Source organism: Euprymna scolopes, chromosome 40 (assembly GCF_053919585.1).
Source record: "Euprymna scolopes isolate OS-2025 chromosome 40, ASM5391958v1, whole genome shotgun sequence".
In the NCBI taxonomy this organism is placed as follows: Eukaryota; Metazoa; Mollusca; class Cephalopoda; order Sepiida; family Sepiolidae; genus Euprymna; species Euprymna scolopes.
In genome coordinates this window covers 66,484,691-66,542,190 of record NC_136521.1, presented here as the reverse complement: position 1 = coordinate 66,542,190, position 57,500 = coordinate 66,484,691, and the positions used below count along the sequence as shown (strand labels likewise).

Sequence of the window (57,500 nt, the reverse complement as noted above, 5' to 3'; positions counted from 1 at the left end):
AGTAAGAGCACTAGGAACAATACCGGAAATCAGAGGGATGGCTGATAAGATACAATAGAGAACAGTAATGAAAACGGCTGAAATATTAAGGAAAAACCTTGAATGTGAAGACTAACTCACATTAGCTACAGCTGTTGTATTGTTGGTATCATAAAAGGATAACGTTGTATGATCGTCTAAATGTTGCTGTCTATTTGTGATATATTCATATCTAATTGTTCATATGCAGTTGTGTGTGTGAGTGTGTGTGTGTGTGTGTGTGTGTGTGTGTGTGTGTGTGTGTGTGTGTGTGTGGTGCATGTATTTTGGACATACCTTAACTTCATACGTCGTTGATTTTGTCCACCTAGAATTCATCTTGTTCTTGGAGGGGTTGATTGGGAACCTGTTTTGGACGAATATTCATTCACTCCAAGACGATGATTGGTTTTATATAGTTGATATTCAAAACTGGCTTCGAAACTTAATAGGTGATGCCCTTTTTTATCGGGTGCATATTGGAGACAACGGGAGTTCATATCATAGACATGTATAACGGGAACTCAGAACAGGGGGATGATAATGACATTTATAACAGAAGGAAACATTTATATTCTTAGTACATCATGACGACTGTGATGATAATTCTTTTATCGAGCTGGGACATTTATACAGTTCTTGTTAGCACAGAGAGGGGGGCACATTATTTGAGGGGGGGGGGAGTTATACAAAGTTCATTAAAGATTAATTATTAAAGACAAAACACACCTTTCAATGGGTGGAATGACGACGCGAAGACAACCAGTTACAAAATATTAGCCCTAACCCGACATTTATAACAGAAGGAAACATTTATATTCTTAGTACATCATGACGACTTAACTTCATGCGTCGTTGATCTTGTCCACCTAGAATTCGTCTTGTTCTTGGAGGAGAGACTGGAACCCTGTTTTGGACGAATATTCATTCACTCCAAGACGATGATTGGTTTTATATAGTTTTTATTCACCTTCCAGATGTCGATCGCAGAAGAATTGAAAGTGAATGTCTTTGCTTGCATGGTTAATTCAAGGCCTTATTTTCACACACGTTATCGTCTCCCCCCAGTGAAGGGGAGGGGAACACCTGTTAAGCCGTCCGCTGTTCTTTACGTCCAAAACCCAACTCACTGACTCCAGTTAACCTGATCACGTGACTCACACGCAGATCCGATCAGCTGACCCTCACTTCCGGTAAAACGTATCTACAATATGATTTACCATATTTCTTTCTTATGTTCGACCTATTTCCTAACACAGGCACAAACTGGACACACAGAAACGGCTACAAAGGAACATGACAGGGAATCATGAAAACTGAAACGGTATAATTGTAAAGTACTTCCCATCCTGCACCTCTGCCTTCTGCCCTCTTTGTGTGTGTGTGTGTGTGTGTGTGTGTGTGTGTGTGTGTGTGTGTGTGTATGTGTGTGTGTGACCATAAACTGGCACCACACCAAATAAGTGAGGATAGAGGACTAAGGAGAGAAAGCATTAGCCAGACCTCCGCTGGATGAGTGCAAACACGACTGGGACCTTGGGGAGGCTTATTGTCACCTAAATTCCCATAAAGATCAATAGTCGCTGCCAACTATGAATCAATAGTAAGCAGCTGTTGCGATAACGCAAATTCATCTGCAAAGGTTATCGAACGTGGTGGAGAGTACTAGAAATCTGGGGAAACTTGTCGTCAGTCAAAGTCAAAACCAAAAAAAACAAAAAAACAACACAATAATAACTATAAACGAATGGGTGAGATTGGAATCAGAGGGATGACTGAGAAGATTCAACGGATAACAATTATGAAAACAGCTGAAATGTTAAAGAAAAACTTTGGTAGTGGAGGCTAATACACATGAGCTAGAGGTGCTAACCGGACATACAGAAACTGTTACAGAAGTAAAACGCAAAGAAACACCAAATGCAACCAAGAAAACTGAAACTGTATAATAAGTTAAGAACATCCCCACAAAAAAAAAGAAGTCAGCATCAATTAGCACCACACTAAATAGTCACGGAGGGCCAAGGATGGAAAGATCACGGAGAGAAAGCACTGCCCAGACCTCCACCAGATAAGTATGAAGACGACTATTGCCAGTGAGAATTAATTTGTAAAGGTTATCAAAAGATGTGGAGAGTATTGCAAATGTGTGATGATGGTGTGTGAGAAATCCTAGTGAGTACAAACAAACAATAATTCTTTTTTCTTTTTTTTTTTACTGGAATCCTTTGAGATGAGTAATTTGTATATTTATTTATTTGTATATTTATTTATTTGTATATTTATTTATTTGTATATTTATTTATTTGTATTATTTATTTTTTGTGTATTTATTTATTTGTATATTTCTTTATTTGTATATTTATTTATTTGTATATTTATTTATTTGTATATTTATTTATTTGTATATTTATTTATTTGTATATTTATTTTTTGTGTATTTATTTATTTGTATATTTCTTTATTTGTATATTTATTTATTTGTTTATTTATTTATTTGTATATTTATTTATTTGTTTATTTTTTTATTTGTATCATTTATTTATTTGTTTATTTTTTTATTTGTATCATTTATTTATTTGTGTATTCATTTATTTGTATCATTTATTTATTTGTATATTTATTTATTGTTTATTTTTTTATTTGTATCATTTATTTATTTGTATATTTATTTATTTGTTTATTTTTTTATTTGTATCATTTATTTATTTGTGTATTCATTTATTTGTATCATTTATTTATTTGTTTATTTATTTATTTGTACATTTATTTATTTGTATATTTATGTATTTGTATATTTATTTATTTGTTTATTTATTTATTTGTATATTTATTTATTTGTATATTTATTTATTTGTTTATTTATTTATTTGTTTATTTATTTATTTATTGTTTATTTATTTATTTGTATATTTATTTATTTGTATATTTATTTATTTGTATATTTATTTATTTGCTTATTTATTTATTTGTTTATTTATTTATTAATTTATTTGTTTATTTATTTATTTATTTGTTTATTTGTTTATTTATTTATTTGCTTATTAATTTATTTATTTGTTTATTTATTTATTTATTTGTTTATTTATTTATTTGTATATTTATTTATTTGTTTATTTATTTATTTGTATATTTATTTATTTGTTGTTTTGTTTACTTATTTATTTATTTGCTTATTTATTTGTTTATTTATTTATTGGTTTATTTATTTATTTGTTTATTTATTTGTTTATTTATTTTTTTGTCTAGTTCTTTATTTGTATATTTATTTATTTGCATATTTATTTATTTGTTTATTTATTTATTTGTATATTTATTTATTTTTATTATTTATTTATTTGTATATTTATTTATCTCTATATTTATTTGTTTATTTATTCATTTGCATATTCATTTATTTGTTTATTTATTTATTTGTATATTTATTCATTTGTATATTTATTTGTTTATTTATTTATTTGCATATTTATTTATTTGCATATTTATTTATTTGTATATTTATTTATTTGTTTATTTATTTATTTGTATATTTATATATTTGTTTATTTATTTACTTGTTTATTTATTTATTTATTTGTATATTTATTTATTTGTATATTTATTTATTTGTATATTTATTTATTTGTATATTTATTTATTTGTATTATTTATTTATTTGTATATTTATTTGTTTGTTCATTTATTTATTTGTTTATTTATTTATTTGTTTATTTATTTGTTTATTGTTTTTATTTTATATTCATTTGTTTGTTTGTTTATTTATTTATTTGTTTATTTATTTATTTGTTTATTTATTTGTTTGTTTATTTATGTGTATATTTATTTGTTTGTTAATTTATTTATGTGTATATTTATTTATTTGTTTATTTATTCATTTGTTTATTGATTTATTTGTTTATTTATTTATTTATTTGTTTATTTATTTATTTGTTTATTTATTTGTATATTTATTTGTTTATTCATTTATTTATTTGTCGATTTATTTTTGTTTATTTATTTGTTTATTTATTTGTTTATTTATTTATTTTTTCATCTATTTGTTTATTTATGTTTTCATTTATTTATTCGTTTATTTATTTGTTTATTTGATTATTTGTTTATTTATTTTGTTATTTATATATTTATTTATTTGTTTATGTGTTTATTTATTTGTTTATTTATTTGTATATTTATTTATTTGTTTATTTATAATTTTTTGTTTAATTATTCATCTGTTTATTTATTTATTTATTTGTTTATTTATTTGTTTATTTATTTATTTATTTGTTTATTTGTATATTTATTTATTTGTTTATTTATTTATTTGTATATTTATTTATTTATTTATTTGTGTATTTATTCATTTGTTTATTTATTTATTTATTTGTTTATTCATTTATTTGTTTATTTATTTATTTATTTATTTGTATATTTATTTATTTGTTTATTTATTTATTTGTTCATTTATTTATTTGTTTATTTATTTGTTTATTTATTTATTTGTTTATTTATTTGTTTATATATTTATTTGTTTATTTATTTATTTGTATATTTATGTATTTGTTTGTTTGTTTATTTATTTGTTTATTTATTTATTTGTTTGTATATTTATTTATTTGTATATTTATTTATTTATTTGTTATCCTCATCTCCATAGTTGTTGTTTGACAACGTTTCGGCCAACCTGCACTCTGGCCTTCTTCAAGTGATAACCTGCGACAAGATAGGAATGTCTTATAACTTTATCCCCAATAATTTCTGCCTTCCATAGTTGCCAACTTTTGGCCAACTAATCCTCTGGTCTGCTTGGGTAGGATTGAAACCGCTATCTTTAGACAATGCTCACCTGAAACTGGAGAAACTCAACACACCTCTATTCACTGCACCAGAGAATTAGTTGACCGAAATCGTGGCAAGACAACAACAACTATGGAAGGCAGTAATTACTGAGGATACAGTTAAGAGACTCAGCATTCCTATCCTGGTCACGGTTAATAACCTGAAGAAGGCCAGAGGATGAGTTGGCTGAAACTTGGTAAAACAACAATTATGAATAAAATTATAAATAAATAAAAAACAATTTTTACTGTTATTGCTATTCCTCTTCTTCTTCTTCTTAATTTATTATTATTATTATTGTAAACATGAAACAAGAACAAGAAAATCTTAGAAAATAAATAATAATAATAATAATAATAATAATAATAATAATAATAATAATAATAATAATAATCCCAGCTGACCACAGGGTGAGTATGAAAGAAAAGGAGAAACGAAGCAAATACACAGAACTAGCCAGAGAGTTAAAAGGGATTTGGATGATGAAGAAAATCAAAATAGTACCGATAATAGTAGGAGCACTAGGAACAATTCCGAAAAACCTGGAAAAAAGAATGGCAGAAACTGGAATCAGAGGAATGGCTGCAAAAATACAACGCCTAACGATAAGGAAAACGGCTGAAAACCCTTGAATGCGGAGAACAACACAAGACAATATAACGAATAAGCGTTACAGGAAATGAAGAACACCGAAGCTGCAGATCTACATGCTCTATACCCCCATTATGCATCCCCTCCATTGTTTCACCACCGATCCCCCCAATAATCAAATGATACCAAAGAGCTGAGAAGGGTCAAGGAGGATGGAAAGACCGAGGAGGGAGCACTAACAACACCTCCGCGGGACAAGTGTGAAGAGAACTGGGATCTTGGGGAGGCTTAGTGCCACTCAAATTCCAATATAAACCAATGGCCACTGCCAACGAGAAATCAATGGTAAGCGGCTGTTGCGATGATGCAAATTTATTTGCAAATGCTATCGAAGGAGGAAGAGAGAGCTGGACGTCTGGGGAGACTTGTTGCCATTCAGCTTCCAGAGAGCACCACAGGTCTCCAATCAGATCGTTTGCTGACTTGTGTGAAATCTCCATGTGAGCCAATAATAATAATAATAATACCCCCCCCCCCAAAAAAAAGATCGAGACAAAATAACCAACTAGGGTCCAGGAGGAAGGAAAGACCGATGAACTGACAAGCCCTCAGCCGAATAAGTGCGAAGAGAACTGGGACCTTGGGGAGGCTTATTGCCACTCAAATCCCAGCAAAGACCAATAGCTGCTGCCAATGAGAAATCAATGGCATGCAGCTGTTGTGATAATGCAAATGTATTTGCAAATGTTATCGAAAGAGGTGGAGAGTACTGGAAACCTGGGGAGACTTGTTGTCACTCAGCTTCCAGTGAACACCACAGGCTGTTTTCAGGGAAAGATCTCTGAAGACCTGTGTGAAAGCTCCTTGTGAGCCAATAGATATATGAGCCACATGCTCGGGTGAGAGGAGCTACTGCAAAGCCAATTCACGAAACGTTACATGGAACCAAGAACATTGAAGCTGTATCTCTATAAGTTCCCGATCCCCATTTCTATTACTTAATCACCCCCCCCCCCGACAAGAATGATTCCAAATAGTCGAGAAGAATAAAGGAGGATGGAAAGACTGAGGAGGGAGTGCTGACCAGACTTCCGCTGGACAGATGCCAAGAGAACTGGTACCTTGGAAGGGGGGGGGGTTATTGCCACTCAAACTCCAGTGGAGACCAATGGCCACTGCTAACGAGAAATCAATGGTAAGCGGCTGTAGCGATAAAGCAAATTAATTTGCAAATGGTATCGAAAGAAGTGGAGACTACTGGAAATCTGGGGAGACTTGTTGTCACTCAGCTTCCAGAGAACACCACAGTGTAATCCTTTATAACGTGTGTGAAAGCCCCCTGTGAGCCAATAATAATAATAATAATAATGATGATGATGATGATGATGAAGAAGAAGAAGAAGAAAAAGAAGAAGAAGAAGAAGAAGAATAAGAAGAAGAAGAAGAAGAAGGAGAAGAAAGAAAGAAAGAAAGAAAGAAAAGCGTGTGTTCAGAAAAGTTGAAAGCATTCGAAGTCTCGGGATCTTAAAAGTAAAAATTTTGAAAGAGAAAAAATCAGGGGAGATAATTCGTCTCCGCCAACGAACAAACAAAAGGCCAAATAAATAAATAAAAAGCTTACAGTCAATCATCGCTTTTCAATTAGTGGGTATTATGAAAAACTGTCGCTCTTGGTTGGGTGTCAGGTATCGTCAAGTGAGCGTTTGATTGGCTGTCTGATGTCGCTGTGCAGTTGAAATAGGAAGCTTGAAAAGAAAGTGAGAAAAAGATGGCCAATCAATACGAGAGAGAGAGAGAGAGAGAGAGAGAGAGAGAGAGAGAGAGAGAGAGAGAGACTAGCAGTCTCCTCTCACCCCTTCTTTATTCAGCCTAGAGCACCATGAAAAGATCGCTAATTATGTTGAGTTACTTCCCTTGTTTTTATTAGCTTAAATGCAGAAAGAAAGAATCGACTGTATTGTACCTATTTACTATGCCTCCCCACGGGACAGAGTTAGACACCAGGGTCGTTTTTTAACGTGGAGAAAAGGTACAAAAATAAAAATTGTCTCAGTCGTGAAGGATTTCTCCTCCACCGAAAGAGAACAAGAAATAGAAGTGCAGCATCTGAAGAACAGATGGTATTTATTTGCTCCCTCACCGAGCAAATTAGGCACAAGGCCAATTTTTAATGTGAGGAGTGAAGGGAGGGGGAAGGGAAAAAGGGGACCAGCTCCCGAGAGGTGGGAAATGGGAGCTGGTTAAAGGTCAGGCATGTGGGGTTGCCCCCACATCTGGTCTTTGCTAGTCATAGCTTGCAGTATCTGCCGGAACAGATACTACACTTTGATCTTGTCCCGAATTGTAGTGTAACTGTTCAGTTATTGTAGGCAATCTTCCCAGGCATTACCCTCTTACTCAGAAGAAGATTAGTTTATTGTCGATTTTTTTTGTGTATATATATATATATATATATATATATATATATATATATACACACAAAAAAAAAATCGACAATAAACTAATCTATAATGTATATATATATATATATATATATATATATATATATATATATAAAATGAATGTGGCGATTAAGCTACACTGAATATTCCGCGTTTCATCCACTCTAGGATTCTTCAGGCTTATGCGCATATTTAGTGTAGCTTAATATTCAGTGTAGCTTAATCGTCATATATATTTTATAAATTACTAACAAGCTCTATCTACGTATTGAGCACTTTTGAAGTAAATACTTAAAGTTTACGCATAAATTTATACTTTTGTATATTAATTTTATGTGAGTAAATGAAGTAGTTATATATATATATATATATATATATATATATATATATATATATATATATATATCAATATCATAAAAAATACACAAAAAGACCTTATATATATATTTATATATATACATATATAAGGTCTTTTTGTGTATTGATATTCATATTAAAACCCCTTTTTTCTATTTATTTAAAAAGAAAATACAACTTTGTTATATATGGGTCGTGGAATTGCATTCATCTGCAAAAGATCTAGCAAATTTGCATATTCTTTTAAACATTCATTTTAATTAATTCCCTGTTAGTTTTTTTTTGTTTTACGAGATTATCATCTTTAGTAAACTATTACATGTAATTATATTCATGCAGATATTCTACATGATTTATACTTGCGTAATATTTGCGTAAAACCTTATAGTAAACACAAATCTCTCTCTTATATATATATATATATATATATATATATATATATATATATATATATATATATAAATTGTTAATGCGCCCCAAACAATCGACAATAAACTAACCTTCTTCTGACTAAGAAGGTAATACCTGGGAAGATTGCCTACATTGGCTGAACATGTGTGTGTCTGTACGTAGATGTGTGTATACGTCCGTGTGTGTGTGTGTGTGTGTGTGTGTGTGTGTGTGTGTGTGTGTGTGTGTGTGTGTGTGTGTGTGTGTGAAGAAAAGTATGTTGCACAAACGTTCAAAGTTTGCAAAAAAAACAAACTTACACGATATTAAACCCCATTGAATTACTCAAAGAAGTACGATTATGCTCTATAACAGACACGACAGGAAAACAAATGAACACGTATCTAAGGAAATGGCAGAAACACTTGAGGATGACCTCCAATCTGTAGTGGAATGGGGACAAAAATGGATGGTCACATTCAATGCTGCCAAGACTAAACTTGTTTCCTTCAATAACTACAAAGAACCTTCTCTACCATCCATAGCAATGGCCAAAGACTCTTTATCTGAAAGTACATCTTTTAAACTCCTCGGCCTAACGTTCACAGGAAACATGAGTTGGAACAATTACATTGAGAGCATGGCCAGGACCGCGTCGAAAAAGTAGGTTCTCTCTACCGTGCTAGAAAGCTACTAACGCCCGAAAGTATCCTGTACTTCTATAAGGCCACCATTCGCCAATGTATGCAGTACTGTTGTCATATTTGGGCTGGTGCATCTGCTGCTTGTCTCTCACTCCTAAACAAGGTTCCAAAGAGAGTTGCCAATCTAATAGGTCCTGAACTGTCATCTAAGCTTCAGCCTCTGTCCCATTGACGAAATGCAGCATCCCTCTGCCTGTTCTACAAGTACGTTAACAGTGAATGCTCCAAAGAACTGCAAGCACTGGTACCCCCTCGACGTAAATACCCCCGACAAACCCGACAAGCAGCTAAATCCCACCCCTTCACAGTTGAAATCCCTAGATGTAAGAGAGCCTTCTACTCCAGTAGTTTCTTCTCCAGAACCGCTAGACTTTGGAGTTCCCTTCCGGGTTCCTGCTTCCCCAACTGTACTGACATGCAGACGTTAAAGTGTAACATGAACCGACATCTTGCTGCCCAACTCCCCAGATAGTACCCCTGTAGCTTATATCCGCGATAGTAGCCCCCTACATCAAAGTGGCAATGTGCCTTGCTTGGGGTGAAAATGTTATTAAAAAAAAAGCATTTAACCTCTTTTTTAGTAAAAAGTGTCTGGTGGTGCTGATGCCATTCCTTCACCGAACGCGTCATATAAGATATTTTAATGTTGATTAAATCAATATGGACACATAATATTAATACGTAAATAAGGCGTTAATAGCTCTGCAAGAAAAATCAAAGATGGCGGCAATATAAAAACAATGCAACAACTTTTTTTCTTCGTTTCTTTTCAAAATTAATGAATTCTTATTCTTCTGATGAGTCAGGACTGAAAATATTCAAAAATTGACATAATAATTATGTGATTGATTCTGCGGTATATATATGTGTGTATGTGTATGTGTGTGTGTGTGTGTGTGTGTGTGTTATAATGATATATATATATATAAATATATCTATATGAACAAATGATTAATAAAACATGTTAAAAGACATCTTGAAAAAGAGTTAAAAGCATATTTAATTTAAAAAAAGGAAGCACAAGATAAGTGGATAGCCCTTAATCCGCGGAGTTTCGAAGAAATACTCTCCTTCTCATCAGAGGGCAGGAATTAGCAAAATGCAGGATCGGATTTTGCATATAAAAGTATTTAATGAAACTACAAGTAAGTCACAGATCTTACTTGGTTAAAAAAAAGGGTGAGGTAAGGCGAACAGGAGGCAAAAGAAAAATGATAAAAAGATTTCACCGGACTATCCATTCATGTGAAATCTTTTTATCATTTTTAATTTTTATTTTTAAATATATATATATATACATATATATATATATATATATATATATATATATATATATATATATATATATATATATATATAAAAATTTTTATTTTTTAATATATATATATATTTTTATCATTTTTTAATTTTTATTTTTAAATATATATATATATATATATATATATATATATATATATATATATATACTTCTTATCACGTGGTCCCAATTTCGAATCTCACTAGATTAAGCCACACTGATGAGCGGTAGACGACGAAACACATGTCAGTAGATAATTATAATAAAAAATAATATATATATAGTGTGTGTGTGTGTCAGAGAAAGAGAGAGAGAGAGAAAGAGAGAGAGAGAGAGAGAGAGAGAGAGTGAGTGAGTGAGTGAGTGAGTGAGTGAGTGAGTGAGTGAAAGAGAAAGACAGCGAGAAAGCGAGAAAGAGAGAAAGAGAGGGTTCGTTGTTTCATATTCAACGTTCTGATTTCAAACTAATTGTGTGTCGATTTGCAAGGCCATTAGTGAATGTCAGCAGGGGCATTGAAATCAGATCTCCCACTTGGGTCTTTTTTGTAGGAATGCAGGGTTGGGTCGGTGGTGGAGGTTGGGGGGTGCGGTCAGAGGCTCTAAGTCTGCTCACCTGTCCAGGTGGGCAATGTTAATTAGTAGAGTAAGGGTTATTAGTTAGGTTAGGGGTAAGAAGAGTTATAAATGAGCGGCAAAGAAAAATTGGCGTGTGCGCGAGGGGAGAAAGAGAGAAAGATGAGTGAGAGCATTGGGGGGAGGAGGAGGAGGAAGACGAGGACGAGGAGGAGGCGGCAGCGGCGGAGGAGGAGGGGGAGTAGGAGGAGGAGGTTAACTAAAAGATTAAGAGAAAGCAAATACGCGTACACACATATTTCATAACATAAGTAAACACTCTATTTCATGAACGTGCATTCAATTCCACACACATGCGCACACACACACACGCACACACACACACGCACGCACACACACACACACACACACACACACTTCTGTTTAATCGCGGGCCCTTATTTATTTGCCTTCTCACCAGAATCGAGTTAGACACAAGGTCGGTATTTAGTGTAGAGAAACTCTGCCTTGATAAAGATCAAAGCCGGCTTCGAAATCTAGTAGGTGATGTCGTTTTCTCTTCCATGCAACTGATTTACTACAGAGGAGACGTCACGAGCCTGTCTCTGCTCAATCGCTATCTCATGGCAAGTGCTCGTCCGAACTTCAATTTATGGTCCTTCCTTGCCAAAGTTTCACACAAAACACTCGTCTAGCTATAACTACTATCAACAATTTCCCCCACTCCCTATCTGTACCTAAATCGAAACAATCTAGGCAACACTATAATAAGTTCTAATAACGGTAAAATAAAGAGAATAGTGAATAATAATCGGATTGAATCAGGTGAACTAAATATGGAGAGAGAAAATGTAACTGTAGAAAACCTAACAAATGTCCATTGGAGAGTGATTGCTTAATTTCTAACATTATTTTTATACCTACCTAATATTATCAAGCAAGTTTAATAAGGGGATATTGACCTAACCTATCATTTCCAACAGGCTACGAGTGGCCTCTTGACCTTGATAAGTGGTGGTGTCTATGTAAAAAAAAAAAGCGGCCACAATGTGATTTCACGAATCTGTTTCTCTTGGAAGCCATGAGGTGAACACGTGTATTTTTTTGCCTCTCCGTAAAAGGAGAGGGGGGCAACCTCCTCTCCTTTAGCACTAGTTAGCAATAGTTAAGTAGTTAGCTTCAAGGTTGATAATTCAAAATTAATTGTAAATTGTTGTTATTTTTTTAATTGTAAAATATTATGTAAAATAAATAGTTAAGATTTTCTATGTATACGAATTGTGTTGCATTGTTTATCTTTCTTAAATGTCGAAACGGTGCCTGCAGTGATTCCAGTCAGAGGAACTGCAACATAAAGACGATTCCAGTCAGAAGAACTCCAATATGAAGACGTCATCCTCAGAGAATGAAGAAACTGGCCACACCCAAATCCCGCGTATGCCTTCCATCTTCAGCTCTAAACAACTAATCCTCATATTCTCATGTCCTATTGTTACAATCTGGTGCCGTTTCAAGACATTTATGTAACACATGGCCGGTCACGCTATTGACCAGACCGTCGTGTTCCAATCTGAGTACTCTACCCAGTACTCTACCCAGGAACAAAGGTTAACCTCCCCCGTTTCCTGACAAAGGTAAAACACTTTTACCTTGTTACAGCGTATTGGGAAATAATTTAATCAAATTAAAACATCTCCGTCGTTTATGAAATAGTGACGTATTGTGACTGAAAAGTTCTGATAGTAATTTAACATGAACTCCAGTTCCTATTCTGTTGGATATTTTTAATGTCTTCCATCTTGTAGGAAGTTTTTTCAATAGTGAAAAGTACTTACCCTCTCCCCCCAGGCACAACGTTGTAATATTACTAATAACAGTTAACCGCTTTACGTTGAAAGGGCTTACTTTTTTCTGAAATGCAGTTTTTTTTTTAATTGGAGAAAAACTTACTTCCCATTTTATTCTCTTTAGTTTAAAATGGAAATATTTTCAAGTACAGTTTGGACAGTTTTTTTTTTGTTTTGGTGTCCAGCAAACGACTTTTTCCTCTTTTGTTTTTTTGAAACGAATATTTTTGTTGACGGTACATTTCTATATTAGAGTTATTCGCCGCTACATTATTGTAAATATCCCTTTCGTGAATTCGAGTGCCTCGTCGCCAAGTCGTTGTGGCCTGGAAGAGTCACTAAGAAAAGCACAGATATGGATATGAGATATGGTTAGAGAGGTAAATTGTATTGAAACAAAACAGAATATAAAACGAGCAACAGTCGTAGTACGTAACGCCAAGATCGCATACTATGAAAGTACACAAGGCCACACCAAGAGTCGGTATCTCTCGGTTTATTTATACAGTTCCGAAGAGTCTATCTCTTGTGCATGGGTGGGTTACTACAACATTGTCATTGATAACTTTTTGTAGGAAACTACAGCAATATAATCATTCTCTCTCTCTCATATATATATATATATATATATATATATATATATATATATATATATATATATATATATATATTAGTGATAGAATGATTCAAATTTTTTCCCGATTCCGATAAATTACCGATTCCGATTATTTTTAAAAATAGTAAATATTTAACCATAGAGTTGTTTTTAACGTGAAAATCATGTGATATACATTGGTGAACGTAAAAATAAACTCCTGTGGATGATTTTAATTTTGTTTGTAGCTTAAAATCCATACGTATCTACCATTTTTTTTTTCAATAGAAAATTCATTTTTAAACAAAAACAAACCAAATAATAAACAATTAAACAGAATGAGAAGTATGTCGTAGTTCGCTGGACATTGTTTATCGGATAAAAGGTGTGTTTGAAGGCTTGCCAATGCAGGAATTATTCAGTCGTTCCAGCTGACTACAATACTGTTGTCTTCAAGTCTAACGTAAACAAATTTTTTATGAGCCGTTCCATATAAGTTAACAAATTGACCGAATTTCCATTACTAACAATTACTATATTGTCCAATTTCTACCATACACTCTTTAAGCCTTATCCTCGAGTGACCTCTTGGCCTTGATAAGTGGTGATGCCTATGTAAAAAAAAAAAAGATAAATAAATAAATAATAATATTTCAATAGTTTTCAATAAATATTTATTTACCTGATCATAGATGGCATATTCATCAAATATTTTCGGGAGAAACTCCCATTTTCAAGAGATAGAAAATGTATATTGCCGCTTTTGGTTTCATTTAAATATTCGTTATGTTTTAATTTTGTTTTGGAACGCTATAACGGTCACTTAAATTAACAGAATCGTTTTTGGTATCGGAAAATATGTAAACATTTTTCCTATCCTATACGATTTCGATACCTTGAAAAGTTCCGATTTTCTTGATTCCCGATTCCGCTTTTGATTAATCGTCTCAACATATATATATATATATATATATATATATATATATATATCACTTTCTTTCTCCCACTATATTTTATTCGTTAACATTCTTTCTTTCTTTCCCTTTCTCTCTCTCTTTCTTTCTCGCTGTCTGTCTCTCTCGTTTTCTGCCGTTACTTTGATCTAATCTTTTGATTCGCAAACAATGTCCCTGACTCTCCCCTTCCCGAGGCCACAATCCTTCCGCCCAACTTACGCAAGCACGAAATCGTGTTTCAGCGCCACAGAAAATGCCCAATGCGTTGTTATCACGCATTCAAACCAACGCACACACACACACACGCGCGCGCGCAGGCACACACAAATAAATAAATAAAAATGTAAAAATCGCGACCTTATGTGTTCAGGCAAGTCGACTTCACTTGTTGCCCAACGCACTCGTTAGACTTCGACCTTCTCTTCGACAATAACTCAAGCGACGACAAAATCCAAGTTTCAAAAAATAGTAAGTAAGTTCCTTTTCTAATCTGTTATGTTTTCAAAAACTACTAGTGAGTATTTAGACGTGGGCACTTAGCGTAGCTTATTTTGGCGCTTCTTCGTTATAATTGCAAAATTCGAAATATGGAATTTCAAATAAAAACCAATGATATGTACTTACTTTATCACGTCGATGTAATGAACATATCCAAAAATTACGAAAAACAATAAAATATAACATAAGTACGTGCAAAATGAATGCCGATGCGCCAAATGTACGAAGAGTTCAACCCGTTTCTTTACTTAAAATTCATCAAGAATCAGAAATTTAACCAATTTTAATGAAATTTAACCAATTTTAATGAAATTTTCAGTATTTATCAAATAATGATCACGAAATATAATGAACCCATTATTTTTATATGAATCTTGGGTAATCTCCAAAAATACCGTTAGGGCTTACAACATGGCCGCCAGAAGAGTCACGTGATCCGGTAGGTGTATCAGAATTTTAGGCGGAATTTTTGACACCCCCAACAAAAAACTGCGAATAAAATATATAAAACTCGTAATTTCTGTTTTTAAAGTGGGTTGTCAATTTTCTTTATGAAATATACTTCCAAAATAAACTATTACAGTCGTTTAAAACATAATAGAAGTATTATTTTTTATTTTTTAAAAACAATGTTTACAAAATGTCTACGCACGTTCGTAGACATTTTGTAAACATTATTTTTGGAGATTACCGAATCTTGGTGGAAATATATTATTTTCTTTAAACAAAAAACACTTTTACTAAAGTTATGATTTTCAGTATTAAAAAAAATGTATGAGTTTATTTTTGCTTTTTTATGAAAATAAAGCATTGTAAATCGTAAAAATAAAAAATAAATTTTTTTACAAAAGCATTACGAAAAAACCCATAAAGTTCGGATTAATGAATTCGATATAACTCGAAGAAAAATTAATTTTTAGAACTACCGATATTATCATGAAATTAAGCATTGTTTATTTAATATTATCACACGAAAAAAATTATAATAGCAAAAAATATTTCTACTTTTTTATTTTAGATTACAGGTTTCGCATAATTTTTTTATGTAAGATTCTAATATTTTTCTTGTTTGAATGAACATGTAGCTTTCAGCGTAACATAATTTTTATATAATCTTGAAAAACATTTTTATTTAAAAGCAAGAACACAGAAAAATAATTAAATTAAAACATGGTAAAAATTCTACAAACGTTCACGACGGGAATGTACGGATGCACGGCTGGGGGAAAAAAGAAAACCAGCATTCCCTACCTTCCTCCAACTATCTGACCATTTTCAGACAGCCTTTGGACTTTCTGACATATTAGGTTTCTGGAGAATCCACACTTAGACGACTTCGTTTGTTTTTGCTTAATTGAAGCTAGAATCTCTCGCTTTTGGGGGCTAATTAAGCTATTTTTTGTTTTGTTTGAGCGAAGCCAGAATCTCTCGATCTTGGGGGCTAATTAAGCTTCTTTTTTTTTTGTACAAATAAGGTGTTTTTTTTTTTTATTTTAATTAAATATCTTAGCCTTTGACTTTACTAATTATCTTTGAAGTAGACCCAGAAAACTAATATTTATCTTTCAAAGGATTTTTACAATGGGTTCATTTAACTTCAAAATTTAGCTGAACTTGTCAGTTTCTGAATGTCGGCGTGAAAACATTTTTCGTTATAACTTTTTTTTTTTCACGTGTACAAATATTTCTTTTTTAAATTAATTTTAGGTTTTAATCTTTCAAATACAATCAAAATGTAGTCGGAAACCCACAAAAAAAAAAAAAAAAAAAAATTATGATAAACCAGCTTTCAAAACTTGTCCCCCATCTTTTTTTTCGGACATTATTGGCCGTCCCTAGTCTCATGCAACCCAACGCAGACTCGCATTATTTGATGTCTTACAATCGTCCCCCCCACCCCCACCCGCCAGACAACCTGATTTGAAAACTTTTGTTTCTCCCAACTTGAAGAGCATGATACCATCCGTCTCTTGAAACCGAAATCCCTGTTTTGTCTACCGTTTGACCATTTGACCAGCTGCCCCTTGCCCCAGCTTTAAATGACCTATTTCTAGGAACGGTTCTGTTTTGAAGATTTCGGTTATGATGACAAGTACTAACAGTGCCAGAAATCGCCATTAAAAATGCGTGATAAATACTTGAATAATAGACTTACTATCTTTCGAAGCTTATAGCTACTTGAAAAAATGTAATTTAAGCCGTGTTTCTTTTTTCAATAAAAGAAGCAAAGACCAAATCTTAAAAGAATAAAAGGTTTAATTGTAAAATATGCAATATTTGTGTTTTTTTAAATCGGGTTTCTTTAAAAAAAGATTTCAAGAAAATCAACGAATTTTAACTTACTTCGAATATAATAAATACATATAAATTCCAAAACATCACTCACCAAGTGTAACCCTTATTAAAATCCACACTAGCTGGCTTAATCGCTATGGATATAAAGCCCCCTAATATGAAACAATCGTAAATGTCCCGCATGACCAGTGTATAAACCCGGATTTTATAGTGTTAAGACGAATGTATGGCGTGTACCACCTCATTCCAACAGCTGAAGCAAGTATTATATATATATATATATATATATATATATATATATATATATATATATATATATATATATATATATATATATATATTGCCTCGGTTACCGCTTTCGATAAAAAAAAACTATATATATATATATATATATATATATATATATATATATATTAAGTAATGTGATTTATAATTTAAAAATTTAAAAAATTTTTAAAATTTAAAAATCAAAATTTAATTAAATTAAAAATCAGTTTCATAAGAAGGAACAACAACAAAGTCAATTATCTGTACGATCGTTTCGGAAATCCGTGCTTTTTATTTGTGGTATACATGAAGTCACGTAGAACAATTATACATAGTTTTTTTGGTAAGCACAGTCTCCTCATCAGCAAATTTAGGAGGATTTCTATTGAATTGAAAAGACACCAAAAATAAATTGTTCTACGTGACTTCATGTATACCACAAATAAAAAGCACGGATTTCCGAAACGATCGTACAGATAATTGACTTTGTTGTTGTTCCTTCTTATGAAACTGATTTTTAATTTAATTAAATTTTGATTTTTAAATTTTAAAAATTTTTAAAATTTTTAAATTATAAATCACATTACTTAATATTGAATTAGCTCTAGGACATTTAACTATCGAGCTTATTATATATCTAAATTACAACGAGCATTTCCTGTATTTTAATTAAACTATTAATTTCACTATTACATTAAAATACACTTAGCTCTTTAGACTATTATTCTAATCTCCTTTAAATTTATATATATATATATATATATATATATATATATATATATATATATATATATATATATATATATTTGTAGTCATCGACATACAGTCCTGTTTCGTTGTATCACAACTCATCAGTGCTGCTAGACTAGCATCTCTCCCAAGCCAGGATTGAACTTTGAACCGTTGTGTTGACAGTCGGCAGTTCTCTCTGTCTGTCTGTCTGTCTGTCTGTCTCTCTCTCTCTCTCTCTCTCTCTCTCTCTCTATATATATATATATATATATAAATTTTTTGTTGAGTATTTAAACGGTTAATAGCGTCTCCAACTTATTTTTTGGGGACATAAACAAATAAAAAGTATTATTTATTTATATATTTATTATTTCCTTATAAAACAGTGATATCTGCGGACACGTGTTTCAAGGTACTACATCTCATCGACGTAGCTTGACTGTTCTAGGATTCGAGTGCGTTAACTGTTACGCCACGAATTATGGAGAATTTTAAATTTTGATCTCAAATGATGTATTTTCAAATAAGTTTTCGTTATAATACCTTTACATAACATGGAACTTTAAAGGGCGTTTTTCGCTCTGTCTAATTGTTTAAATTACAATCGTTTTAAAACAATTATGTTTTCTTTTCAGAACTTTGAATACAAGATTGTAAAAAACCAAATTCATAAAATTTTCTTGTTTCAATTCAAGCTAGGTCGAAAAGCTGCTGAAAAAGCTCGGGATATCAATAATCAAATATGGCCCAGGAACTAGTACTAAACACACAGCACAATAGCGGTTTTAGAAATTTCATGGCGGCGACGAGAGTCTTAAAGATGAAGAGCTAGTGATCGGCCATCGGATGTTGACAAAAATCAATTAACAGCCTTAGTCGAAGCTAATCAATGCACAACTGTTCGAGAACTTGCTTCTGAATTAGACATAAGGTGTACGACGATTTCTGACCACATTCGAAAGAAAAAAAATTGATTAATTGGTGCCTCACGAATTGAACGACAACCAAAAGAAACGCCGTTATAAAGTGTTGTCTTGCCTCCTTTTTTACGCAACAAGAATGACCCGTTTCTTGACTGGGTCGTGACTTGCGATGAAAGTAGGCACTTTACGACAACATGCGATGCTCAGCTCAGTGGTTAGACGCCGACGAAGCTCCACTTCCTGAAACCAGAGTTGCACCAAAAGAAGGTCACGCTGACTGTTTGGTGGACTGCGACCGGTCTCATCCCTTACAGTTTTATTTATTGCAGGTGAAACCATTATAGCAGAGAAGTACTGTCAACAAATGATTGAAATGCTTCAGAGACTTCGAGACAATAACACTCAGCATTAGTCAACAGAAACAGCCCAATTTTCCTTCACAACAATGCCCGACTGTACGTTGCTAAACCGACCCTGCAAAAGTTGAACGAATTGGGCATCGAAACTTTGCCTCATCCGCCATACTCTCCAGACCTCTCACCTACCGACTACAACTTTTTAAAGCATCCTGACAACTTTCTACATTCTCACGCTTCAAAAACCTCAGTGATATTAAAAACGCTTTCAGCAACTTCATCGCCACCAGAACGCAAGATTTTTAATTTACTGGCATGAATACACTTGTTTTTGCGTTGGCAAAAGTGCGTTGACTCCGATGGTTCTTATTTCGATCAATAATTTTTTGTTTGAGCTGAGATATGTTCATCTGATCTTAAAAATTGAAAACCGCAAGAACTTTCTTGTCAACCTAATAATAGTAATAATAATAATAATAATAATAATAATAATAATAGTAATAATAATAATAATAGTTAACAAGAAGGAAAAGTCCTGTCAGATTGTAGATTTTGCCGTTCCAGCAGACTACAGAGTGAAGATCAAGGAGACAGAGCAAATACACGGAACTGGCCAAAGATAGAAGATAAAAAAAAAGTTAAGATAACACCAATAATAATAGGAGCACTTGGAACAATTCTGAAAAACTTTAAAAAGAAGAATGGGAGAGATTGGAATCGGAGATGGCTGAGTAGATACACTGAATAACAATAATAAAAACGACTGGAATATTAAGGAAAATCCTTGAATGCGGAAACTAATAGACATGATCCACAGGGGCTATATATATAGAAACTGCTACAAAGAAACACAGAGAAATAACACATGTAATCATGAAAACTGAAACTGTAGTTTTTTTGTGTCACACCAAATAAGTGAGGAGGGTCAAAGAGAAAAGAGAGAAAGCACTAACCAGACCTCCACTTGGCGAGCGCAAAGAGGACTGGGATCCTGGGGAAGCTTATTGCCACCTAAATCCCATTGATGACCAAGGGTCAATACCAACGAGAAATCAATGGTAAACGGCTAGTGCAATAACGAAAAGTAATTTGCAATGTTATTGAAAAAGGTGATGAAGACTGGAAATCTGGAGAGATTTGTTGTCACTCAGACTCCAGGAAACATCACAGGTTGGTGGCAGAGAGAATTCTCTGATGACGGCCTGTGTGAAAGCTCCTAGTGAGCGATGGTGATAAACCAAGAATTTTTTTAATTAGATGACACGTAACTATTGGCTTACGTTAAGTACATTGTGGATTAGTACATACATTTATTGAGATTGTAAGCTATCAGGCATAAATCCACAATCATGTTTTCATTACTTTATATATATATATATATATATATATATATATATATATATATATATATATATATATATATATATATATATATATATGATAGTGGAGGTCTGGTTAGTGCTTTATCATTCGGAAATCCACAATTATGTTTCCATCACTTTATATTATTATTATTAGAAGATAGTATTTTAAAACGGGGCAAATGTTAGCAATTTTCAGTCTGGTAATTCAAACATATAATTTTTTTTTCACAACTTATCAAGGCACAGAGGCCACTCGAGTATAATGGTTATTGTGTGCATAGTAATCAATGAGATAATATCGTAGTAATCGTTAGTAATGAAGATTTTGTAAATTGGATTACTTAAGGGAGCGGTTCATCAGGAATTTGTATATGTTGGACTTGAAGACAACCAAGTTGTACTCCGGTGGGAAACAGGCAGACAGAACAGAGTTCCACAGGCGTGCACTTCTAAGAAAGAAGCTTTGTTCATGGAATATACGTTTTGATATAGGCACAGATAAAGAGTGGCGGGAATTATTGATAGTAGTTTCAGCTAGACGGGTGTTTCTCATGAAAAATTCGTGAGGGGGACCAGAGATTGGAGTTCAGACGAGCACTTGCCATGGAAATAACGATAAAACAAAGACAGGCTCGCAATGTCTCTTCTGTGGGAGAGATGTTGAAGGGAAGAGAAAAGGGCATCCCCCACTAGGCTACAGAGTCTATTTTGTACTCTGTCAAGGCAGGATAGGCTGTTTTTATCAGCTCCTACTTAGATATGGCAGCAGTACTCCATCCTTGGACGGCTTTTATATAGATAGAGAATTACATCAGCAGTGAGATATCTACTGATACGGTAGCAGGATCCCACCATTTTTCCAGTGACCTTGGCAACAGATTTGATGTATGTTCCATTTCAGATCAGGAGTAACGGTCAAGCCCAGAAGCTTGTCAAAACATAGAGCCTCCCCAAGACGAGAGCCATCCATTTCAATTGATGCCAGATGGGGATCAGAGCGTGTATGATGTAAAGATAGAGGCTTGGTTTTGGATGCATTAAAAGTAACCAGCCACCTCTTCCCCCATTGTAGCACAAGATCAAAGGAGAGAGAATCAGAGAGAACTTTGTCAATTACGGTCTTTGATGTGTTGCCATAGATAGTTGTGTCATCAGTATAGATGTCAACGAATGATTTAAGTGTGTGTTTTGAGAGATCATTGATGTAGATTAGGAAGAGAGAGTGTTGGGCCCAGGATGGACCCCTGGGGGACTCCAGCATTAATACTGTGGACTTCTGATTTCTGTCCATCAACCACTACTCTTATCAGAGAGAAATGATTTAATAATTGAGAAAACATTTCCAGTTATACCATAGCTGGAAATCTTGTAAGTAAAAACAATATACTGGAGTTGAGATCAAAATTAAAACCTAAAAACAGTGAGTTAAGTAAGATAACCATCAGACCATCTTGCCACGTTATTTAAAAAGTGTTTTCAAACCTCGTGAAACAGTTGACAAACAGATAAAAATTTGATGACCCCCCCCCAAGTAACTATTTTTCAATTTTTACTGTTTAGCAACACTTTTTTTTTCGGATGAAACTGATTAAAAAGCTTTTCACATATCTAAATACCCTACATACGAAATTTCAAGATAAAAAAATTGTTGAGTATATAGGTTTAGAAGTATCCTCATACACGCATTTTCACTTTTATAGATATAATAGAATAAATTTGCACAATAGATATTAGCCATACATTTAAAAACATCGTCGCATTTAAGAATGGAGCACTTAAATTGTTGGAAATTTGGATATATCAATTTGCATGTAATTAATACATAAAAGAGAAAAAAAAAAGGACTCCTTCAGTCTTTGACAGACTATGGATACCACTGAAGGGTGCCTGCGCATGAAATTCTTGTGGCAAGAGTTGCGCAATCTCCAACCACAACTCTCCTGAGTTGACATTGATGAAATACCAGTGGCAAGTAGGTGTGTGTACAGAACGACTGGAAACAAATGCCGAGATATGCGGAGAGCTCATACAGTGCCTAGAATTCCCAAATGGTCACCCATCTGGTACTAACCAGACTCGACGTTGCTTAACTTCGGTGATCTGACGAGAACCAGCATATCAACACGATTATGCTGTATATAAATTAATACATAATATGTAGAAACAGCACGTTTTCATTGAGTATTTATTTATTCTAAAATATGTTTCTTTTTTTTATTCAAACAAAATTTGATCCCTGTTGTTTTTCTTTCTATTTTTTTTTTTATTCTTTTCTATTTTTTGATTTGAATCAACACCTCCCTTCCCGGCCGGAAATATATTTAACCAAACAATTATTATTTGTCATTTTCGCATGGATATTGCGTCATTTTATTATTCTCTCTCTCTCTCTCTCTCTCTCTCTCTCTCTCTCTCTCACACACACACACACACACACACACACACACACACACACACACACACACACACTAGCAGGTCAAGGTAAGCCCTGATCTTGACCTGCTACAAAGACTTATTGTAGCAGATCAAAATCAGGGATTACTCACAAAAGATTTAAGTAAAAAAGAAATTCAGTTAAAAAAAACTTCAGATAAAGATTATGAACATAAGGGAAAAGAGGAAGCGCCGGAAAAAAAAAAAAAAAAAAAAAAAAAAAAAAAGAAAAAGAAAAAAAGAGAAAAGGAAGGAAAATAAAAAGCGACTGAAGAAAAAAAAAGAAAAAAGAATAAAAAGAAAAAAAGATAAAAAGAAAAAGAAAGAAAGATAAAAAACAAACAAACAAACAAACAAACAAACAAACAAAACCGATTTGAGATATAAAACCAAAACGGTAAATGTGGCTATCGGAATACCCGGATATTGCGTCATTTTATCATCCAGCCAAACACACACACTAGCAGGTCAAGGTAAGCCCTGATCTTGACCTGCTACAAAGACTTATTGCAGCAGATGAAAATCGGATTATTCACAAAAGATTTAGGTTAAAAAAAAAAAATGGTCAGTGCAGGTGTGGGAGCCTTTTCTAGTCTCACACAAAAACACGCGTTCACATCTCCAGCTATATTACTTGTTATATACATACGCGCACACAAACATACTCGCGCACGTCCACACACGTACATATATTCACGTTCACGTATATACACTCACATTCACGTGTATACACACACACGCTAAGGTACACACATATACGCACATATACGCGCACATGTACGCACACATGGACAAAGTCACTTCCCCTTTCAAAGGAAATCCACACATGCGCAGAAGACCACCGGAAACAATTATAAAAGCAAGAGCAATAAGCAGCATCTTCCTTTTTCGGACCAGCTCTCGAGCTGAGAGGTTCGGTGAACCAGCCGCCTCCCTTTTGGGAGGCGTGCGCTCGTGCGCGTCACGTCCCCTGCTACTATGTATGGGGCACAAGCTAATAGACAGTATGTACACTTTATACGTTTTCTATCTCCATGGCCTGGATTGACTTTTCCTCATTTTCTCTCTCTCGCTATACTACAATAGACTTCCCTTCTCACCAGCTAATAGCGAGAGATGCACACCAAACTGGATTAACTTTCTCTCTTTCTCTCTCTACGACAATAGACTTTCCTCCACACCAGTAAACAGCGAGAGACGCACGCCAAACTAAACACGTGTAGTACCCTTTTCTTTCACTTGTTTCTTCATGAAATAAATCCTAGTTCGTTTAATTCAATTTAACACGTAGTTCGTCTCTTTCTCAATTCAATTCATTATTCCTAATTTGCACCACCTCAACAAAATGGTGACACCCGAACGTGAGATGAACACGCATTTCCTTCTATACCCTAGACCGCTACACAGGTTTTGCCACTCAGTGATTGAGAGGCTGAGCCGCCTGATGTCTGGATGCCAAACCTTATCGGCAGATAGCCTTTACACTGTCCGCCACAACAAAGTATATAAATTCTCTATTGGATGCAGCTTGATAGATCATCGAACATTTGAAAGCTTGCACCATCACCGATGTTAACAAGTGGAACCGTAACAGGGTTCTATGACAAAGACATAAAAGTGGGCAGGCGCATAACAGACAAGTGCCATTAAGCCAGGCATTTTAACATGAAACAAGCCCGAAGGAACTACACTCATTACTGATGTAACCATTCCAAATAATTATGACCTTAATAAAGCTGATTTCAAAAACAATATGACCTCTGAAAGAAATACACATGATACCCGTTATGAAGGAGAAATTGGTTTTATAAAAAAATCTTTAAAATATAATTGGAAACAATCCCTGAACAACGAAGCTGTTACGAAATACGTAAAGGGAAATTAGTCTATTCTTAAAAGAGTCCTTATGAATCCATATCGTAATGAAATCAAGTTGATCTCTTAGAACTTACTTCCATCCCATCCATCCACAGCCCTTGAGCCCCTCGGAGGGGCATAGGCCATCTACAACTTTTGTAGATGTTTTTGTAGCAAAGAGTTCTTTTTACAGGGTGAGGGTGCTGGTCCCACGCCCAACCTTCCCAGAACGTACATACAGCGCCTGGCCTTCCCAAATGGTCACCCATCTGGTACTGGCCAGGCTCAACGTTGCTTAACTTCGGTGATCTGAAGAAAACCGGTCTATCAACATGATTATGCCGTACTAGAACTTACTTAGATAAATAAAAAAGGGAGAACAATCGTCTCAGCAATGAGAATAAATGTTACGAAATCAATAAAGGGAACCTAGACATACAAGCGAGCAGATGCATAAAAGACAAGGCCATCAAGCCAGATATTGTAATATGGAACAAGCCCGAAAGAATAGTGGTCATTATCGATGTGGCTGCCGCCAGATTCAGCTTTTCTTAGGATAGATGTGTTTGGTATTCTGGCCCTTTAATGCTGAATATCAAAGCCTAATAGACCATGGCTGAATCCATCACCGTAAAATAGGCTCTTAAGATGAGGTCACAAAAGATAGGAGAAATATCGTTCTAGTTAGAATAATATCGTAAAAGTGGTATAAATATGTTTAAACAAAATATATTTATACTCATTTGTGTTATATATAGCTTAAAAAACAAAATAAGATAGGTGATCCTACTTCCGGGTAGCGATTCGGTCCCAGGCGAAGTGATATCACAGAAAGGATGCCAAGCCCTTTCTGAAATTAGACCCTAGAGAGAACAGGTCAATTCGCTTCGTCGTCCATCCATCGTTCGGTCAGTTCAAATGTAGTAGCAGTTATTTCTTTTTTTTTTAGCCCCTAAAAGTGCCAACGAGGTAAGAATCCAAAGTCATGATTCACGTATTAGGTAGTATGTAAGCCTTGTTTTTAATAAGAATATATTCAGTATTTCTTATATATTATACGTTCGACAGTTACATTTCTCATTCCATGTGAAAGAAAGTCTTGAAAAAAAACCTTTTTTGTATCGCATGTGTCTGATGTCGCTGTCATGTCCATCTCCTTTTCTTTGTATTTTATTTTCATTTTATTTTTGTAAAATACATCATTTTGTACATTTTGTATTGCATTTATGTCGATTGCTTTTATTTATTTGTATTGCAGTCTTCACAGCTGCATATGTGCAAGAATAAAGTTATTCTAACCATAATCAAGGCAGTTGTCAGTTCTCTCACGCATGTCAGGAGGCTAAAGGAATCACAATCGATATCACTGTCCCAAATGATTTTGACCTTAATAGAGCTGAATGGGGAAAGATAACAAAATATCAGGACCTAAAAAAAATGATCTAAAAACGACATGGTCTCTGAAAGAAATAAACATTATACCAGTTGTGATAGAAATAAGTGAATTAATAAAAAAAAATCTTCAGAAATACTTAGAAGCAATGCCTAGAAGACCAAGCTGTAATGAAATACAAATAGCAGCCATAAAGATAAAGGGAATAGTATCTATTCTTAAAAGAGCCTTTGGATATAAATCTTAATCATAAGGAAATCCAGTGTTAGCTCCGGGGGGGGGGGGGCTTTAGCCCTTAAAACTAACTGCAGTAAAATAATTAAAAAAAAAATGAATGCCTACTGGAGAGAACTTGATTGCTTACTAGACACAATTCTTGAGTGCCTAAGGTTTTTCTGTACAGGGGTTTGTCCAGACATCGTAATATGGAACAAGCCCGAAACAACTGTGCTCATTATTAATGTCACAGTCCCAAATGATGACATGGTCTCTGAAAGAAATAAACATTATACCGGTTCTGATAGAAGCAATGGGCCTAATAAAAAAGAATCTTCAGAAATACTTAGAAGCAATCCCAGGAAGATCGAGTTGTAACGAAAAACAGATGGCAGCCATAAAGGGAACAGCATCTATTCTTAAAAGAGCTTAATGAAAATGCTATTTCAAACATAAATCTAACTGTTCAGACTTCAACTACATCTGGCAAAGAGTTAGGACATTGCTAAGGCTGCTGCAAAGAAGGTGGGTTCTCTCTACCGTGCTAGAAAATTATTTACACCATAGAGTAGCCACTCGGATAACCGATGCTAATGGACAATTTGCGAATCTTTTAGATCTTTTTCTGCTAGAAAATTATTTACACCATAGAATTGCGAATCTTTTAGATCTTTTTCTGACAACATGCTTAAAACTGTAGTCGTTCTCATTTTTGTCTCCACGAGGATCCTCTGATCACGTGGTTGTCTCAGTAAAGATAAAAGCAAAACATAACAAAACCCCAAACAATATATCGATTAGTGTTGGGACGATTAATCGGAATTGGGAATCGGAAAAATCTGAGCTTTTTGGGGTATCGGAATCGGGAAAATTTGGGCCTATTTTCTGATGCCAAAACCGATTCCTTAAATTATCTTTTTTATTTGATTTTGTTTTTCTAAAACGTCTTCCATTGCTTGTAGTAATAATAAAATAATAAATATTTATTGATTTAAACTTCCAGCAAGACTAAAATCACTAGATCACTCCCTCACAAGTGTTTTTAAGTTTGAGAAAATATCTGCACATTTAAGATGTGTTTTTACGGTAATCGGGACAAAATAACAATTTTTATAATTAAATATTTAGAGATTTATGAAGGATCACAATAATTGTATCAGAATCAGGAATTTAGTACGGAATCAGTAATTGTATCGGAATTGGGAAAAATATTGAAATCGTCCCATCACTAATATCGATACTCAATGGTTGACTGGGACCGTTTCTAAACGTTCATATCGGAATCCCCCTTACGCTCTATGTTTAAACAGATTGCATCCGCTATAGCATCTGATTGGTTTAGCATCAGCATAGACCACTAAAAGGTTTCCACAGAAACCGAACTGTATGCCATGGTACAACCCCGATTCATTACTTCAATTGCTTTAAATGTAATCGATATTTTGAAGCAAAGCCGCTTTTAGGACTGCCAGCCATCACTGCAAAAGAAAACGCGAGAACATCATATGCTCAATCCATCAGATGCAAAGTAGAAGAACAGAGGCTTGGTTAACATGACTTTTGGCAAACAACAAAGAATATTCTATTCCGACCATCATCAATAAGCCTGGCGTGATTTCGCTAGCTTCTGACAAAGCCAAACTCTTTGCCAAGAACTTTGCGTCAAATTCAACCCTATGAGATCATGGCCACCTACGTCCAGGATTTTCTCCCAAGACCTAAAATAATCTGAGCAAAATCCGCATATCTGTTCGTGATGTTGCCACACTCATCAAGAACCTTGATGCCAGCAAGGCAACTAGTTCTCACAATCTTCCAGCCATAGTATTCAAAAAGCTGTAGTCAGAACTACCGCCCATTCTTGCAAAATTGTTCAATTAATGTGTAAAGAAACTTTCGACCAACCTCATAAGCAGCAAAACCCTGCCCTTTACTGCAGAGGTCCCTAGATATCCCGAAAGCCTTCTAGACTTTGCAATTCCCTCCCCGTTTCCTGCTTCCCTAAGTGTACTAACTTGCAGAAGTTTAAATTAGTGTTGGGATAATTAATCGGAATTGGAATTGGGAATCAGAAAAATCAAAAGATTTAGGGGTATCAGAATCGGTATCAGAATCGGAAAAATTAATGCCTATGTTCCGATGCCAAAAACGATTCTTTTAATTGTCTTTTTTATTTGATTTTGTTTTAACCAAAATCTTCCATTGCTGGTAATAATGATAAAATAATAAATATTTATTGATTTTAAATTACCAGAAAGGCTAAAATCGATAGATCATCCTCCACAAGTACATTTTGACGTTTAGGAAAATTTCTGCATATTTAAGATGTGTTTTTTACGAAAATTAGGGAAATAACAATCTTATAGTTAAATAATTAAAGAGTTATAAAGTATCGGAATCGGGAATTGTATCGGAATCGGGAATTTAGCACGGAATCTGTAATTGTATCGGAATCAGGAAAAATATTGGAACCGTCCCATCACTAGTTTAAATATATTGTGGACAGACATCTCGCTGCTCAACTCCCCACAGTCCCTTGTTAGACATGATCCCGAATAGTTTGCCCCCAAGTTCCAAGTGCCAATATACCTTGTTTGTTATAAAAAAGAGTAAAAGTGTAGACGAGGGAGAAATAAATGGTCTAAGATTGCACTTTGGTCGGGTACAAAAATAGCCGAGACATTCTCCGACGGGGGCGCTTCTGGCGACCAGCAATAAACAAACTATATTCTTAAGGAAGGATAATACTACCTGAGAGAGTGTGCCTCTTGGGATTAAGCTCGATCATGTCTTATTCTGATGATCAAAGGTTTGATAAATATGTAGTTACAAGTTAGGTAACTGGCTTGTAATGTATACGGGGAACGGCCCGGCTGTATTTGCACTACTCTCGTACTTGTTGATATGCTAATTCAGATTAGTCCGTTGTATAAATGTATAATAATTGTATAAATTATCAGCCAGTTGTAGAAAACATAAGTATAATTTCAGCTGCACCTTTCTGAATACGCACGGACGTATATATATATATATATATATATATATATATATATATATATATATATATATATATATATATATATAAATATATATATATATATAAATATATATATATATATAAATATATATATATATATATATATATATATATATATATATATATATTTATGAATAACAACATAGTGAATTTAAAAATTTATGACGTGAAATGTTTCAATTTCAAATCCAAAGATTTTTATTATTCTATGTAAGACAAAAAATACATTTGAAATATTTTAACTCCTTATCCTACAGGATTTCGATGTCTACCATCTCTTCAGAGGAGAAAATCTTAGCAAATAATTATAATGGTTTACACCTTATTTGCTAAAGTCAGCGAGGTTTCCATACCAGTTGATTTTATTCTGAAGTATATATATATATATAATACTTAGTAATTGTTGATATTTACAATTAGAAATAAAATAGGTTTAAGGCTCCCAAAATTCGTGCTAGAACTGTCCGCAAGGATCCGTGGCGCAGTGGTTAAAATACTTGTAAAAATCAACTGTAAAAGTGATATTCCTCTGACGAGTGAAGGTTTAATTCTCAGTGTGGACGCAACGAAAAATACAATTGCAAATGGCTGACTACCCCCCCACCCCCGGGAAATAAATAAAGGGTTAAGTTTGAAATTCCGTTTAAATTCCCAGATTAGACAGAGACATACCCCACATATCAGTAAGATATATGTGTAAGACACTTGAAGAAGGTCGGACGTTATATCGACCGAAACGTTGTGAAAAGACATTTAAGATAAAAACAGTAATCCTATAAATCCAAATAATACGAAAAACTCCTCGTCTCAAAAATCCAGAATTTTTTTCCCCAATTAGTTGATTTCGTTTGCTTTTGGTTCTTTAATGTTTTTCTACTCCTTAACGTTTTATTTTTCATTCTTTTAGCTCAGTGAGGGTCCTTTACCTTCTCCCCGGGGTCAGACTAAGTGGAAAAGGCGCACAAAGCAAAAACTAACATGACTTTTTTTTTCAGATGCAAATAATATTACATCTCGTATATTTACTGCATTCTGTCTAATTTACGTTTCTTTTCTTTTTTTTTAACAGAACCACTCCCCCATGATAAATGACCAGCTTAACGAACGCTATTTCTCCTAAAATCAATCCTGGGAGGCGATAACACAAACGTTTGTGATGTTTTTTTTTTTTTTTCTATGAATGGAAGAACACTTCAAAATGGACGACCGTAAACGATTTAAGATGCAGAAGATTTGCGCAAATTTGTCCCAAGGGTGTAGTCCACAACTCCATCCTTGTCACAGGCTATTTGACCAAGATGGGCATCAAGGCAGTTCTTCATCCTTCCTATAGTTCATACTTTACTGCCTGTGACTTGGTTATTCACTTTAAAAAAAAAAACCCAGTTAAGTAAAAACGAGGCTCATTCCAACTAACAAACAGCAACATTCAATCTGAACCTTTAATGACGAAAATGCTGTTTCAAAATTGTGGCAGCGGCTTGAATACCCATTGACATATAGAACCTCTTGTAGCTAGATGAGATATTCCTTTATAATGCTGCAGGAAAGTCCAGACAAATAGATTTACTAGTCAGATCTCTTGCCCCCCCCCCCCGCAAAATAAAAGACGCAACTACTCTCTTTTATATATTATTTATTTGGAATTCATTATTGAGATGAGTATTATTTATTAATTTATTTATTGCGGACTATTATCCTCATCTTTATTAGTTGTTGTTTTCACGACGTTTCGACCAACTATTCCTCTGGCCTTCGTCAGGTAGTAACCGCGACGGGATAGGAACTCCGGATCTCCTAACTTCTCAGCAATTACTGCCATCCATAGTTGTTGTTGTTTCACCACGTTTTGGCCAAGTAAGCCTCTGGCCAGCTTTGAGTAGAATCGAAACCGCTACGTTCAGACCATTCTCACCTGGAACCGTAGAGATTCAACGTCTCTATCCATTGCGCCACGGGCCCCGAAAGGTGATCAAGGTTTAAGTTTTAGGTTTTATAAATCCACGTTTATTTATTATCTGATCTTCCATGGTCGGGTCCGTACCGAATGGTACAGATATTATTATTTAATTGGAATTCATTATTGAGTGAGTTTTATTTATTAATCAATTAATTAATTAATTAATTAATTAATTTATTAATTAATTGTGGACTTTTATCGTGAAACAACAACCAAGAAAGATGAGTATAAAAGTCCGCAATAAATAAATAAATTAATTAATTAATTACTTTCTTTTATAAGGTAATAATTTTCTTTCATAATAAAACCGGTAATAATAGAATATACCCTTTACATTTTTATGCCGTTGTTATTATGAAGGTACCAGTTTATTGTATACTTAAGGCGATATTTTGACGCCTTTAAACTACGCGGATCTACCCATTAGCATATGGAACCTCTTGTGGTTGGATGCTGTGGTCATCGTGATGTAGAGAAATAAAAAGTGAAGGCCGGGCGGTGTACTCATTCAGTGAAATAAATAATCTTTCTTCACTTCATGGACAAAAAGATTCATTAGCCTGTTCTTTGATTCCCTATCAGAAACTAACCCATCACTACTTTTTTTTTTAATAAGTTAATGATTTTTTTTCTCATAATAATAGAAAACAAATAATATAAAACACGGTTTACGTTTTTTACTACGTTATTATACGTGTACTAGTTGATTGTATTGTTCAGGCGATATTTTGACGTCTATAAATTAAGCGTGACAGTGGCGGGTCCACCCATTGACTTATAAAGCCTCCTGTAGTTGGATGAGATATTCCTTTACAATTATATAGGAAAGTGAAGGTCACATGGTTTACCCAACCAGGTGAAAGAAATAATATTCACTAGTCTGCTCTTTAGCTTCTCCACAGGAACAAAAGACGTAAGTTGATAAACATGTTTTTTTTTTTAATATAAATAGAACATGTAATGATAATTCGAAAATTCCCCGACACCAAAAGAACGTAGGTAGATCAGAATAAGACCGGGGACAACGGCTACGAAATTTCTTCAAGTCCAACATAAACAAACTCCTGACAAACCGCCCCCTTAAGTAAGACACTCTATCTAAACCCAATACTAATGATTACTACAACACTACTACAATACTATCTCATTGATTACTGTACACGCAATAACCCTTATCCCTGAGTGGCTTTCGGGCCTTGATAAGTAAAAAAAAAAAAAAAAATTGCAAGACCGCGACCTCCAGGAGTCAAGAAACACGAGGCTTGGAGACCAACCTGTGCGTCTGTACTCTTATTATCGGTAATAAATAACGTCTTCTAAGCACACCCTGCCCCAATGGAGGCAATCCTTTAAATAGTTAGTAACGGTCATTCATATGTAAGCACTTCCGTCAGAAGCAGCAGCAGTAGATATACGCAAAAGTCAAACGTCGCCGGTTTTGCTTAGTCCAAAACGAACCCAACCCTCCTCCGATCACCAACCTCCTCTAGTTTTCTCACTTGTTTTTCTCACAAATATGACGTACCAAATGATACAGCAAAATTTGGTTTCCTCCATAGATGAATTGATTTACTAGTCATCTGTCTGCTTCCTCATCAGAAATAAAAGATGCAACTCATTGCTATTTGTTGATGCGAGAAATTATTTTAAGCGTCGGCATCGCTAGGCGTCTGCAGTGCCATCTTTTAATTCTTAGGCATGCGTGATTCACGTGTGAACGTGATTTCACGTTATGCCCATCACCCTGCTTCACATTTAAAGCGACTGGATACCGCACAGGGAGTGTTTATTTATTTATTTATTTTTGCATTGGCATTCCGACAGTGGAAGATGTTGGACGCATATTAGTGCTTCCAGATATTAGAGGTCGCAATAGGGCAACCTGTTGCAACTTTCTACCTGTTTCGAGCCTCAGCAGAAGGAAATTCGCCATATTAGTTAATGCATTTTTTATATTATACATATATCAGTTGTTTGTATACATTAAATGATATTTTGACGCATTGAAATTGAGCGCAACAATAACAGACTTGCTCATTTCCATATAGAATCATCAGAAACAAAAGATGCGACATTTGTTTTGTACATGTGAATGATTGTTTTCATAACAATAGAATATAGCGCATCCTTTCCGATGCCTCCGTTCAGTCTCGAAAGACAATGGACACCCCCTGTAGGGGCAGCTGCGCATGTAATTGGGAAGCAAGGGTTGCGCAATCCTCAACCACACCTCTCCTGAATCGGCACTGTTTGAGTCCAGTGGCAAGGGGAAGTCCAGGACGACTGGAAACAATGCCGAGATAAGCGGAGAGCAGATAAAGCACTTGGAATCCCCAAATGGTCACCCATTTAGTACTGATGGGGTGACAAATCCTTAACATTTTTTTACCCTAGTATATTCACTAGTCTGCTTTCTAGTTTCTCCCCAGAAACAGAAGATGCAACTACTTGTTTATTTTTAAATAAGTTAATAATTTTCTTTAAAAACAATAGAAGACACAGAGATAACATACCTTTTTTGCATTTTTAATCTTGTTATTGCACGTGTACTAGTTCATTGTTATTAAACGTGTACTAGTTAATTGTTATTAAACGTGTACTAGTTCATTGTTATTGAACGTGTACTAGTTCATTGTTATTAAACGTGTACTAGTTCATTGTTATTGAACGTGTACTAGTTCATTGTTATTGAACGTGTACTAGTTCATTGTTATTAAACGTGTACTAGTTCATTGTTATTGAACGTGTACTAGTTCATTGTTATTAAACGTGTACTAGTTCATTGTTATTAAACGTGTACTAGTTCATTGTTATTGAACGTGTACTAGTTCATTGTTATTAAACGTGTACTAGTTCATTGTTATTAAACGTGTACTAGTTCATTGTTATTGAACGTGTACTAGTTCATTGTTATTGAACGTGTACTAGTTCATTGTTATTGAACGTGTACTAGTTCATTGTTATTAAACGTGTACTAGTTCATTGTTATTGAACGTGTACTAGTTCATTGTTATTAAACGTGTACTAGTTCATTGTTATTGAACGTGTACTAGTTCATTGTTATTAAACGTGTACTAGTTCATTGTTATTAAACGTGTACTAGTTCATTGTTATTAAACGTGTACTAGTTCATTGTTATTAAACGTGTACTAGTTCATTGTTATTAAACGTGTACTAGTTCATTGTTATTAAACGTGTACTAGTTCATTGTTATTAAACGTGTACTAGTTCATTGTTATTGAACGTGTACTAGTTCATTGTTATTAAACGTGTACTAGTTCATTGTAATTAAACGTGTACTAGTTCATTGTTATTAAACGTGTACTAGTTCATTGTTATTGAACGTGTACTAGTTCATTGTTATTGAACGTGTACTAGTTCATTGTTATTAAACGTGTACTAGTTCATTGTTATTGAACGTGTACTAGTTCATTGTTATTAAACGTGTACTAGTTCATTGTTATTAAACGTGTACTAGTTCATTGGTATTAAACGTGTACTAGTTCATTGTTATTGAACGTGTACTAGTTCATTGTTATTGAACGTGTACTAGTTCATTGTTATTGAACGTGTACTAGTTCATTGTTATTGAACGTGTACTAGTTCATTGTTATTAAACGTGTACTAGTTCATTGTTATTGAACGTGTACTAGTTCATTGTTATTAAACGTGTACTAGTTCATTGTTATTAAACGTGTACTAGTTCATTGTTATTGAACGTGTACTAGTTCATTGTTATTAAACGTGTACTAGTTCATTGTTATTGAACGTGTACTAGTTCATTGTTATTAAACGTGTACTAGTTCATTGTTATTAAACGTGTACTAGTTCATTGTTATTAAACGTGTACTAGTTCATTGTTATTAAACGTGTACTAGTTCATTGTTATTGAACGTGTACTAGTTCATTGTTATTAAACGTGTACTAGTTCATTGTTATTAAACGTGTACTAGTTCATTGTTATTGAACGTGTACTAGTTCATTGTTATTGAACGTGTACTAGTTCATTGTTATTAAACGTGTACTAGGTCATTGTTATTGAACGTGTACTAGTTCATTGTTATTGAACGTGTACTAGTTCATTGTTATTAAACGTGTACTAGTTCATTGTTATTAAACGTGTACTAGTTCATTGTTATTAAACGTGTACTAGTTCATTGTTATTGAACGTGTACTAGTTCATTGTTATTGAACGTGTACTAGTTCACTGTGCACCTCAAATTAAAATGATATCTTGAGGTTATTTTTAGGAGTTCGTTTTCTGACTTTTTCTGTGTGTCCTTGTTAAATTCTCATTACTGAATTCTTTTATCATGACGTGCGAAAAACACAGATGACTCCGCTACGTTCGACATCTCTGGATACACTCTTATAAAGACTGAATGTAGGAAAGAAAAAGAGCTATAGTTTACTTCATTATTTACTAGTCTGCTCTCTAGTTCTCCCCGAGAAACGAAAGATGTAATTAATTATTTTAACTTAATCTTTTTTTCGTAGTAATAGAATATATAATGAATAATATTTCTTCTTTTTTTTTTTTTTTTTACATTTCTTTATCTCGTTATATTCACTAGTCTGCTCTGGAGTTCTTCCTCAAAAACGAAAGATGCAACTACTAGTTTTTTAATAAGTTAATAAATTTTTTGGCTAATAATAGAAGATTCCTTTCCTGCCGCATTGTGAGATGTCGTTGCTGACTTCTTTTTATTAAAACGTGACCAACACTTTGTTACGGTCGATACTTCCCGATACATTTCTTTTTATAAAAACTGTTTTGAATTTAATTTTTTTTCTATATATAAAAAAACTGTTTTGAATACAACTATAAAAATGAGCTTACACCGTCAATCAACTTCAGTGACAGATTTACCTGCTTTGCAAGTCACCGGAAGTAATAACCTCCAGCCTAGTTCTGGTATGTGGAAAGTCAATCAGGGAAACGAGAACAAGTCTCGGGCGGAAGTTGTCAAACTTCTACCAGGTTCTTCATTTAACCTGCTTAAATCTAATTTCGGTTTCCAACGATGTCGGATGGACACATTCGAAGAGAGCGTTTTGGGACAAAGTCGGAATGGTTTTCATATCAAAAACGATTTCTTAGAAGAAAGATTTCGCCAGGTGGCGTCACGACATTTAGAAGCGCTTCAGACGAGTGGATGTCAGTTATCGAAGAGCGAGGCGAATAGGGCTATTGGTCGACTTCGGACCGTTATCTTTCCAACAAGGCTGACCGGAACGAGGGGAAAATCGAAGGGTGATCGTCGTTGGATGCCAGGTAAAGATCCATGGTTAGAAAGAAAATCGGACGCATCACTTAACAGTGACCGGAAGCGGAAGGTGTTTACGTCATCTACTTCCGGTTTTAGGAACAATTTTCAGCAGCAACAGATAGCAAAGAATTATAATTTTGATGCGAACTGTGGAAATCATCAAAACAGACTTCTAACTATTGATGGAATGAACATCGGGAAGAAAAAATAATCGCGTAAAGTTTTTTTTTTTCTTCTTTTAGAGAATTCTTGTATTTATTTAATGCCGAATCGAATAATTTTGGAAAATGTCTTTAGACTTCCAGTTCTTTCTAATTGGATTATTTATGCAGGATGTTTGGTTTGGTTATTTTGGAGAGAGAAATTGTTGATTTCGTTCTTGACTTTGCAGAATATGATTGCGTTTTGCAAAGGGAAAACAAACAATTATTTTTATTTCAGTATGGACACTCATCAGCACTAAGAATATACATAGAATCGAACAACAAAAAGCCAACATCGACTTAGAAATATTCCTCCCTTCAAACAATTCAGTATATTTATGATTTGGAAAGGTCTCTTTTTATGTGTGATTTACAGCCAAGCGTCATATGCTACGTGCCACCTACATAATTCAATACCATCAGTACAAATAGTTTATAAGTTTTTAAGTACAATTATTTTAAATAATGCACTAACCTTAGTTGTTCATATTTCTGGTGTATTTTTTCCTTTACACGGCATTATGTAGGTGAAGCAATTTTTGGTGCATTATCTTCAGACAGCCTAATCAGGTAGCACCAGGCAATAAAGAATGAAAACGTGCAAGAGAGTTTCAATTCAAGGGATGTATGATATGGTTTAAAATCAAAGGATGATTAATTGTCACTTATAGGAAGGAGAAATGGAGGGTTACCAGTTTTGAAGTATGTGGATTGTTTTTTTTTTTATGTTCGACACTCGATTTTTCAGCGAAAAAAAAAAAAAAGAACTTGTGTTTGCAATACTGTGCGTAGTCAATTGCTTTAAAAAATAAACAAAAGTCAATTCTGAATTTCTATCCACAGTTTCGTAAAACATTTTTTTTTCACAAATACCAGTAATACCTAATTAACTGTCATGTCGCAGTAATGAGCATATTTAAAAATTACGAAAATCGATAAGGTAGAAAATTAAGTATTAATAAAAATAGTTTTTGAAGACAATTAGTGAAAATTTAGTTTTGCAAAAAAAAAAAAAAAAAAAAAAAAAAAAAAAAAAAAATCCAGAGAGTTTAAATCGTAACAAAAGGGAAATAAATATTTCCTGTAAACTGAAAATCTTTGGCCAATTTAGTAAAATTCAGTTTTCGCTAATTGTTTTCGAAAACCGTTTTCATCCATTTTTGCTCATTTTCTATCTTATCGATTTTTCTGTAATTTTTAAATATTTTCATAACTGCGACATGACAATTAAATAGACAACATTGGTTAAATTCAATATTTCGATTTCTGAATTTCTCTATTATAATGCAGAAGTACCGAGTGTTTTTATTTGTTTTTTGCTCATTTGCATATGAGAAGAACAGATATTTTTTTACAAAGAACGACTTGAGGAAGTCAGGCAGTTGCATGTTTTTTGCTTTTTTTTTTTTTTTGGCAGCTGAGACATAACATTGGAGTTGACATTCGTTCGGTGTTGTTAAAGAGTGAGTTCCGTCAATTTTCAGCATCAACAAATAAAAAAGAATTTTCAATTTTCTGATTTATGAAATTGCTGTAGTTATAATGTGCAAGGGCGACAACTCACTTAACACAATTTTATGTTAAAGGGGAGATAAGTAACGCAGACAGTAGTATTTGTTACCTCCCTTGAATATTCTAATTCGTTAGCGTGCCCGGCTATTTAACACACACACACACACACACACACACACACACACACACACACACACACGCACGCACGCACGCACGCACATATGCACGCATGCACGCACACAGACCCACCCTCTCCACCAATTTTTCGGCGCTTTTGCTTATGAAATCATTGAGATAAAGGCATAACTCCATTTTTTTTTCAGAAGCTGAAATCAACGCATCTTGGAGGAATTGTATGTTCTCTTGAGAAAAAAAAAAAAAAAAGAAGAAAAAAAGAAGAAATTTTTCACTTTACCATTAATATAAAATAAAATATCGCAATTATCGCTTCCTTCATTTTGGCCTCTAGTCCTCAGGTTCTGTGAGCTGAAAGAGGGAAGAATTGCTGTTTGCCGGGTTAAACTCTACCCATATAACATTTATTATTGGCTTGGTGTTGATATTGAAGAGGTATATATTTTTTTTTATCTCCTTACATTCAGTGATGTCATGCCTTGTCTGGAAAAAACAACAACAACAACAACAAAAAAAAAAAAAAAAAGAAAAAACGTGCAAAGGAGTTGTGATTTTTTATTGACCAAAACTATTTATTAAAAAAGATGTTAAGATCTAAGTACGTGCAAAATGAATGCCGATGCTCCAAATGTATAAATATTTTTATCCCTCCCTTCACTTAAAAATTCACCAAAAATCAGGAAATTTACAAATTTTAATGAAATTTTCAGTATTAATCAAATAATGATCGCGGAATATAATAAACTAAGTATTTTTTATTTAAATCTCAGTGGAAATGTATTATTTTGTTTAAACAAAAATACTTTTACTAAAGTTATAGTTTTCAGTAGTAAACAAAAAACGCAAGAATTTATTTTTGCTTTTTTTTTATATATATAAATAAAGCATGGTGATTTGTAACAATAAAAAAATAAAATTACAGGAACATTACGAAAAAAAGCTCCTAAAGTCCGTATTAACGAAATCGATATAACTCAAAGAAAAATTAATTTCTCGAACTACCGATATTATAATTGAATTAAGCATTGTTTATTTAATATTTTCACACAAAAAAATTATAATTGCAAAAATTATTTCTACCTTTTTTACGCTTACATATTTACCGTAATCTTTACATGTAAGATTCTAATATTTCCATTGCACGCATGAACGTATAATCATCAACGTAAGATAATGTTCACATAATCTTGGAAAATAAAGTAAAAAAAAAATTAAATAAAAAAACAGGAACATATAAAAATAATTTAATTAAAAAATGGTAAAAATTATACGAACGTTCCAAATCAGTAAGTACGGATGCACATACTTGAAAAGAAAACCAATCTGTTTTGTCCACCCTCCTCCTCTCTCCAACTACCCGCCTGTCTGTGTTTAGCAACTTAAAATTTCCCGTAAATATTCTGATAAATTTTAACGTAAGTCTGTATTTTTTTAGTGTGTAATTTTTGAAATAATTATAAATTGTTTTCTTAAACAATTGTAATTCTGTATTAATATTAATAAATAATGGTGCTAACTTTTTTTCAATGAATGAATTGTCAGTAGGTGATGAAGTATTTAAATTTTTAAATTTTTATTATTTTATGAAGTAGTTAATGAATTTAATTAACTTTTATGCATTTTTAAATGAAGAAAAGGGGGTCTGCGACTCAAAAAAGAAAAAAAGAAAAGAAAAAACGTTGCTCGGTATGCCGGAATAATGTTAAATAAAGACATAAATTATGTCTACTTTGTCCTTCCATACATATTTGAATTTTGCCGCCAGAGTTTTTTTTTTTTTTTTTTTTTTTTTGATACGATAAACAAGTCTCGTTTCTACCAGTGTCACATTTTTGGATGGTTATTACTTTTTTTTTTTTTTTAGCAAAAGTTAAGTACATTTATTGTATTAATTCATTATGTTAAGACTTTAACTTAATACTTATCTTGGAAATAATTCCAGAAAGCATATATTTTTCTTGCCAAAAAAAAAAAAAAAAAAAAAAAATGTAAACACGATATTTGTCATAATGAATTTTTATGTGAAATGTAGCGTTCTTCAGATTTGTAAAAAAAATATTCAATTTATTTTTTATTTCACATACTTTTGTCTTGGATAAATTAACTGTAAACCATAATCTTTCAGATACAATAAAAAAGTAACCGAAAATGAAAAAAAATTATTATGATTATTGATTAGCCGACGTTCAACTCCCCCCCCCCTAGCGAAAAGCACTAAGCAGTCATTAAATTGCCCGTACCTATTAAGGTCTGCGATGATAATTTTTTAAACATTTGAACAAATTTATAGCATTAATATGACGAATAAAATTTAATCCTGAACATTAGCATCGGGAAAAGATCACAGTGTTGTATCTGTTCTGATGATACACTTCAGCTATTCTGTCATCAGTCAGTTGAGAAAAATCCTTCATGACTGAGGCAATATTTTATTTTTTTTCCTATCCAGAGTGCCCCATTTTGGGGAACTGGATTTGCTCCACATTAAAAACCGACCTTAAGTCTAACTCTTCCCTCGTAGAATATTAAGTAAATAGAAACAGTACACTAACTTCATTAAATAAAGCAAGGGCGATAACTCTTCCAACACAAGTGTTTTTCAAGGGGGGGATAAGTCACCCAGAGAATGTCTTATTTATTACCTCCCTATAATAGTCAAATTCGTGATCGTGTCACACGTATGCACACACACACACACACACACACACACACACACACACACACACACACACACACCGCACCGCACCGCACCGCCGCACCGGTTCTCGTCAGATCACCGGAGTTAAGCAACGTTGAGCCTAGTTAGTATCAGATGGGTGACCATTTTGGAATTCTAGGCACTGTATGTGCTCTCCGCTTATCTCGGCATTTGTTTCTAGTTGTTTTGTACACTTTACTTGCCACTGATATTATACAATGTCGATTCAGGAGAGGTGTGATTGGAGATTGCGCACCGCACCTCATGCCAATAAGACTTTCACGCGCAGGCACTCCTTCATGGGTAACCATAGTATGTCAAAGACTGAGGGAGCCCTAATCACAAAAAAATAAAAGTGCTTTCATGGAATGCATTCTGACGAACTCATTGCACTTGTAACCCATCGACGTACCCGATAAACACGTCTAGCAGCAAAATTCCATCCCTTTACTGTAGAGGTTCTTAGATGCTTGAAAGCTACGGACTGCTAAACTTTGGAATTCCGTTCCTGCTTCTTATTTTTCTGACTGCACCAATATGCAAAAGTTTAAATGTAATGTGAACAAATATCTTGCTCATCTCCTCACATAGTCCCCAGAAAACATTAGGAATCTCCAACGCGAAAAACAGATGTAATCCCCTCCACATGTAACACGATGTAACTGTAATTGAATTAAATATTAGCATCATAACGTTTTTTACCATTTAAAAGAAGAAACTTACAAATCAACTGCTAATATTTCAAATAAATTTTACGGCATACAAAAATAATGAGAATGTGAGACAAAATTGTCGACGTCTTTAAAACAACGTTCCTATGTAGTGATTATTTTGAAGGCGTAAACGCACCCGTGTTTTCAAAAAATCTAGCAAAAATCGGTACTTGTACAGTTTAGTCAAGACATTAAAAAAATAAAAATATCGAAAAAAGGTTATATTGCACGTATCCGTTATGGAGCGAAGTTCTCCGAAAAAAAATTTCACTTAATTTCATCAAGTATTTTTTTTTTTTTTTTTTTTTTTACAGCGAAAAAAAAAAAGAACTTTAGGAAGAAAAGCTAGAATTAAAGATGGGGGAGGGAGTATCGGCGCTTTACATGGGGTTATCTCCCCGTGCCGTGTTCAACAAATTTCACAATGGCTGACTTCAACACGCTCTCATAAAAAAAAAAAAAACTACTCGATTAAATAAAATTAATTTTTTTTTCGGAGATCTTCAGTCCAAAACAGATACCTTTTTTCGATATTTTTATTTTTTAATATCTTGACTAAACTGTACAAATACCCCAAAATCAACTAATGGTCAGATTTTCATGAAATTTTCTATACGTATTCAACTTTAAATTAACTTTTATTTTAAAAACAGTTTTGGTTATTTGGCAGGAAATATCATTTGTAGGTGTTCTACCCCCTCCCCTAATGGCGTGAAACGAAATCTAAACAAAATACGTTTGGACCCATAAAGATTGCAACATTTCATAAAACTGAAGAGTTTAAATAATTAGAATATATATATATATATATATATATATATATATATATATATATATATATATATATATATATATATATATATATACTTGTTTATTGTTATATAAACATGTTCACATCCCGCTGCTACAAATAGCCACTTGTTTCAATCAAACAACAGATATCATCAGGCAGCGACTTGACTATTCAAAAGTTCAATGAATAATAGGTTATTACTTCATTAGTCCATTACTTTTGAATATAAAAAAAACCCCGAGTATATATATATATATATATATATATATATATATATATATATATATATATATATATATATATATATATATATATATATATATATATATATATATATATATCCAGCCAAAGCTCTTGAGCCCCTGGAGGGGCATAGGCCATCTACAATATTTGTAGATGTTTTTGTAGCGAGAAGTTTTTTTTACAGGGTGAGGGTGCTGGCCCCATGCCCAACCTTCCCAGAAGGTACTTACAGCGCCTAGACTTCCCGAATGGTCACCCATCTGGTACTGGCCAGGCTCAACGTTGCTTAACTTCGGTGATCTGGCTGGAACCGGTGGGTCAACGTGATTGTGCTGTGCAGATACACACACACACACATACACATACACCCACCCACACACACACACACACACACACACACACACACCCACACCCACACACACACACACACACACACACACACACACACATATATATCACTTACCTCGAAGTTGTAAATAAAAATGGGCATAAAATAAATATTTTTATGCTTAAAAAAAAATCAATGTTTTTTTTTCAATAATATATATTATAATTAGTTAAATTGCAACAACAACAACAACAACAACAACAACAACAACAAAAAACAAAACAGAATTCTAAAAAAAAAAAACAATAATTTTTAAAAAGATTTAAATGGAATAAAATTTCAATATTCCGCGATATGAAGTTTTAAACATAGAGTTTTTAGTAATGTTTTCCAATTAAAAAAATATTTTCATATAATATAAAAAGTAACTATTGTCAATGATAAAATATCAAATTCAACTTGAAATAGTTTTAATTGTTGAAAAAATGTTTATTTCTAGTGGAAGCAACTTGATTTTACCTTTTTTTTTAAGTGTACGGAGGACTCTAATTCATAAAATTAACATAAACAATAGCAAAAAAGAAAACAGAAAACACTGCTTTTCTTGTTTAATTAAAACGACTAGCGGCTTCCGTAAAAAAAAGTATGGACAAAAAATGATGACCATCGCTAGTAAACATGATTCGAAGTAAACAATAGTATAAAATCAATGTTAAAATATATTTTAGTTTTGTCATCCATTTCTTTTTTGTTTATCGGTACATTTCTCTGCCTTCTCTTATTTTATACTGATTCGACTGTTTGTCTCCACCCAAGATGAACATCTATAGTCTAAAGCAACCAAAATAAATAAATATCGCAGACTCCAATAGAAAAATAGCGATCCGAAAAGATTTAGGTAAAAAAAAAAAAAATCCAATTAAAAAATTTTCAAATAAAACTTGTGAACATAAGAGAAAAGAGTTGAGAAAAAAAAAAAGAAAAGGGAAAAAGGAAGAAAAACAAAAAGCGACTAAAAAAGAAAAAGAATAAAAAGAATAAAAAGAAAGAAAAAGAAAATAGAAATAAGAAAAAGATAAAATGAAAAAGAAAAATATATATATATAAAAAAAACTGAAACAAAACCGATTCGAGACATAAAAACGCAAACGGTAAATGTGACCATCAGAATACCTGAATCACCGCTACAATAAATCGTCCGCGTCCATCAAACTTAACAACTGAACCGGAACTCGAAAACGAAATGAAACGAAATTTACTTTTATCATTACCAGAAAAGATGTATTTTAGTAACAATAAACTACTCTTTTCTTATCTTTCTTACTAAAATGAAATAAAATTTATTTTTTCCATGCGTACCTGTTTTACCCTGTTGTTATTTTAATAAGAACGAATTCCTATTTCGTTATCTTTCTTACTAAAATGAAATAAAAATAATAATCAAGTATTACTTATTTAATTATTACTTATCTTTGTAAAATATATTTTCTAAAAATGAAAATTTGATCAAACTCTTTCCATTATTTATGTTTAACTAAAACATGCAACCCGGTTTCGTCATGGTTTAATGGCGGAACATATTCAGTCTAATGTGAGATTTACGTAAAAACCGAATCGGAACTCGAAAACGGAATGAAACGAAATTTATGTTTATTATTACCAGAAAAGATGTATCACCCTTGTTATTTTACGAATTACTATTTCGTTATCTTGCTAAAATGAACTAAAATGAAAGCAAAATCCTTTTTCGTAATAATCCATCCATCAAAAATCACTTCCGTTCAAATTCTTTAGAAGTTATCAACATTTGAAAGTGCTTGACAAGTGTAGCAGCCGACACTCGCTACAATCACAGACAGGAGCTAATTCTCACGATTCGAGATTTGAAATCCATTTTCTCCCGGCTGGTCCAATCACAAGCCAGCTCTCAATCACGTGACCGCGTACATAACAGGTGAAATCTGAAACTCTCAACCCCCTTTCATTCTGACCCTGTCGGGCAGCAGAATTCGCCTGAGGCTTTGGCCCCAGACTGAACGTACTACAAGCGTACACTAGCTCTTTACAAACTCCCATTTGTTTCCACGTACGGTATCCAAACGAACATTCTTTTCATGCTAAAGAACACACACACACACACACACACACACACACACACACACACACACACACACACACACACACACACACACACACACACAGAATACTTAAATACACTGAAGACCTTGCTCTTTCTTTCTCCTTTAATCGGCTTCCTTCGTCCCGGCGACTACTAGCTATAAACACGTGTGGACTGAGCTGTTGTCTCCTCAAGAAGCCGGCAATCTATTAATTCTATCTTTACACAAAAACACTTCAACCTAATAACCCGTTTCTCTCTTCTACTAACGCTACTAACGAGGATAACAAATAAAAGTGTTTATTAATATGGAATGAAACTCCATTGCGTTGTGTCTTAATCTATATAAGTATTGCTTGTTGAGGTGAAATTTCATAATACTACTAGAACATTTTCGACCAATTTTCTTTTCATTTTAACCCAACAGACTTGACATTACTTCACTTGGAACTTTTCATTCCCTTGGAAGTTTAAAAGAAAATATTCAATATTTAGAGAGTTGAAAAGGGATGCTCAGTTTTTTTTATTGTTTAAGTTTTAACATCGTTTGCTTCGTTCGTTGTTTTTTTTTTTGTTTTTATGCTCAGTTTTTTTTGTTTAATAAGTTCGCTTAGTTCGTTTTTTTGTTTTTGTTTTTCCATCACTTTCGCTGTTTTTTTGTTTTTATTTTTTTTCGATTTTTTAAAGAAGTTTTAACATCGTTTTTTTTTATTATAATATGTAAACAGGGTTTTTTTTGAATGAATATTATTTATTATATTTCGTACATTTTTTTAACTGTATCTTGTGTAGTTCCTGACTTAGCCAAGATATGCACTCACACACTTGTGTTAAGATTTTATTTTATATAGATAAATTAATTACATTGCATTTATTTTATTTTTTAAATTTATTTTGCCTTTTCTCATGATTTTTTTTTTTGTATTTATTTTTCATAAAATTCAAATTAACAAAAATTATGTCAAATCTGTTGATTTAAAACAGAAAAAAAAAAACAGTCGAAAATGTAATGTTACTAGAATTGTTAAATTCCACCTCAAGTTTGAAGGACGCGGACGATTTTTTTAGCGGTGATTTTCCCAGGATGTTTCGATCGTCCTATTTACCAACCAAAACTCTAAAAAAAAAAGAAGCAAAACAAAACAAAAAACAAACAAAAAGAAAACAACAAAAAATAACAACGAAAAACAACAACCACGAAAAAACAACAACAAATCAACAAAACAACAACAAAAAACCACAACAAAAACAACAAAAACAACAAAAATAAAAAACAACAACGACGACGACGACGACGACGACGACGACGACGACGACGACGACGAAAAAACAACAACAAATCAACAAAACAGCGACAAAAAAACAACAAAAATCAAGAACAAAAAACAACAAAAACAACAAAAACGAAAAAACAACAACGAATCAACAAAACAACGCAAAAAACAACAGCAAAAATAACAAAAAACAACAACAAAAAAGCAACAAAAGCAGCAACAAAAATCAACAACAACAAAAAAACAACAACAACAAAAACAACAAAACAACAAAAACGAAAAAAGCAACAACGAACCAGCAAAACAACAAGCTGCTATCTTCTAGAATTCGTCATTGTGCTGAAGGATGAGGAAGAAAACTTCATTTTTCGTTCATTTATTCATACGAGAATTTAGGACACTAAAACCAGCAGAACTCCGAGGAATTTTTCGAAAAGAGACAACGACTTTCTTTTTAAAAATGAGAATGAAAGCATTTCAAAAGAAAAGGAATTTTGGCACTTCTGAATTACACGGACGGCAGCAAAACACAAAAATATTTAAAAATCAAAACATTTACAAAAAAATGTATAAAAATGTATCAATATATAATTGTAAAAATATTTATTGAAAAGTTTACGTAAGAAAATATAAATTTAATAACGCAGCATTAGATTTTCCCCAAAACATTTTTTGAATTAAATTAAAATTGGATTTTTTCCAAACAATTTAATAATTTAAATGAGACATTTTTCGAATTGAATCAAATTGGATTTTTTTTCCTACAAAACATTTTTTAATAAAATTAAAATTGTCATTGTAGCAAAATATAGTTTTAATTTTTTTGTGGCGCCTGTTGAAGGGTCAGCAATATATTATAGTTTTAATTTTTAAATTAATAAACAATTTGAATGCGGTGAAATGAATGAACCTGTTTTTTTGACTGAGAAGCGCCACCTGGCGACAGTTTAGTGAAACGCACACACACACACACACACACACACACACACACACACACACACACACACACACACACACACACAAATGTCGGCGTCTGTGTAATGCAGAAATGAAGGAATTTTTATTAAAGAAAACTGCAGTGCGACTTCTTTTTTATCGGCTACTGTTTATTTTTTTATTTATGCCATGGTCTAAAAGAAAAAAGTTAGCTGCGACTAATTTTTGATAGTATTAATAACTAAGAACAAATCTATAGATTTTAATTGGAATTCATTATTGAGATGAGTTTTATTTATTAATTTATTTATTGCGGACTATTATTCTCATCTTTCTTAGTTGTTGTTTCACGACGTTTCGGCCAACTTTTCCTCTGGCCTTCATCAGGTGGTAACCACGACGAGATAGGAACTCTGAATCTCCTGACTGCATTCTCAGTAATTACTGCCATCCATAGTTGTTGCGGTCTCACCACGTTTTGACCAAGTAAGCCTCTGTCCGGCTTTGGGTGGGATTGAAACCGCTATCTTCAGACAACCTGGTACAATAGAGATTCGGATCCCGTGGCGCAGTGGATGGAGACGTTGAATCTCTACGGTTCCAAAGTTAGATGTTATACATGTTATGTCTTCATAGAAATACATTCCTATTATCAGGACTAAAACCTGATTAAAATAACATGTTCATAAAAAGATTTTAGGAATATGTTAAGAGTGAAATGTAAGTGCAGTAAGAAAACCTTTAATTTATTACAAAGGTTTTAGAATGGTGTAATAAATATATTAATATGTCAGCAACTTAACAGATAGAAAATAAATTAATTATAACCTAAATAAGGGAAACAGAAGTAAATTTATGCCTGCCTACTACAACTTTTTTATTTTTGCTCAACACATACCTCCAAACACCCGGGCAACGCCGGGCACCGAGGCTAGTATTCTATAATATAAATCTCACCTTTCTGTTTAAATGTATGTATGAATCTATGTATGTTTGTATGTCTCGCAAAAACTTTCGACAGAGGCGATAGATTTTCACGAGATCGGTATCATCTTGAAGCACGACCCTTCGGATGCCAAATATCGAAGAATTGGCCAAAAGCATTAATTCCTTCGCCCTCAACTAGGCACTTTTCTACAGGGAGGGGTCGCTTTTTTTTCGCCAATATTTTCGAAAGTCACCCCCTCTTTTCGATTGACTAGCTTTAATTTAAACCTACGTCACTTCCGGTGTGACGATGGGTGCAACAGCTAACGCGTCACGCTTTTTTTTTTTTTTTACTTTCTTTTCCTCCTTCGCCTGCCTGCCTTCTACTACTTTTATTTTTTGCTCAACACACACTTTCTAACAGCCGGGCAACGCCGGGTACCCAGGCTGGTCACAATTAATGTTGGCTGGTTTTGTTTTACGGCATATCAACCCTTTTCAGGTTATTTAATGCCGAATCCAGTGATTTTGAAGAACAATGTTTTAATAGAATATATTTGTTGTTTTCACGTCGGTTTCTAGTTTCTAGTTGGGACCCTAACAGATACTACCACTCCGGGTCAGAGTGGACCTGGGAGCAATGGTAATTAAAGTGTGGCTCCACACTCCCCAAAGCCCACAAGCTGGGGCCTCACCACTGGATATAGTTTAAGGTCATATCCAGGACCCCCATTGAGGGACTTTTCAAGTCAGTTTCTATTTAACCCATAGTTGGGACCCTAACAGATACTACCACTGGGGTAGTGGACCTGGGAGCAATGGCAATTAAAGGGTAGCTCTACACACCCCAAAGCCCGTAAGCTGGGGCATCACCATCGGATATAGTTTAAGGTTATATCCAGGACCACTTACAATTAAACGACAGTCACTCTAATGTAAGCGTGACACACACACAAAAATAAATAACACACACGCAATCCTATTATAATACAGATTATTATACAGATGGCCATGGCGAAGACCTCTTATCCACTCTTTCTCACAGAAGAAATATAACGAGTCTATCTCTGCTCTATCGTTTTTTTCATTGCAGGTGTTGAGCTAGGAGTGTCAGAAGTCGACATTAAAAAGGAGTGATAAACATTTGATTAATTAGACTCGCTATGTTTCGAAGCTTATAACAACATGAATAATGAAATTAAAACCCTAATTTTTTTTCAATAAAAGAGCAAAGACCAAATTTTAAAATAATAAAAAGGTTTAATCGAAAAATATACAATATTTTTAAAAATCGTTTTTCTTTAAAAATGATTTCACGAAATTCAACGAATTTTAACTTAATTCAAATATAATAAATATATATAAATTTTTAAAAAAATCAAAAAATAAATTTTGAAAAAAAATTTAAAAAATCACTTACCTATAAAAATACTAATCAATGGGTGCTTCCATTCTTCGTTTATAAGAATTTGTCCATAGTTATATTTTATATTCCATGTACTTTTGAATAAAATATTTTTTTTAAGCAAGGGTCATAAGCGAATATCCGCTGTTAGCAGAGCGGTGTTTCCACTCTTTCTTCCAGTTATCAAAAATAAAACGGCAAAAATTAATTATTTCAAAAATGTAAAAACAACACATACGCATAAGCTGTCGTGACTTATACGTGAGAAAAAGGATAATTATTTTTGGTTGACTTTCTGACATGTGCCTTTGTATTTCTGACATGTTTTTTGTCAACAACAAAGTTGGTCAATATGGGTCACTGTACTTGAAAAATGATAACATTTCACTCAGTTTTTGCCGTTTAAACACAAACCACCCGACCAATTTTCTATTTTTTTTATTCTCCTAAAAAATACATGAGTTTTTGATTTAATATATTGTATTTCTAAAAAAAAAAAAAAAAAAAAATATTGAATGAAATAGAAAAAGATGATGTAGGTGTCCGATATTTACTGGACAATATAACCAAAATAATAGGTTTCATGTAAAAAAAAAATCAACGTGTTTAAAAAAAGGGTTTTTTAAACTTTTGACTTTACAGGTAAATTTGCAAAAAAAAAATATTTGTTTTTTGTTTTAAATTAGCTTATTTTATTTATTGATCTTTTATCTTCAATTTGTGATGTATAAATCTGAAGTGAGAAAATTAATTATTTTCATTTTAATAGACATTTCAAAATGGGGGCGGGGGTGAATTAAAAAAAACGTTTGTCTCGAATATTATATATATGAAAGAGCATAAAATTTCATATTAAACCTGCAAATGTCGTAAAAATTGAACAAATAGAGAAATTTTGATAGATTTTTAAATTGAAAAAAATTGAAAAAAATTTAACTCGTAAAATTCAATTTATTTCATTACATAGAAAAAATTGACTGCATGAGCGCGCGCATGCACTTTGTAAACACTGTTTTTTAAAAAATAAAAAATAATATTTCTATTAATTTTCCAAAAACGTTGAGTTTATTTAAGTATATCCCATAAACAAATTAAAGAATAATTACGAGTTTTGTATATTTTATTCGCAGTTTTGTGTTAAGGGTGTCAAAAATTACCCCCAAATTCTGACACACCTAGTGTTGAGCCTCTATCTATAGACCCCCTCCCGTAGGACATTCACAGCAAACACTCGTCAGTCTACAACAACTGTTCACAATTTCTATTATTATCTATCTGTGCCTGAAACTAAACGTACATTCCACGAGCAAAGTTTACTTCTTAAAACTGCCCAACTATGGAACACAATACAGCGAGGCCGCTTCCCATGTGACTATAACTCGCCCGTTTTCAAGTCTAACGTGAACAAGTATCTGTTGAGCCAAATAAACACTACCCAAGTTCCACCACTACCGATGTCCCAACGAGTACCTAACACTCATTAACCCTTATCCTTGAGTGGCTTTTATGCTTTGTAAAGCAGTAGCTATTTCACTCAGCAAGAAATGTAAAAAACAAAACAAAAAAACGATGCCGAAATACACGTAAAAAAAACGTAAGTCACGCAGAGGCGGAAAACACATACACTGGATGTGGTCACGAAATTTTATTAGAATATAAACAATGTTTGGTTGGTTGGTTGGTTGTTTTTGTTTTACGGCATATCAACCCTTTTAGGGTTATTTAATGCCGAATCCAAAGATTTGGAAGAAAAATTTTTTTAATAGAATATATTTGTTGTTTTCACGTTGGTTTCTATTTAACCCATAGTTGGGACCCTAACAGGTACTACCACTCCAGGTCAGAGTGGACCTGGGAGCAATGGTAATTAAAGGGTGGCTCCACACTCCCCAAAGCCCACAAGCTGGGGTCTCACCACTGGATATAGTTTAAGATCATATCCAGGACTCCCTCAGGGACTTTTACCCTCTGCAGCGGGGGCAGTCAGCGTATTCTAATGCCCCACCGACAGGGCCATAAACAATGGAAAAACGTGCTTGTGTAGATTAGATTGGTAACTTTTTAAACTAAAGCATTTCAGGTGAAAACATTTTTACGTACTTGTCGAAATTAGTATAAATTCCAAAAATTACGAAAAGCGATTCAGTAGAAAAAATAATTACAAGTGAAAATAGAATTTCTGAATTATCGATTTTTATCGTATGTTTAAAAGTGGAGAAGTTGTGTGACCAATTCAGTATGATAAACTGATTTATCTCCCCCTTATTTTTAAATTGACTTAAAATAAGATTCCGACATTTTTTTTTTTTTTTTGTTAAAAATATATCTAGCACATCTTCTAATATTCTACTAGGAATTTTAGAAGATGTGCTAGAACTTCTACTAATTTCGACATGACCCGTAAGTATATAATAATTTTTTCCCTGGAATGTGTCGGTTTAAAAGCTCACTAATCTACACAAACACCTACAAAAATAGTGTTTAGAGAGAGGAGAGAGAGAAACGGAGGGCGAGAAAGAGCGTGTGTGTATGTGTGCGTGTGTGTATGTGTGCGTGTGCGCGTCCATGCTCGATTGCCTTAAAAGTCAAAAAGATACGAGCAGAAATTAAAAAAAAAAAAATCGCGCATCTATAATCATTTTTTTTTATTTTTTGATAAGCAAGCAGTTTGGGTGGGGTCTGGGGTTTGGAGAATTAGAAAGGTGAGGCGTGGAAGAAGGACGACGTCTCCGTGACGATCAAAAAAAAAAAAAAAAAAAAAGGCTGAATGGAGGAGGGATGGTTGTGAGGTTATGGGGGTGGTCAACTTTCCTAATTTGTGTCTCCAGACATTCAGACGCCGTCGAGGTACCGGCGACGAGGGGACAAGATTCACGACACCGTAAAACAAGCGCAGCACAAAAGGGGTTCCCTTCTCCCCCACCCCCATACACACATAAAAAAAAAAGCCGTAGATCTGTGTCGTCGTCCCTCGTTGGACACAATGGTCATTCTCACTTGACCCCCTCCTCTCCCGCACCCCATATCACTTTTTCTCTGTCATCTTCTCTGTACTTCTACCTTTATGTCCGTCTCTCTTTCTCTCTCTCTCTCTCTCTCTCTCTCTCTCTCCCTTACCCATACAGCTATCTATCTCTCTCTCTCTGTCTACTTCTATCCTCCTCCTCCTTCTACTCCTCCTCATCCTCCTCCTTTTCTTCCTACTCCTCCTTCTTTCCCTCTCTCTCTCTCTCTCTCTCTCTCTCTCTATATATATATATATATATAATATGTTTATCTCTCTTTCTCTCTCTCGTTCGCTCTCTCGTTCGCTCTCTCGTTCTCTCTCTCTGTCTACTTATTCCTCCTCCTCCTCCTCCTCCTCCTCCTCTCTCTCTCTCTCTCTCTCTCTCTCTCTCTCTCTCTCTCTTAGTTTGGCTTGGTTTGCCACCTTCTCTCTACTTTTAGCTTTTTGCTCGTCTCTTTCTCCCGTTACCAATAAATCTCTCTCTCTCTCTCTCTCTCTCTCTCTCTCTACTTTTATCCTCCTCCCCCTCCTCCTCCTCACTATACATTTTTATTGCATGTTTACCCCAAACAAGGCACAGTGCCAATTTTATGTAAGTGTGTAACAATATGGGACATGATCTGCAAAGTTACTATGTAGGGAGTTGAGCCGCAAGATATCTGTTTAAATTAAACTTGAACTTCTGCATGTCAGGGAAGCAGGAAGCCGGGAGGGAATTCCAAAGTCTAGCAGCCCTAGGGAAGACACTATTAGAGTAGAAGGCTTTCTTACACCTATAGATTACTGTCAAGAATTGTAAATATCAACTAAATTAAAGGAATAAGTTATAAGATGGTCAACATAATGAATTTTTTTGTCATTTATTCTCTATATTGCCCTGTAATTACGTTGAGCTTTTTAAATAAGGATTGGTATATATTATAAGAAAATATATTTCTACAGATATATATATATATATATATATATATATATATATATATATATATATATATATATATATATATATATATATACTAGCATGGGTTCCCGGAATTGCCCGGGTGTTTGGAGGTGTATGCTGAGCAAAACACACACAAAAAAGATCAATTTTTTAAACTTTGACTCCTACTATGACCCCTTAACATTTATTGTTTTGGGCTCAAATTAAGTTATTAAGTTAGATCCATGGCCAAGGAACCTATATCTTAAATTTCAAGTGTTTAGACGCGAAATTGTCGAAGGAGTTTGGTAGAGTTCTCAAAGGTCAAATCGTTGAACTTTGACCCCTTAACAGCGAAATTTCTGGCCGAAAACCAATTCCAAAGATTTTCCCAAATCTCAGTACCCTGTATATCAAATTTCGAGTCTGTAGACTAAAAATTGACAGAGTTATTGCGTAGGGAAATGTACACAGACAGACACACAGACACGTTCACTTATATATATATATATATATATATATATATATATATATATATATATATATATATATATAAAAGTAGTACTAGTGCACTTATTGATCGTTATTATTTAAAAAGCCATTCTTTACATGGGGAGGGGAAGGTGTTACTTTAACCCTACAATTGAATAAAAAAAAACATATCATAAAACTTTAATTAAACTTGGAAATACGATTTAAAAAAAAATAGCGCGGATCAGTAAGTGCACTAGCACCATAAAAATAATATATATACCGCTCCCAATGTCGGGTACCAAATTGGTTAAAGGGAAAATTATTCCCAACTCACATTTAGGTAAAAATGCACTTTCGTAAATAATCGAATTCATTCAAAACACATCGCTAAAAGTAACCAAAACAAACAACATCTTAGTAAATCGCGATATATCCCAACACTCGTGCGAGATGGATGAACGGTAAGAGGTTTTGGGCTCATTACCATGGGGTCCCGATTTCGAATATCGCTAGATTTAGCCACTCTGATGGGTCATAGACGACGAAGCCCGTGTCAGTGGATAATTATATTTTAAAAATATTACATTTATACAGAAATATATATATTTTCTAGAAAAAAGTCAGAACGTGTGTGTAAGGGCACTTCTCCACATATATACTCAACTTTTATTTTTATCTACGTACTTGAATGTTGGTATATAGAGTATTCAGACAAAGGGTGGAAAAAAAATTTAAATCGGTTTTGATCCGGCCAAAAAAAAAAAAAAAGGGCTGATAATGGGTTAAATCGAAAAAATTGTTTGTTAACATATGTAGATGAAACAAATAGAACTCTTTTCTTGTGCGTCAGTGCCTCCCCTGACTGTGCGATATTGCACATACTGACCAATCAGAGGCATAGTGCAGGGATCTTCCTTACCCCCGTTAACGAACTATAACTGCTTCCGTCTCGGACAAGAAAAACTCTTCCTTTCCAGCGAGACGTCAAAGAGAGCGGACCTGTTTCCTCTGTCTGTCTGTCTGTCTGTCTGTCTGTCTCTCTCTCTCTCTCTCTGCCTACATCGGTATCGACGGTCCCCACTTGGGGAATAACTACCGGGCAAAGGCAACGAGTTCTATCCCAGCTATATCCTAATGGCATCTCGCCTTACTTCAATAAACCTTTTCCTTGTAAGTTTTACGAAGTCGTTTGTTCGTTTATTCAGTAGCTTGCGTAGAAATATTTATTTTATTAGGGAGTGCCCGAAAAGCATTAACTCAACTCCCTAAAACTGTTTCACGAATGCGCATGCGTGTTCAGGTTTTGGTTTCGATCTCAGTCCGAGTATTTTTTTTTTTACTTACAAGAAGTGAACTGTTTAGAAGAAAGCATACTACTCGCATGCACATGTCTCAGTTTCTGTATGAATTAAAATATAATATTTTATGACCGGGCAACGCCAGGCGGCCTTCTAGTTGCTATGTAAAGGTTTTTTTAGGTTAATTCTATTTTCCTTGGTTTTTCATTTACAAAACTCTATTCATGTTAAATTAGCACATATACACGGTGCTAGTTGGCCATTGAAAGGGTTCATTCGCCCTTTGGAAGGTCTTGTTTTTAATCCTTCAGGGAGACTAGCCGCCCTCCTCACCAAACAAGTCTGGTGGGGGAACCAGTTTAGTCGCCGGTAACCCGACCATGAGGCAGGTAGTACTGAGTTACATGGTACCAGTAGCATATGACACACACACACACACACACACACACACACACACACACACACACACACACACATATATATATATATATATATATATATAACATTTTCTCTTTGTAAGGAAACATCATTTTGTTGGTCATTCTTGGCTACGAATTGAAACGAAGTTTATATAAAAATATATATTTTCGCGAAAATTATCTTTACTTTCATCCTATTTTGCTTAGGGTAAACTTTTTGAGTATCAAAACCTATCTCTTTACAACCCCCTCCTTTTCATAACCTATCATACTTTCATCAATCACAGTCCATTTTCTGTAGGCTGTTTTTGAACCCAGTCAACGACGGGTACTTCTGCTAGTATATATATATATATATATATATATATATATATATATATATATATATATATATTTGAAAAAGAAATTTGGGGGGTACAGAATTTACTAATGGCTAAATACAGACCAATCAATATGATGATTAAAAAATAAAAAATGAAAATAAAGGTCAGCTAACCAGATTTTTTTCCTCGCTCAACAGAGCTAAATCGAGGAAAATACGATAAAAAAGTCATGAATATGGCGGAGGAGAAAAAAAAAAGCGAAGAATAAACGGGGGAAAAATTACATGGAAACTAAATTAAGTCCTAAAAGATTTTCTTTTTGCTTGCAAAGAGAAGGTCTCAAAGACTTAATAAAAATAGTTTCTATAATTTTTAAATGAAAGGGCGTGTGTGACTTACTCAAGATTGTAAACATGTCAGCACTGAAATTCGTGGCGCACGCATGGTTATCTATAAGGTGCACGCAAATCGCAGAACCATGCGTGTTATTCAGAACATCTGAGGGGGAAAGTTTGCACAACGAATCTTTGATGGTACGTGTTGTTTCAAACGGAAATCCAATTTTTGTGATGCTCGCCTAACATAG

At 33.7% G+C, this 57,500-nt stretch overlaps 1 long non-coding RNA gene across 1 annotated transcript; it reads left to right on the top strand.

Moving 5' to 3' along the window:
• The first annotated feature begins 14,760 nt into the window (after positions 1-14,760).
• Positions 14,761-33,537, top strand: LOC145265769 (uncharacterized). Its single transcript, XR_013864690.1, has 2 exons — positions 14,761-15,055; positions 31,028-33,537. It is a non-coding gene; the product is annotated as an uncharacterized LOC145265769 (long non-coding RNA).
• Positions 33,538-57,500: the final 23,963 nt, after the last annotated feature.